This window comes from Centrocercus urophasianus, unplaced genomic scaffold (assembly GCF_019232065.1).
Source record: "Centrocercus urophasianus isolate 14NV4802_14NV808 unplaced genomic scaffold, USGS_Curo_1.0 seq_22, whole genome shotgun sequence".
In the NCBI taxonomy this organism is placed as follows: domain Eukaryota; kingdom Metazoa; phylum Chordata; class Aves; order Galliformes; family Phasianidae; genus Centrocercus; species Centrocercus urophasianus.
This window is the reverse complement of record NW_024884778.1, coordinates 600238-671405: the sequence shown is the minus strand read 5'-3', so window position 1 is coordinate 671405 and position 71168 is coordinate 600238. Positions and strand designations below refer to the sequence as shown.

General features: G+C 49.1%; 1 protein-coding gene across 1 annotated transcript; it reads left to right on the top strand.

The window, feature by feature from the left end:
* Positions 1 to 37549: 37549 nt before the first annotated feature.
* LMCD1 (LIM and cysteine rich domains 1) lies at positions 37550 to 59973 on the top strand. Its single transcript, XM_042823779.1, has 6 exons — positions 37550 to 37592; positions 46602 to 46690; positions 47246 to 47501; positions 51050 to 51385; positions 56127 to 56342; positions 56530 to 59973. Exons 1-6 carry the CDS (start codon positions 37566 to 37568, stop codon positions 56686 to 56688), a joined length of 1083 nt encoding a protein of 360 aa, XP_042679713.1. The 5' UTR covers positions 37550 to 37565; the 3' UTR covers positions 56689 to 59973.
* Positions 59974 to 71168: the final 11195 nt, after the last annotated feature.

Here is a 71168-nt window from a genome sequence, read left to right as displayed (position 1 = left end):
TTAAACCCAAGGATTCATATTTTTCCCATGGAAGACTTCCAACATACAGATACTGCAGCTATGGGGCTCTTCATGTCAGGACAGCATGGCCATGGCAATCCACTAAATGAAGCAACTATATTAGGAAGACGCCCAATTTTATTAGTTGTTTTGTGGCAGATGCGATGATCTGAGGCTGAAAGATTTATACAGATGGTATATTTTTTATTAGACCATCCCCTGGGACTGGGAACAAAACAGACAAGCTCTCAGACATACAGGCTATGAAGACATTTGCCCCCACCACAGCAGTCTGTGAAGATACATTACTATTTACTACAGATCTTCCTTCTGTCATTTTAGTCATTGCTTACCAAACAGCTTTCTTTGAATGACTCATGCCATTTCCTTTTGCTGTTGATCCCAGCTGTACGAGCAGCCCAGGACAGAGCAGCACTGAAATGCAGTGCTCATGCATGGCACCAGCTGCTCTCCAGCACTGCTGCCTCCAGCTGCATCAACACAAGTCGGGTGCTTTGCACAAGGCTGCTCTCCCTCCTGCAGCTCCACACAGCTCAGTCTCTGCCATCAGGGAAACATACAAACCTCCCACTGATTTTGAGAGAGCTACACCTGAGTTCCTGACTGCAATTCCTGAATTCCTTGTTTCTTCCTTCCTATGGACATCCTGCCAAAATACTTCCCTTTAGGACACGGTGCAACTACCTCTCCTCTGATGAGCGGACACACGTTGCCCACGTGTCAAAGGTTCACTTAAACGTACCCTCTGTGACCTTGATATAGATTTGATCTGTCATGGTGCACTCAGTTTAGCTCCAGCCTCGCCTTTTTGCAGTCCTTTCCTAAAAAGTCAACTAGATATCTTTTCACTCACTTGCAACATATTGAGTGACCTTGGCAATGGTCTAATCTATCTTGGCAGATTCAAGATAGAGAAAACAAGCAACAGAGACAGACCTGCTGCTTTCTGCTATTGATCAGCACCTTGAGTGAAAGCTCATTACGAGCAGAAGGGACGTGTCAGGTACAAGTTCTCTTACAGAGCAGGAGGCAGTGAGATGAACAAACTCTTCAGCAAAAAAAGGCTCTTGTGCATTGTTTGCAGCACGAAGAAATATGGCTGAGGGGAGGAGGAAAAGGGCAAGGTGAGACAGGAGGAGCAGACAGCACTCCATGCCCAGTGAGCCTGTGCAGTACTAACTCCCAATTAAGCAGCTTTGCTAAAAAATACAAAGCGCTTCCTGTCAAATAAATGAGGTTTTACTGTCAAATTTTAAAACAAAAGAGGCCAAATTCTTAAGAAAATACAGAGTGCTCATTTTGCCACACAAACTCACCTAGGATATCTAAGAACACAAAATTAGTCAAAGGAACTCCAATTCTTTTCCTGGCATTGGGAAGCGTAGGAATGTATTGATACAAGCATTTGAGTAGCAGTGTTGGGACAGGTTTTTTAAAAAGCACATCCACAGTGACCCAGTGCAATTTTCTGCCCTCCTATTGCCTTCCTGCCCAGGCTGAACAGAGACCATGCATATCTCTGTAGATCATGGGAATACAATGCAATGGAATACAAGTGCCTTAGATTCATCTGAGACAAAAATGTTTTTCTCCAGAGCATCTGCACAGTGCTGTGCTTTGGCTTTAGGAGGAAAACAGTGCTAATAACACACCAATGTTTCTAGTTGTTGCTGGGCAGCGCTGCATGCAGCCAAGGACACTCACTTTTTCATACTGCCTACCAAGGGGGGCACAACAATAAGAAGGACAACAAGATAACTCCTGCAAGAAATCTGGCTTCTTTAACATTTGAGGTTTAAAAATCTAGCCCTACATCATTTTACTGCATCTACTGCATCGTTCAGTTCACTGGATTTGTTAGGTCAAAAGACAGATAGTCTTCCTCCTGCCAATCATGTCAAAGAAGGCAGAAAGCCTCTTGATAAAAGTTAGGCCGAGCAAGAAAAAAGAGGAAAATCATGTAGCAGGACTCCAGGGACAAACAGCTAGCAAGCAAGCAAGCAGTCATGGACTGCGTGCAGCCAATCCGCCCGGTAAATGCCAGCTCCACTAAAGGTCACCACTGCATTGATCGCTCAGCACTCCAGTGTAGGTGATTCTGGGCAGCAATTCTTCCCATGACAGATCAGACAGTCAACCAATTTAACATACTGATGAAGTGGGGGAAGAAAAAACAGTTTCTTACGAGTTGCAGCAAATCCTTCTTGGCCAGCGAATTGCCCTACAGACTGTCCTGAGAAAACCAGCAGGAGAATCTAGGAAAACATTTCCAACTGCTCATCAATTCAGAATTCTATAGAATGACGCTGTCTTAAGCCAAAATAACCTGTCTTATCAGAATTCAGTGAATCCTCAGCAAAATAAATCTCACTGAAAGCACATGGAAGCAAACGGCGCTTCCTCACTGGAGAAGCAGCACTGGGGTGGCATTTTAGCAAGCCAGCTGTACATCGCTGCATTCACGGTTTCCTACCATTGAAGCAAAGCAGACTTATCACTGAATTAACAGCTGAATTTTCTTCTGTGATTACCATTCTTTGGTCATTTCATTCAAATAAACCGGAAACTCTAAGCTTCATTAAAACGTGGCTGTAAAAAGTGAACAGTTCCCTTTGATGAGCAGTGGAGCATCTGTACACATTCCCTGAATCCTTCCTGAGCATTTCTTGGTCTTACAGCACAAGTTCTTGCAGGTGAGAGAACACGGCAGGCTCTGTATTCCCTTCAGCAGCCAAGAGGTGCAGCCCCAGGGCTGACCAAACCAGGCAGGGAGAAATCCTTCTGCAGAAGCACTGCCGGCGCTCTCCCAAATAGGTTGGTGCAACTGGATGCAGACCTTGAGTAAATGTTGCAGAAAAAGCAAGGTCACTTAGAACAAAGTGAAAATGGAGCAATGCTTTTCTAGCAGCATGACGACTAGAATCCAGGCAAATACAAAAATGCTTAATGGTGCTTCAGGAAGAAGTTACGTATTCATTATACAGTTTTCCTTATAGCTTTTGAGGCTATACTTCATTGTTTTTCAAATCTCCACAAGCCTACTGCTCATGTGAAGATGCTTCCATGAGAAGCAATTCTGAACCTACCCCACATTAAAAGCCACACAAAGCACACAGTGGGTCATAAAAAGCTTTCCAAGTGTTTAGTTCAGCCCTGAAACCATTTATTTGATAGCTGCACGGGGCTTTTAGCATCAGACAAATAAAGACTTGGCTTTCAGAGAGCTCCCTGACAGAGCCACCAGTGGAAGGATGAGCAGCCAGAGGCCATCCACCGCCTCGTGCGACTGGCAGCCCTCCCACCACAGCTGGGAGCACAGATCCCAGGGCCAGGTCTCAGCTCAGCTCATTGCCCAGATGAACCGAGCTCCATCTTGCCTAGGAACTCCCCAGACCATTACTGCAGAATAACCTTAATTAATTTTCTTACTAACGTAGCAATTAATGGTCTTGTGAATTAAACACAGTGGTCAAGTTGCTTAAGGAGCATCCGTAATGAAGAAATTCAAGCATTTTGCTCTAATAATAGATGGCATGAATATATGGAATCCCAGAATACTTTCAGTAGAATGAATCTTTAACAATTCTTTAAAGAAACTTAAATTCTGAGAAGAGGAAGGATTGTTACACAGAAATATAAATCAGGTTGCTACTAAGAAATAATTTTCTTCTGAAGTGACATTTGTCAACTAAATGAATAAGTACTTTGACATTTGTAGAAAATGAAGCTGAAGCAGCTATATGCTACTGCTTAACGTTATTTTTCCTTTATATAAAGAGAATCACAACTTGAGCATAAAAATTGCTCTCATTAGGCAGAGAATGTCAGGTCTCATTGCTAAATTTACTGTAGCAACTCGGCATGAAAACAAGTATTGCCCTTTTGGCTTTCAGCACTTCAGCATCTTCTGTTGAAGTGCCCATTTAACATCTATGAAAACATGAGAATTATATCACTGCTCAGGCCAACAAAGGGGTGCTTTGTCTGAGTCACTGCTCAATGCTGAATTCCTTCTAGTACCAACACAGCCACCGAGACACAGGGCCAGCCTTGGAACCAGCCCAAACAGCCTCACCACGAGTGGTAACTCAGCAGCCTGTTTGGGTCAGGGCACATCTGTGCAGCTGACAGGGAAGCAACTGGAGCAGCTTCAGTCCTGCAGGGCAGGCTGCCCAAGCCTGGGGCAGGCAGGGCCACGTGTTCATGGAAGCACCCAGTGCCCAGCAGCCCTGCTCCAGGTGAGCAGGAGGGGCATCAGCACCAAAGGGCAACTTGCTTACAGCATTCTAAAACGTCTTAGACTAGCAATTGTAAACATTGCCATTTAACAAGTACACTGCCAATAAAAACTCACATCTGTACAGGTACTACTAACAGAGCATCGCAAGCCTTTGCATCCCCTGAAGCACAAGCAGCACAAACTCTGGGCTTCTGAACACACAGCATGCAGCACAGACACATCCAAGGGTCCCTGGAACAGAAACAAAGCCCCAGCTACCAGGGACACAGTAATGCAGAAGAGCCACAGAGCAGAGCCAAGAGCAGCCCCAGCAGCACTGCCCACACTGCAGAGCCCACGGCCAAGGCAGGCAGTGCCCCAGCAGGGATGCAGGGTCTGACTGGGACAACTCCCAGAGCTCCGGCTAGGGGAGAGCAAAAGCTCAGGCAGGTTTAAAACCAGTGAAGAACAGATAACAACATTATGCACCAAGAGACAGACTGATAGAAAGAAGGCATGCTTGATCACTAAGTATTCCAGAACAACATTAAAGGAAACATTGAATTCCTCATGTAACTGCACAAATTTCATTTCTGGAGGACAAAGTGAAATGACTCTTCAACACCATCTACAGAATCTCCAATGTTTGCCTAAATGTTTAAACAACTTAGGAGCTCACACACAAACTAATGCCCATTTAGAGATAAAAAAAAAAATCAAAGCAATCTATTTTTCCAGATGCTCTGCTGGATTGCTCGAGCTGCAGTGGGCACACGTACAAGAAACCACAATAAAAAAGACAAAATGTTCATGCAATACAGCATGAACATAGCGAAACAGCCATTAATATTGTTCTTCCAAAGAAAAATGGCTTACTAAATAGCCAGAAAGGACATCTGACGTGCATCTCTCCCTGTTTTCAAGAAATATGGCCATACATAAAACTGATAGGATTACTTGCTAAATCTAATAAGTTTCTTTTTCTTTGATGGTTGTTTGCTCCTTAATGTGCATTAAATATGTAATAAAAATATAATGAAACACATACATTTATTCTATGTGGCAGCTACTGCATATTCCATAAAAAAGTAATCTTATGATCCTAATTTTACAGTGTTTCTTAAACCTACCTCTCCTGATTCTCTATATGCACAGAGTTTCTGCAAAGGAATTTAATACTTCACATAACGCTTTGCTTCACCCACACTGATGCCAAACTTTCCCCTCACAGTCATTGTCTCTTCTCTAAGCCTAGAAGAGGAAAAGTAAATGGATTTAAGGTTTTCAGTGAGTTTCATTAAAATTGAAGTCCAAATATATACATTGTTTTTTCACGATCGCTGTAGGACCATTGTGGGATTTTCCTGTGCAGACATTTGTCTTCCATAGCGTTTTAATATCCTTGAGAACCCTGAGCTGAGCTTAACTCATTGTCACCATCAGTGCATCTGTTTTGCACTAAGGAAATGCAAATTTCAGCAGAGATGAACTTAAAGACCACTTTTCCAAAGCCATTTGTCAGGAGAAGCAACAGCAAATACAGCTTTTGACAGGAGACCCTGTGCAATTCTTGAGGAAAAGCCACTCCACAAGAACCTCTGGGGACGGTTTTCCTCATTTCTTCTTGCAGCTGAGTTTACCCCAGAAATCATGCCTGTAGTCAAGTCAAACTCCCCACAGTTTTACAAATGGTCTTACATTACATGAATGTTTATTTTCCATTCCTCTCCAATTCATTTAAATGCCAGACAATCTTGATGAATCATGAAGGATTTTGTAAGCAATTCAAACAGGATCCCACAGGCAGAGCTGCTTCCTGCCTCTGGAAGAAAGCCCACCCCTCCCATGCATCCCTTTGGGGCTGGCAGGTCCTGATCCCGGGCCAGGACAGCAAGTTCCCAACCACAGGCTCACAGTATTTAGTAATGCTGCAGAGGTAGAACTAAGAATGCTTTGAGATAAGGACCCAATGATAGAACATTTCTCAGACGTCCCTTCCCAGTGGTACCAGCCGAACTGCAACTCAGCAGCAGGATCAAGCCCTGGCAGACTTCAGTGATGGCCATTTGGTGTCAAGGAAGTACTTGTGCAGGAGGTGGAATACAAAAGTCTCTGAAACAACAGAAGATCCAGTGTGAAAAGCAACTGAACACACGCAGCCTGCCACCAGGAGCTGCTCGAGCCCAGAGCTGGGAACAGCAGTGTTTTCTGTGTTAGAGGTGTGAACAGCCTTAACATGTCAATGCAACCTTCAGATAAGGGTTGGTTTAAACATCTGTAGGTTAATCCTCTCAGATTCCTCAGATGTGTACCTGGGAGAGGAGTTAATAAGGAGGGAGAAACAACACAAAACACCCTTTGGAACTGCAAAGAGCACGTGCAGAACAAGCAGGTGCACTCAGATTGGGATTCGTGTTTCTCACTACAGCTGCCCACTTTCAGGGCTGCTGGACTAAATTTGCCCTTGATCCAATGGGAGTGCCAGCAAGCACTAACAGGGCCAGCAGGTGTTCCTGAAGCTGTGCTGTGCCTCCTCCCCAAAGCTCTGCACAGCACCTCACCTGCTCAGCTGCAGTTCACAAGCCCATCAGTTACAGCTGTGCTGTTCTACCACTGGAGCTGTACACAGTACACTTCAACCATATTAAAGCCCATTATATTCTCTGTTGCCATAAAAATGCTACTTTGCAATACACTAAGGCTGGGTGCTTTACTATTTACAGCAGATGGTGAAACTAAATATGCTTTAAAATGGTTTAAATTAGAAAAAAAATCTTCCCTGGTCACCACACCATTCATTTTCTCAAGTTAGGGTGCAGCCAAGCAGCAGCAATGAAATGCCACGTCTGCTGAGAGGCACGAGCTTTCCTTGAAGGGCTGCCCTTTGCTCCACAAAACTCAACCCCCTTAGATGTCAAGGATGCATTTACACCAGTTTAAGTGTTAATTATGTGGAATGGCTGTGTTTTTTCTCATTTCAAGAGCAGGAGCCAAGCCTCTGGCTCAGATGGGTGCTTGGGTCCAGATTCAGCAGCCTATTGACACACCTGTAGCAGTTACAGGGTAAATCTCACTGCACTGCCTCTGCCATGCATTTTTCCTTCCATCTTTACCCTTAAAAATGAAATGAAAAAGCCATTTGCTCATCTGAGCAATATTGACACACCGCATTTGCTCAGACAACAAGGATCAATAGCTTACAAAACCCAAGAGATCTGCCAGGACATGGAAAAATATAATAAAGATCAAGGTAACAGCAGGTTTTAATTATGTGTGAGGAGAAAGTATGGTCTGTAAGGTCTTTGCAATTTGAGACTATAATCAAAATGTCATCAGTCTGCTTCTTGTGTTTTCAATCTCTTAGGAAAATGACTAAAACTGGTATAACATTTTCAGATTAATTTTGATGCTTCTATCAGAAAGCCTGACATTTGGCTAATGTCAGACATCACCTACATTGTCATTTGATTTCTTTCTTCCCCCTTGGGTGTCACTTCACTAATGACCTAGATGTGATAATGAAATGCAACTAACAGATTAGGGACAAAACTTGGAAAACAAAACAGTGCAGGCTACGACAACACACCACTGATCAAGATGCTGAGAACTGCAGGATGTATAATACCAAGAACTAAGTGAAAATATTCTCTTCATTTGTTCATTTGGGTGATACCAGCCTGCTTCATTGCTTACCACCTGTGATGTACCACTGCTCTTCAGTTACAGCACAAGTCAGAACACTCCCTATACCCTTTGTTTTTCTCTGTGAATTCAAGCTTCCAGATTTTCAGCTTGTTCCTTCAGCTCACTGCTGCAATCCCTTCTCCCTATCCTCAGTCACACTGCTACACATCTTTCCCTGCAGCCCATATCCAAGACTTGCTACCATTCCTCCAGACAAGCTGCTGCTAACAGTGCCTTGACTACTAACTCTGAGGACTGTGCTGCTATCCCAAGCACCCCTAATTTCAAGTGCAGCCCAAATAAACCTCAGAGGAAACCCAGTAATTAACCACAGCAGAAGAAAGGAGGCATACAGTTTAGGTGGAAATTATGAGACACCCAGATTGTTTTGGCTTTTGTTGATATTATTACTCTGCATGATGAAGGGGTTTGAAAAAGGTGTGCCCAAAGGATGAAGTGCACAGCTTTAAAAACAATGTCTGCCAGGGGTAGGAACTTTGAAGAGATGGTTGACGAAGCATTGCCCACGAAGTCTCTGAAATGCAGCCTTAATTGAGTACACATTTCATAGACCAAGCCTTCCAGAGGGTGGTAGGGTTTGATTCTGTCTTTGGTATTGGATAACAAGAACTCACTTCTTTCTAACTTGCTCTTAAAATCATAAAATGGGCTGATAAGACTTGAAGTGCACGTACTGCTATGACCAGAAGCCAGAACCTGTGGTGCACAACTCTGAGAAAAGGTGCAATGAATGACATCACTGCATTCCCCACGATGCCATCGATGTGCAGAGCTCACATCCAGCCCTGTCACACCAACAAGACAGAAACTACAGCTGAAATAACCTTCATTAAGCCACACTCCAAACCTCTGGAACCGACTCAAAAATTGAAGTGTTACAGCATTCTATTATTGCAACAGCTGTTACTGAGATAATTGCAAAATGGAGAAGTGACTTATCTTCTTGCAGATGGGGCTCCCATTTCTCTGCATCTTAGATAATCAATACCCACTGAAGAAAGCATGTCAGAATATGCAAGACCAAACACAGCATGGAGAGACAAACCAGGCTTTGCCACCCCTTATTAATTATCTGCCCTTGAAGACTATATTCTGCTTTTAATTCAGGCCTCCTATACAAGGTATACATTTTAAAGGATAGAGAACTACAGCAACTAAAAGCTGTTAAAGCACAGTGCATGCATCACTCTTACCACAATACAACTCCCCTAGCGAGGAAAAAAGGAAAAGCTTTCCACAGAGCACACCAGAAATACTTGAACAAATTACTGAAGGCAGAGAGCTGTGGAAGTACCAGGAGACATCACTCACCAACCTCTGTAAAATACACCTTTTCCAATGAACTATATCAGCTGAACCAGGTTTTTGGGTGGAGATTGACTTGCCTCATACAGGTATAAGTCAGTAACGTAAATGGGGCAAGGAAAGCAGCCACCACACCAAGCAGCAGGCTTTAAAGCGAATAGAGCAACAAAACAAGCCTCATGATTCCCCAAACCAACTTTCAGTGTGCTGCTCTAGGATTCTTTCTGCCCCATTAGAGTCCATCAGGCAGCTCCACCCAAAAGAGGAGCAGGAAAGAACACCACGACACAGGATTCAGTCAGCACTACAGCTGCAGTTGCCTTGAACCCAAGACAAGGAGCAATTGCAGTCTGGTAACAAAAAAGGAATCACTTACCACTTTCAGAAGACCAGGACTCACTAACCACTCCAAGAGAGGTGACTTCTAAGCAGAGAACCTTCCCCTGTCGTGGCCAGCACTTAAATGGGGTTAGGGGTGAGGAGAGCCAGAGCCCATCTGTTCCAATCACACACTGAACTGCCTGCACCTGTGCTCGCAGGGCTGGCTGTGCCCCATCACCAGGTGCTCAATCACTGTTCAGGCTGCAACCTGACGGTTCATGTACAAACAGTGCTGCTGAACACCACAGCTTGGATAAAGAGCATGCTTGCTAGAACTGCTGTGCTTCCATGCCACCTTCTAAGCTGGATAGCACAGCCCTGCAGGCAGGGCTCACCCAGGCTGTGGCCCTACAGAACCTGGGCTGCAGGAGGCTTGCAGAAATGGGCGCACCATGAGGCTGTGCTGCCAACAGTGACACCCAAACACCTCCCTGCTGCTTTGGAATGGAGCAAGAACCCACATGACTGACCCATGCAGGCACCCTCACCTGCTGGGTGCTCACAGCGTGCCTGTGGGGTGGGAGGGAACTGTAATTGTTCAGCTGTGAGTGATGTGTGAGCACCTGTCAGAGGGGCAGGCAGGATCAGGGTAAGGCACAAAATTAATTTGTTTTCCAGCGTGTGGCATTGCCTGGGCTGCGGTCAGTTTGTCAGGGTTGCAGACGTCTGGAAGTGCATCACTTAAAATAGCAGATATAAAATCCTGCCTCGACAAGGGGCTGGATGTTGAAGAAAGCAGTTCAGACAGGCATAGGCATCTGGAATGTGTTTAACTTTCAGGGAAATGACCCCTTCCATGACAGGTGTGCTCTGTTCCATAATGCAATATCTCGCATTTGAGCTGTTTTCCTAAGACACAGCTAGCTTTTCTCTTTATTAAATATAGAACGAGACCTCATACTGTTACACAATCTCATTTTACCTTCAAAGACTTCATAAAGGTACTTTTGGTTCTTTGGAAACACGAGGCACTGGCAGTCAAAACAAAAAGCCCTCTGTTTCACAGGGCTGCCTGGCACACCTGAGGCTGTCAGCAGAGCAGAGCTGTGCTGCTCTGAGCCATCTCAGATGAGCAGCATCTGGCCAGCTGGGGTCAGCACTGCTCAGCCAGATCGTTGAAGTCAGTGCTGTGAGCCCAACACTGAAAAGAACACGAAATGAGCCACTGCTGTTGTAAATGTGTTGTAAATGCTTTTAAAAACGATGCTGCAAGAAATCTGATGTGCTAATGAATAATGCTTAATCTCTCTGCTCCTCCTCTGCAAAGAGTAATTTGAAGCTAAACTATCCAAGAATGCAGTTAGTAAGCAGGCTTCTATGTTTTGATCTTCTAATGTGCCAGCAGTCATGGCATGACAGCTCTTTCTCACTGTGTAAGCCATAGCAATTTATGACTGCATGGGAACTTGAGGCCATTTTAGATCATCAGTCCTTTGCAGGTGCTTGCTTCAGCTGAAGGTCTGTGCCTCACACACTACCGATGCAAGTGGAAATATCAAAGCAGCATTGTTGTAATCTGGCAAGTCAGAAATAAAATCTCCAATGTGCTGTAGCCAGTGCTCCCCTAGCAGGTTGGGAAGTTTCTACTGCGTGCTTCCATGCACGGGACGATTCGTCATCATGGAGGCTCATTAAGCCTAATGTAAACACAGATCATCATATATATGTATATGGCAGCTGTAACACTAAACATCAAAAAAGTTAAACTCTAGTGTGCAAATGAGCAATTGTGCTGATGTAAGTTACCTCCAACGTGAGATAAGCCTGGCTAGGGATCTAACTCTGAGCAAGCTGGTATGTTCATGGTACTGAATTTGGTAGGATCTGTGGGTGTATGAAAATAATGTCTACAAGTCTGTGTGCCCTTTAGTCTCAGCACATGCTGCAGATACCGACTGCCCCAGGTTTTCCTTTAGCTGTGTATCAACGTTACATTTCAGGCATGTATTTTTGAATGTTAATGAACTGAAAGGGAGTGAATGGATGTAGCAAACCTAGAGAGACTCGTCAGAGTGTTTCAGGATGTAAGCCTGGGTTTTCCACAGGCGGAAGATAGAGAATGGGGAATTCAGAGTTCAAACACCACCTCTTAAAAGACAACGTTCCTTTCATATTCCCTGCAGGGCTCACTCATAGCACGCTTTGTGCTAATTAAAACAAAATACAGGGACTTTATTTTTGCTAAATACAAAGTCTGACTCTTTCAATAATCAGGTTTCATTCTTAGTATGTAAGCAAAGGAGAGAAGTGTCTCCAAAATATGTTGGTCAGAGGGGAGTTGGAGAAGGAGAAAAATGTTAAAAAGAAGAAACGGAAAGATTTTAAGTATTCCATTGAATTACAAGTGCCCAGGCATCTTTCAGATACAAACAGGAATGCCAGGCAAGCAGCTCTGGGTTGAAAATAATACAGAGATATGTAATTTCTGCTGTCTTTGGGCACCTGTATGGCACAAAAACCTGCAGAAGGACAGCCATGGCAATAGGTGTGAGAAGAGCAACAAGAGAGAAAGCAGTGTTTCTCAGCCCTGAATGACTCACTGGGGGTTCAACAGAGTATCTTCAAGATTTCTTCTGTTTCCTACTGGATGTGCTGCTGTGTGATGCATTTGGTGTATGTGGAATGCTAGACAAGCTGCAGCGCATCTTGAGCTCAGCATGGTGCTCATCATCAGCCTAAGAAAACCAAAGTGGTTCCATAATTTAGGAACTCTTCCAGATCCTGGGTCTTCCTGTATGGGAACCTCTGATTGAGCACCTGAGGTGAGCACTGAGCCAGCCAGAGGAGCACAGGTGAAGGCAATGCAGCTGTGCTGCAGGAAGGGGGGAGCCTGGCTGCACCCCTCCCAGACCTATTGAAGAGCTGGCTGCCAGTGGGGAAGGATCTCTGCTGGAGATCTGCTCTGCTGGAGTTTTGTGAGTGAGCCCAGGATAGGGGTAAGCTTTCTATCCATTCTCTTTTTGTTATTGTTATCTGCTTTGCCAAACTTGTTTATCTTGTGATTATAGCATCCTAATATTCTTTGATTATGTACTTCCTTTCTTCTTCTGTAAAACCAGAAGATGCACTGGGAAATCTGAAGACTAGGAGCATTTAGTTTGTAGGAAAGTCACAAAAGTATTTGTAGAAGAGTAGAAAGGTCTTGCTCCTCGAGGAAGGAGCATTCACTCCTTACTTTGTGCGCAGTATAATCCTTGGAAGCAGCGTTGTCAGTGTGGCTCAGGTCTTACCCAGAGGAGCTGCTCTCGTGCTGCAGTGTCTTCTAGGGGCTCCTCCAGCACCACATGGTCGCTGTTTTGCATAGGCTGCCTTGGAGAAGATGACTGATAACGCTCTGTGAGTATCGATGTGGATCAGGCTGAAAGCAATGACCTGCAGGTGAAGTGTTATGTGTTTTATCACCGGCTGACTCGCAAGGAAAAATGTGTTATGGAGAAAGAATATTACTGTTACTGGTCCAATGTTTATGTCAAATGCCTCTCAGCCTCGCTTTGGAAAAGAATGGATGATTATTGCGAGCCATACAATTGCAGAGCAAATAAATAAATAAATCCCAAGTTGTCTGCAGCCAATAAAGTAATTTCATCGTGTTTTACAGCCCGATAACACTGAAGCTGTCAGAACGCGCTGCCAACGCGCTCTATTTGTGCTGAGGAACTGCCCGGCTGCAAGGCTCCCCAGTTGTTGACGTAGCAGATCTGCATGCAAAAAGCCTGCTTTCATCAGCATCTCATTCTGCTCCCACACACTGCCTGCCTCCCCTTTAGCAAGCATTGAACTGAATGAGCTGCTTCCTTCTCATCTGGCTCTAAACTACGAAGAGCAGAAATGAGGGATGACGTAGCTGGATCATTTATTGAGATGATTAAAATTAATCTAATAATTAAGTTGTTTTGTTTATTTTTCATACTCAGGCCTCCCCCAGAAAAGCACACCATATGCACCATCAAGAGGAGAACGTTCCTGTTGCCCTCCAAACGTGCAGCCTGCCAATTATGAGAATTAGAATGCCCTCCATAGAAGGGTTTTCCAGATGGTTGTGATGAAGTATGAGAGGTATTGATTCGTGTCTTTGCAGTGTAAAAATGAAACGAATAAACCATTGTCACTGAGAGCTCCAGCCCATACAGGCATTCCATGAAGTGTCACGAGTAATGCTGAACAGGACAAATGTCAGGAGATCTGGGATATGATGGTTCACTGTTCCCAGTAGGTAATGATGTGAAGTGTACTGAGAATAGGTGGTTTGTTTAGATGTATGGGCTTTTCTTCTAGAGGAATGAGGGTTTGTGTTCTAGGACTTACTAATTTTTTTATTTTTTTATTTTTTTTTTTAGTTTTCTATCATTCAAACCACTGAAAAAATTCCAATTTCTGTGTATAAATTTGAAATGCTGTCATTAGAGCAATTCACACTGACGTGTTCATAAAGGAGTGCAGCCACTAATGCAGATTCAGAAAGCAGATGTGTTGAGAGTTTATCCCAGGAGAGAATTCTGTGCGTCAGGGTGCATGGAGAGAGAACCAGAGCTGTTCTCTCTGGATTCATTTTGATGTGCAGTTATGGAACATGTAATAGCACCCTTGGTATCTGACAGGGTCTGGTGGTTGGCATTACAGGCAGCATTCCGGGTTGTATCATCTTTTGGACAAAATTCCAGATCAGCTGTCTTAACAAGAAGGCAGGTTTTTCATCAGTTTCAGGTAAGCTCGAAAGTCACTTGGTGCCTAATGAATTGTGACATCTTCTGTTGGTTTGGTTCTTGCAGTCGTGTGGAAAATATCTATGAAAGGCATTGGCCATTAATAAAACAGAAAACGACACAAGCAGCACAGACAGCGTTGTCTGATGATTCATTGCACTGGGAATGGGGACATGCAGGCTCCGTGACTGCAGATAATAGAGGCAGTGCCAAGGGAAGTCGCATGCTTTTCCAGGTGCAGTCACAGCACTTGCAGCACAGCACAGCTCAGGGCTGCCAGAGCAGAGTCCTGCGGGTTGCAGTGATCCAGCACTGCTGAACTACAAATGGCAGCACAGGACAGTAGCAAAGGTTACCCTGTGTTAAGAGTCCCTCTCTGGTTAACAATGCATCTTCAATCAAACAGCTCTTTTTCACAGTTAAAACCAGTAAAATAACGTAAAGATTTTTTTGCTGGACACAGAAAAATGCCCACTGGACAAAGCAAGCAGTTACCATCTTCACCTGTCAGAAGAAAGAAAATTCCTTCCATGAAATCAACAGGCTGGCAATGGTAACACTACAAGCAAAGCAGCCCCGATTCCTGGCTATCAACCACGTGCTCTCTCCAGCAGGATGCCCTGCAGGATCGCCTCCACGATGACAACAGAGTGATTTTCTTTGTTTTGCTTTAAAAGGACCTCAGATCCTTAGTGTTTTTTTTTTTAATTAAATTTACAATTCAGTGTTGTCATTGAAGTAAACAGGAAAGCCCGTGGGAAAGGGATTATGGCCTCATGCTGTTGTGTGAAAGCCCCATGCAGGATGCACAAGGGCCGCACTCTGCTCTGCGCTCTGCCAGATTCCTTTCTCCAGAAGCAGCTCTCAGACTTTTCCCCTGGACATCCACGTACTTCAGGTCGCAGCCTCTTCTTATAATATCCTCAACAGAAAAAAGTAAGTTGTTCAAGAGGGGGGGTTATGTAACTGATTATCTATAATTAAACTGAGCTATGACACCAATAATCGCACCGCATGAAACAAGAACTCAAACTACAAACTTGGCAAGGAAAGCGTGGTGGAATCCAGAGCTGTCTGCGTCTCTGGTTCAAGTGTGGCTCTATCAGAAACAGCCAACAGCTATTTTTGTCTCTGGTGTACATGATGGCTCCTCAATAAGCACTTTGTCCAAATCTCACTGAGGTCAGTGAGAGCCTTTCCATTTTCTTCATGTGTCTTTGAATGTAACTGCTGGTACACGGTTTGGTGCAGCTAGCTGTATCCCATAGCAGTTATCTTTCCTTCTGACAGTTTTAGCAGGAAGGTTACAAAGGCTCCTCTCCTCTACAGAATTACTTGCACAGTCACAGCTCATCAGGCAGTGGATGGAATAACTTCACGAGGACCATTTTTATGCCGATCTCGTGAAGAAAAGCTTCCAGCTATGCACAGCCTCCAAACAAAGCTACAGCCCATTGCTGCATTCACCAAGCACTATTCAGTATTTTGAGCTCTGCATTTTGCACGGTTGGAGTCTAAGCAGATGAGTGCTTAATAATGGAGGAAACACATTCATACGTGGCTGTGCGTATCTGGACTGAGCTGCTCTTCCTCACGCTGTCAGTCAGGATGTTCCAGCAGCAGTGAGTGGGAAGGATGCAGGATCAGTGCAAATTCTAGCCCTCCTCTGCAGCACCACCTGCTTCTAGATGAAAGCACTGGATAAGCGACGTTTCGTCTGGATGACAGAATAAACCTGACTTAACTCTGGGTCCAGACTTCAAAGGGTCAAGTTGCTAAAATCTTCCCCCAGCACTGAGAGCTGTGGCAACTAATTGCTTCCATTTCAGAAGCATTTCCATCTTCTGGCACCACAGACAGCCACAGAAAATTGCTGCTCGCCCAGCTGCAAACATCTGAGAGGCAGACAGCACCTCAGGGATGGAAAGCTGGAAAGCAAAGTACAGAGCTGTGTCACTGACATCTTGACTCATGAAAATTCACACTGATGACAATCCAGATCTCCTGGTAACATCACAAAGTCCAAACAAAGAGAAGTTCCACATAAAAGGTGCACTTGAGGCACGCAAAAGGTGGACGCAAGCCTGAGTCCAGCAAGCAGGACCACCTTTGGAAGAGGGCAGTAACCACTGTGCCACACAACCTCAGCAACCCAAGAGGGTTTATGATCCATGATCCACTACATTCAAAGTAGAAAAATAGATAAAGTAAAAGCGAGTTCAGATTGCATTTGAATTCAAACACCCAACAGCTGCTGACTTTCAGTGGGTTTTACAGACTGCTGCCTTCAGACTCCTTTGAAATCCCTGTCAGTAACTGTCCCCCACAGATGTGCTCAGATACGAGCATCTTGCTTACCAGGGTGTCTTTAAATGGGATCTGTTCAGCTCTGTGCAGCTGTCTGTGGCCACGTGTCCACAGGCAAAAAAGTTCAGAAGTGTGCAACTTCAGAGATGCCTTATCTGAAGCAGTATAATGCTCTCACATGGATGTTTTCTTCAAATATTTCCAAGTGTTTCTATGCTATTCCCCATGGGTAGACCAGCACAGGGCATGGCGTGCTTATTTTAAGGTGTTGTTCATATAAGGCTGATAGGGATGTGACAAGTGTAAGGGTAAATAAGATGGCAAAACCAATCACGTCTCATGCCTCTCTGTCCTTTGCATCTGAAAGCACATAGAATCATAGAACGATAGAATCACAAGGTTGGAAACGACCACAGCTAATGGTTTTCATCTAACAGGACCTTTGGGAAGCAGTTCTCTAGTCCTGCACTGTCAGCTCTACAAGGAAAGCACTGGAGCCCGTCCCACCTCTGCAGGCTCCTTCCAGCAGCAAAGATTTCCAGCACTCACTGTGATGAAGGATACACAAATGTTTTCTAATGCATAAATGACAGCTTCAAGGAGAAATGTGGCTCCCAACAAGATCATCAGAGAATTGAGTTCTGCCATTCAATGCAGCGACACCAGGGTTTCTTCCATGCTGTCAGCATCTCTAGGTATATTTCTGTATATTATTGCTGACAAAAGTTTCTCTAGTGACCCCTGATCTCCATGTGAAAGCTTTCTGGTTGGTTTTCCTTCAATAAACTTTTCACCTAAACCTGGAAATGTGTTTGACAGAAATCCTCAGGAGGACATTTTAAGCCACTTGAAGATCCTGGGGCTCATTCATTTCTTCCCACAAATATCACACTGAGATTTTCTCCACCCATGAGCACCACAGAAATTCATATGGAATTAAAGTCAGCATCTGATACAAGGCATTGTTTTTTGAAAGAAAGTGTTGTATGAGCTTCATATAGAATTAGAAGAAATGTAAGTATGATTTCTTGATAGTCATTATTAGCTAAAGCTTGCAGCATAACGAAGGGAGTTTGATCGTTTGTGTGCTGGGAATACAACACATCTCAGGAACTGGAAGGAGTTTTTATTTTGCAGTGCTCCTCCCTCTGTCTTAACCTGCGTGCCTGGTGCCAAAGGGGTTGTGAAGCAAAAGCAGAAATATCTCCCTCGAGAGTCACCTTGCAGAACCCCCTGAAGCAGAATGAGGCATCTCATCACTGACAGCACAAGGCACAGAATATGCTGCTCTCCAAATCAGTGCTGTGTGGAGATTCACGATCTGCAAGATGTAAAAGGACACGAGGAAGATGACTTCTCTATTGCTTTCAGGTCTTTGATATGCAATTGAATCAGCGCTTGCCCTCAGCAAATTCTGTAAATGGCTCTTAGCATTTTAAGAAGAGGGCAGCAAAGGAAATTGTCCAGAAAAGCAAAATTCATTCAGTTCACTGTCTGTAGGGATACAGCATCCCCGCCGGATGCTAACAGCAATCTCAAATATTCTAGGGTAGGATACGGATGGTTCCACTGACAGTCATTCACTGTCTACCCCAGTGATTGCCCTGTCCATGTGCATGACTGCAGGCAGCTTGGGAAGGCAGAAGCAGCCCCACTCATTCCTATGGGCCCTTTTCCAGTTAAAGCAGCGCAGTTCACGGGGCTCAAACACTGCAGCTCACAGCAGTGGGCTGTGCAGAAAGCACTGAGGGATCTGGGGCGCACTTTCACTTCTGTGAATCACAAGGAACAAAAGTAGATTTAAATGAGCACTTTACAACTCTAACAAAGCTTGCCAGTTTATTCTTCTGTTTGTTATCTTCATCTTCTGCCATTTCTGAATGCAGAGTTCATTTCCTATCCTGCTCTTCACAATCAAGTTTCCTTTCTTTCCATTTCTTCCTAGGCGACTTTCCCTTGCTCTCCATCCTCCCCTGTACACAGTGACAGCACAAATAGGGAAGTTTTCCTCCCAGGCTTCAGATCTCTGTCTCTGACACAACTGTCTGCTTCTGCCTTTGCAGCATCCGAAAAATCGGTGGCACCTTTTGATTCTAAGGCAAGTAGGAAGGCTTACCTGGCAGCTGCTGAGAACTTTCCTACATGTATTAAATAAAGCAAATGAGCTTTGAACGCCTTGTAGCAACGAGGAGAGAGGTGGTATTGCTGTGCCTGCCTGAGTTCAGTGCGAGTGCCAAGGGTGCAGATCCACACTCATGTGCCAGAGAAGGAAGTGCTGGAAGCAGAGCCATCGCTGCCAGCCTCACATCACTGCACTGCACAGCTCAGCCACGGCATGAGCAGCATCAGGACCTTCCTGCTGACAAATGCCTTGTGTCTCAGGAGATGGCACAGACATGAGGAACAGAGCCTTCATCAGCAGGACTCCAGGCAGCGTAAAATGTCCTTTCGTGCACACATTAACTCCCACAGATTGGTCTTTACTGGTAGCCTCTGGTTGCTTCGGTACTGAAGAATTCTGGGGTTTGAGTTCATTAACCTAATAATAGGTTGGAGTGCCTCAAATCATTTCATGCTTATGCAGTGAACAGACAGTTCTGGGGGGCCTGTTTCCTCTTGCCACAGTCAGAGAGCTGTAGCCATTCCTAAGGTCACCACATACACTCAGGGTTTTGTTGCTCAGGACTTTGTTGGAGTTATCTGGAATCTCCAGATGCTCCCAGTGCCCTGAGACACTGGGGGCATCTGGAAATCGGCACCTCCAAGCAGGTCACCTCGAAATCCCTGCCACGTTCACTGCGTGTGCCCATCAGCTGCCTGTGCAGGGCATGTGCAATTGACACTTGGTCTCTGGGAGGTGCTGTACAAAACTATCGTAATTCATTTCCTTTCGTTTCAAGGACCGAATGAAAACAAAGGGCTTAACTCAACTCTGGAAGGCAAAGCAGTCCATTGACTTTAAGGGGAAGCAGAGTTGAAATTAAAATGGGATTTTTAAACAGGCGTGGACCAGATGTTTTGTATGATGGCTACAATAGCTTCTGCAGGCTGTTATCTGCAAACTCCTGGGGGATCTTGTGCAAGGAGAGATACTACATAAACACTGATATTAATTATCCTGCTATTGTGAAGGCAAATCGGTGTCAATTTCAGATGGCTCACGTTAGTATTATGGCTTTTTAAATATGATTTACAATAAAAATAAGTGGTTTTGCTTTCATTCCTGAGAAACACAGAACAGCCTACCACAAAGGGAACTTGCCTGACTGGGAACGAAGTGTTGGTCCAAGGAAACAAAGCAGCTTGGCTGAGCTGAGCCTCACACATTGGCCTTCCCTGAGGACCGTGAAGGCTCCACGTGCACAGAATCGCTTGCGATGCTGTGAGTTTCTAACCGTGGTGTCACAGCTTTTTGTCAAGTAATAAGGCTTTATTCCTAAGTACTTCAGTAGCACTGGAGGCTTCTTCATTAGTTCTAGCTCTTCAGATGTATCGTTACAGCCATATCCGTTAGCTCTAAACGAACTTTTCACAGCCGTAGTAACAGCCAGATCCTCTGAAATGCCATTCATTATAGACTCGTTCCATTGGAGATCAATACTCTTGCCATAAATGCCACCTACCTTCCCAGCTCTACAGATCCCTGAGTGTTCGGCATTTATTCCTCTCGCAGGGCCGTGGCGGATGGCCGCACGCCTTCCTTGCGGGCAGCGCTTTACCGCAGTGCCACCTGGTGGGGCCCGGAGCGGAGCTCCTTCCTCGGCCGGGCGTCGGCAGCGCTGGGGACAGAGCCGTCAGCCCGAAGTGAGGCTCCGTGCCATTTCCACTGTCCCTTCACATTTGCATTGTGGAGCGGTGTTGAAAGGCAGCGTCGGGCACTTTCAGACAAAGCTAAACCAGAAGCATCCTCGTGCTCCAACTGCTGCTGTGCTGGCCTGCAGAGCACCCAGAGCCCCGTGCGTGCAGGCAAAAAGCAGGGAGCATCCTCAGCACCGACTGCTTCAGCCCACAGCTGCACCCCCCACCGCTCCCTTCGTTAGCAGAATTAGTAGCAGAAATAATCTAGTTAACGTTCCTTCGTTTTTCCTTGCGAACACCAGAATTGCACCACGATGAGCCAACAGCACCGTTTGTCCTCAGAAATCACAGAAGGTATCCATTACATCCCTTCACAACTCAGCAGTGCCCACTGCTGACATTTTCTAAGCTGTACTTTCAAGGGGAAAAGCCCCTTGACATCCTTCCCACCTCACTCAACTGTATTGTCCTTTTCATCTTGGCTCTGAAAAGTCATCCATTAAAGGGATGCACTTTTGTGCAGTACTGAGTCTCCATAACTACAGCAAAGTCAGTTCGTAGTGCCACTTCTCCCAGTGACTGTGTTCCTTTCTGTAATCCTGCTCGGTTTCTGAGAATGAAAGCAGCCCAGTGTTGAGGATGTTGTCCCAGAGCTGCCCTGGGAGATCGCAGCCTTCCAAAGTCCTCTCAGAGAAAGGGAGAAGCCAAGTTCATACATTAAACTGAAACGCCTTCTTGATTTTGTGGGTTAGAGTGATTTCTGTCTCAGTGGAACTCAGGCTTATCAGAAAATGCATCTGAGCGTTCTAGAATTTCCTCAGCCATACAAAATGAAGGGGAAGACTTGAATGTGAATTCAGAAACCCAGCTGCATCTGTATTCAAGTGGTTCATCGGGAGCCACTCTCACGTACCCATCTCAGAGCTGCCCACAAAGGCAATACTGCAGCACGAAGATCTGCAGGCATCCTGAGCAGTGCCAGCACAACTGCTTGAACTTCCCTGCTGCCTCATTCTCCAGTGCCATTTTACTTTTTGTCGTAAGCAGAGAAACCAGGATCAGCTGCCTCGGTACCCGGGGCGGCGTTAGCAGTTGTGGTTGGGGTAGCAAAGTCATGCTGGATTTAAACAGCTGCGACCTAACAAATGCCATCTCACTTGAACACTCATCAGAACATGGCTAAGCTGTCTCAGAGGTCGTTAAAGAAACATTAAATGGAATTTGGCTTGGGCAGACCCACAGCTTTCAGTGCAGCAATAAAAATATTTGTTCTGGTGCAATTTAGTTAAAAGCTAAATGTTCTTGCTTTCCAAATATTTGTGAAGTGTAAAAGAAGATACATAATAACTCTAAAGGAAAACAACTGAATTGTAACAGCACTGACTTTTTTTTGCAGGATCACCTGTTGTATTTCCACCAGGCACGCAGGGCTAAGGAGGAGGGTTGTGTTCAGAGCAGCCCCACTAATAGGTGGGGTATCTCACCCTTCAGGCCATCTATCAGCCTCAAATTGTTGAAGACTAATGAGGGAGTTTACATACAGACTGGCTTATGCTCAGTTCTGAGAGTTTTCCTATTGACATGAAAGGAAGGTCAAGCTCCAGCTGTCTGCTGCAGGGTTTGCTCCATGAAACACCTGTGTTTGATCATTGCTGGATAAAGAATAAAGAATTAATTTAGAGAATGCCTAAGAGAGGGCACTGAAGTGGGAGCAAGAATTAGGAACCTATACAGTCTGTCCTTCAGCTGCACGTTGTTTTGGTTTTTCATGCAGCGAAAACAAATAAATGCAAAATATAACACGATACATTAATGTCCTGCCTGTAAGGGATTGCAGTCTAATTAAGAAAGCAGCAATGAGTAAAAGCTGCATGGCCAGGCCAAGCTGGAATGCCAGGAATTGAGCTGATTTCCTACCAGCAGCAGAGCAGGACTGCAGGTCCTCTGCTGTGGGATCTGCACAGCAAAACACTGCAGCGCTCTGCTGTCTGGCCCCGCTTCTGAGATCACAACTGATTTTAAAAAGGGAGAAGTGTAAAGAAAGGAGGGTGGGAACTCACTGAGCTGGGAGCTCATCTCAGAGCAGCCCTGGAGGAGATGGCTTCGTGCAGCACTGCCAGCAGCAGGACAAGGCCCAGCAGCAGCCAGCAGCTCAGATCGATGCTCTCCCATCCTTCTTCCTTCTGGAGCACAGAAGCGGCGCCCGGCTGGACGCAGTGCAGCACTGCAGAAGGGCTTCTGTAGAGATGAGATGCCCTTCCCAGTGAGTCCTGCTGTTGATTCCTGTACCCTGACTTCTTCCTGCACAGCCCCAGGCTTCTAGTGCCACTGTGATAGATGTCTGCTTTACATCCAGCCTCTACTCTCAGCTGGGGACACCCTCTGCTGGCCTTTGGTCACAGTGGGATATGGGATAAGCAGCTGAAATAATCCAGTGTCCCAGACCTCATTGTACAGAAATGAGAAGAAAACAAGTAATCAGTCCTGTGTACAAGGGCCCAGGGCTGAATATTTCTCTGCTGGAAGAGAGATGTTACCTAACAGCAGTGTGCACATTATGGCTGCCCTGAACAGCCCCGTCATACCAGAGATCAACCTGAAACTGTTTCTGGTCCCTCGTTAAGGAGGGGACAATCTGGAAACCTGAACCTTCTCTCTCCTGCATTTAATAGGGCAGTATACAACTCTTTGCATCAGTTAGGTGTAAAACTCTGCTCCCTGCCCTTGGGGGCTAGCTGGCGTTCTTCAGAGTGAAACGTACCTTTCCTCAGAGCTTGTGTGTTGTCTCCATCCACTAAAATCACACACACTGCAGCATTCAAATCGCCTGTAAGCAGGATGCTGTTGCCTGTCAGCTGAGATTGGATGGGATAGCACCTAATCAGCACAGTTATATGGTTCTTTCCTTAGCCATCCAGCAATGGAACACAGACACCACATACAGGAGAGCTCTGGAATGGATGTGCTTTCACTATGACAGCTGGATTCCCCAAATTTAGGCCTGGCTACTGCATGTAAGAGCAGGCGTAGGAACAGAGCACAGGGCAGGCAGCATTCTGCCCTGCAGGAGCCGGATCTGCTCTGCCTGTTCACACCCTTAATGAGTGTCACATTAGCCAGAACCTACTCATGTAGAAAGATGTCTCTTGTCAAGAGTTAATTATTAATAGATAAATTCAACAGAGAATTTTAATAAGAGATAAGATTAACCCAATTCAGGTATTCCAAACATAGATATCATCTCTACATTAATCTGCCTGGCTCTAAGCATTTCTTTCATGTCTGTTGGCATATATCTGAATACTCCATCGCAGAGCTGATGCTGTGTTCTTCCTCCTATTATCCAGGCATTAACTTTTTTAGACAATCTTGGCTTTGGGGGACACAAATGCTTTGCTATATCAATGCTGTTCAAATTGTAAGCTTCTCTGAGGGACAGGAAAAGAGCGAGTTGGAGGGTGGGATCCACATGCCTGGTAAGAAAGGGACTCAGTGCATAACTAACACTGCTGGCCCAGGGAATGAAGTCAGACCCCCAGGAAGGCAAGCAGGGCACACCAGGGACTGGGGCTTCATTTCAGTGACCACTGGCCACTTCTCAACTGGCAAAATCACATTTCAAGGATTCACAACCAAATTTTACTAATATAAGTAAAGTCAAGGGTGTGAACAACCATCTAATCGGTTTGCAGTGGAAAGCAAAAGAAGCCAGACATTCTAGAATGGCTGATGCCATTTTGGTTTTAGAGGTGGCATAAAGTCTAAATGAAACACATTTGCTTTTCAAAGAAATACTGAAAAGTTTCCAGTAAGAGTTCCCTGCTTCTCCTTTCCTTCATTCCTCCCTCCCTTCTCCTTCCTGTAAAAGTTTCAAGCTCTGACTCTGATCAGCATCTAGGAAAATACTTGTAAAGCCCATCTAATATTTACAGATGGCTAGTGGCAGGAATAGTAACTTCCTCCTGCATTTCGCAGTGGGTGTCTCACGCTTCATATTTCCCCAGCCTGTCACCATGTGTGACATCACTCTGGGAAACCAAAATAAAAATGAATCACTTGTGAAGCTCCCACATCTCCTCTCTGTCAGCTTTTCCAAATCGCATCAGAGGGGGCTGATAAAGAAGCAGGTTTCCCTCAGGAAGAGCAGATCAGGCATGCGGTGTGCCTGCAGGGAGCCCTGCTGCACTCCCTGCAATGCCTGGGGCTGTGCGTGGTCAGTGCTGCTCCTGGCTGGATCACCACTATGGGAACGTTTCTCCTCTCTTCTATTTTTAAGGGGCAGAGATTGTTCTCTGAGGAGTGAAAAAGAAATATGTAAAGAATCACCCAGTCTCTCCTACAGGATGTTTTTTCATTACTATCTAAGGCGAGGTCTCTGCATTAAGTTGTCAGATACTCAGATTTTCCATCTTCTGAGCCAAACCTTTCAGTTCTTTCTCAATCAAAATTCCAATTGATCTGTCCTTACTTATTTTAACTAAGTACAATCAGATGACAGCCAGGTTAAAATACGAGTAAAAGCTCTTTGGAGGATGGGCTGCTGTGTGAAACGCCACTGTCAGGTTTTTCTGAAGAAATATCCCTGCTGTGCAGGCAGACCTGGTTCTGCTTTTGGAACATCACTGGCATGAATCGACAAAGGCTGCATTTCCATGGGGACCCGTTGCCCACACCAGGGAGTTCAGCTGCTGCCCAGGTGCAGGGCAGGCACTGCAGGCTGGGAGGAGCCTTGGTGGTGTTCTCACTTCCTCTGTATTCTTTCTTTTAAAAATTAGGGCAACACAAGCTCACACAAGCTCTCCTCCAGAAAACACAATCTGTTTTGACACCTATGGCATGATGGGGTGGTATAACGACCTCCGGCAAGCCTTTCCCTTGCCAGGGATCTGTCAGTTCTTTGCCAATCTGTGATTATTCTTACAAAGTTCACTGCAACGTGCACACTTAAAGATCTGCAATCCAATCCCACGAGCAGAACCCAGCAGTGCATCCCCAGGCTGCAGTGCCCCACCATCTGTGGGCCTGGTGCTTCCCCCTGTTTTGTGCGACTCAAATCAAAAATGCAGAAGGAGCAGCCCTGGCCTGAATGTTAATCACCAGCGTTCCATCCTCAGAAACGTGCTGCAAATCCCCTTGAGCCTCAGCTCTCTCACAGCATGAGGGCAGATTAGGGACAGACTCACTTTGTTTTTACTGGAGCAAAGTTCCCGCTGGCTGCTGGCGGCCGAGGAATCGAACACCACTTCCACATCCGCAGCCTCCCTCAGAGACAAACCTGGGATATCACAGCACCAAATCACAACGAGCCCCGTGTTCCTGCTGGCTGCAGAGGCTGCACTTCTCACTGCAGCGGACCTCAGGAACTGCAGCTCTGGCACTGGCATGGCAAGCTGTGCCCCATCAGCTTCTGCACAATGGGAGAATTGTTGCTACAGGAAAAGAGCCAAGGACACAGTGCTGTTTTGGCAACCTCCTGCTGGGTGGCTCTGGGAGAGGTGTGAATGCAACCAGAAACCCCTGGCTCCCCAGAGCTGGGATACCGGATCAGGTCTTAATGAGACCTTTGCCTTGGGTCTCCAGGGGCTCTCTGCCCACAGGAGGTGGTGCTGTGGGCCATGTGTTATAAGCAAGGCCTTTATACTCAGGCAGACACATAGGTGAGAGAAATTTGGCAGAAGTAACCCCAGGTTTGCTGCTGGCATCCCTACAGAGCAGCAAACTCTTCTGCTGTCCATGGAGTCACAAAAAAATGTTACTGTCCAATATCTGTGTTCATAACCAAGGGATTATTGATTCTAATTTCAAACTTAACTCAAGAAAGAAGGTTCAATAGAGAAGTAGTGTCGTTCATTACCTCACAATTCATTAAATACAGAGGAGTCCACATCTCTGGCAGAATGGCTTTAAAAAAATCAATATAGGAATATTTTACGAGAAACTACAGATAAAAATTAGAGGCATTTAAAAATGAGTCTGCCCAGAGTTAGTGTGATATTGGGAAAACCAAGGAAGGGAAAAGCACTCACCAGATACACTTGGGAACAGTTTGTCAAACAGGGAACTCTGCAGGCTCCTCAGGAATTACTGATGACAGAACTTTACTTCATGGAGCAAGGTAAGAAAGCACGAAATGAAGCAGTACTCCAAAAGCCATGAAGGTTGTGCAAAACCAGAGGGAAGCCAGGTGCCCCCTGGCAGCTACAGGGGCACAGAGAACTCCCAGTCACCATCTGTGTCTCCATCATGGTGCTGGGAGGTGAGACAGGAGCAAGAAGAAAGACCCAGACCCAGCTGGCATCTTCCACAGCCTGCAAGCATCCCTTGTATCTAGAGAAGAAAGGAATCAGGATTTATTTCCCTCTAATAAAGCAGGTTTATAGGCAGCCTTCCCTCTGTGTTACACCACTGAAATGAAACCAATGACAGACAAAAGACTACATGAGGAGAACCAAAGTGTTGCAATCTTGAGCTCTTCATTGTGATCCAACTAAGCGTGACTTCTTTGCCATTAAAAAGGAGGTATTATATATAACACCAGTTAAGCAAAGACTAGAAAAATTGCAGGTACAGGACTGGGGCGTGCTGGGATGGTGCTCCTGGGCAGGGCAGAGCAGCCAGGCCCTCAGCCCCACAGCTCCCCTCCTGCCTGAAGCAGCTCCCTGCAATGCCTGCTGATGCCACCTCTGTCTGCTCAGAGGTATTTTATACCAGCTCCTCATGAATATTTAGCAGTTCACCGGGACATTCCTGTAAATCAATTTTAAACAGGTGGGGAACATTTTCTTAAAGCCAATTTTGAGTTTGCAAATGCTGGAAGCCTCATTAGAAGAATTACAAGTAATACGCCATTAACGTGTCCAACAAAAAGAAATTAATTCTGAAGATGAACTACAAATGAACTTCAGATCAAGAATTGTCTGTGGAAATCACATTGTGATGAAGAGAATAGTGAATACTGGCAACTCAGGACAAGAAAATGAGGCAGAATGAGTGAGTAAATTACTTCTGCATGTGCTGTGGCTGGGCTGAGCCTGCCACTGGGATGTGTGCTATTACTGTAGAAATAAACTTTTTTGTTTTCACGCCCTGACCCAGCATTTCAGTGATGATTAGTCTATTTTTCAAGACTGTAAGAAAAGGACAGGATAGATGAGAATAAAGAAGAAGCATCAGGCTAAAACCAGCTCCCAGAAATGGAGATCATGGACAGCACAGCTCCAGCAGTGTGTTCTCCACAACCTGAGATGCTCCTCACTCAGCTGTGCTGGGACAGCCCCTGCCCTTCCATCCTGCCCCCAGGCTCCCGTGCCCTGTGGCTGGTGCCCATGCTTTGCTCCCAGACCTCAGAAGATTGAGCACCATTATCTTCATTGCTGTGCTGCGAGAGGCAAGGACTTTCTCACCTGAACGATTAAAACAAAGGCAAGGCGCGTGCATTGCTCCATCGGGAATGCAGCAGCTCGAGCACAGCATTCAAGCACTGCTTGGCACCGTCAGAGCACAGCCTGCTCAGCAGGACTCACTGGTGCCCTCCTGCTGTCTTTCAATGACAAAATGACCGTCTGGGCCAAAATGGACCTGTTGGACCAAAGCAGGAGCTTTAATGAAGCAGGGTGGCCGTGGCTGCCCCGCTCCGGGCTCCAGCTGCCCACATCCTCACTCACGCCTTCCCCTGCATTGCTCTCGTGTCTCCCTAGATGGCGAATGCTACCTTGCTTAACGAAGTCACTCCTCAACATTTTCACATTCAGGCGTGCACTTCTTGACTCTAATTTACACTCAACGTTGGTACGTCAGCATTACTCTAATTCATGTTATTGCCGGTGTTACAGTTGGAACGATCAGCGCGGTGCAAAGGCAATACAGAGTGAAATGACCAGAAGGAAAAGAATGCCCACCTGTCTCAAAGATCTCAGCTCGTGAGGAAAAGCTCCACAGAGGATGAATCTGCAAAACCAGAGACCTTTTCCCAGTGGCAGTCAGCCCTTAGATGAGGTCTAGGAGAGGTGCAGCCAGGTTCCACCCCTTCTGATCACACCGCTGCATTGCCTTCACCTGTGCTCCCAGGCCTGACCCACTGACTGAGCACCTGGGAAAGGACCAGGTCAGGCCATGACTCAACAGTCCCATAGAGCAGAGCTCAGAGAAAGCCTGTGCTTCTGAAATGCTGAAACAGACCTCACTAATGGCTCTTAGACTCGTGACCGCAATCACTCATGGTGTTATCATGGTTTAACAAGCTGCAGAAATAATTGGTTATCAGTCAACAAAGAAATCTGAAGTGATCAAGGATGCATTTCTCAAACTTCCCAATTGGAAAAGAAATAAAATCACTGCTCATGTTTTCCTGATTTTCAAAATACAAACCAGGACTCGTAGATGCGGAGATTTCAAGCCAACCTTTGTTCACTTCTGAACATTTCAGGTTGCTCTGACCATAGTCTGTGCTTTGCTTTCTTTGAGGGATCCAGGCGCAATCTGGGACTAGCAGCTGTTCTCCCTTCAGCCCAGAAAACACCTGAAAAATAACCACAGCCTTCAGATTTTGGACTGTTTTCATATTTCTCATTTGAGTTGACTTAGGACTTACGCTACAAAACCATTGCACAGGTTATGTCTGGGGCTTCAGTGACCTCCTGATGTGATGCTAAGGGCCGCCAAAGGGACAGCAGCTGACTGCAGGCAGTGGATGTGGCTCTGTTGGCCAGGGAGAGCCCACGGGCCCCTCCTGCACACAGCCAGCATCTCTGCATGTCTGGGCTTTGAAGTAGAACAGGTAGGTGAAACCTTGACAAAAGCAGGAGCCAATCCTGAGACAAGAGTCCCTTTACATGCACTTGTGCAGAGACCCTTCAGAGTGGAGCACTGACACACTGCAGACCTCTGCTTAGGCTGCTAATGGTGCATATTTACCAACACAGAGAGTGGGACTCCTCTGTATCCCAGGAGACCACGGAGTGATCCCTGCATCCATGGGACAGAGATGTGCAGGTAATGCAGCGCCCACGCCAGAACCACCCTGCGAGTCTTCAAACCCTCCATGGAAGGCGCCTTCCTTTCCTTACCAACTGATTTTCTCACTCTGGGTCAGGATGTTTAAATCCGATGCAAAGCTGCACACAATCAGTTCAATGAAGACCCACGGGGCACTTTGAAATCCTCAGATAAAAGGCAGTGTATAAACGCAATACATTACATTTCCAAGAGGAGTTGGGCAAGATAAAAAAGCTCCGCTCCCCTGTTTGCATTTTAGGCAAATTGGAAGGATCTGGGACCAAAGTACATTCTAGAATACGTTCAGATGTAGATATTCAGCTTTAGTTACTCGGGACAGAACTGCACCCTGTGCCCAACAGCTCTGGGCGAAGGCTCTTCTCACTTTGTGGCCTCTGCTTCACAAACCTATTTATAATTTAGGTAATGAGGTAATGTGTGTATGTGTACCCACATATATGAAGGGTTTTATGCCTAGTTTGATTTTAGAAATAGAGTTTCCAATGCTGCAAACACTTCTACATTCACTTAAACGTATGTAATTAATGCCACAGGGAGCACCAAAGGAAAACAAAGTGCTTTCCCAAAGAAGATGGGGACCATCCTCCATTACAAGCCAAGATTTGGTAGAGATATTTCTCACATGAGTGCTCAGTTGAGAAATTACCAAGTAGGTAAACCCAGGGTAAGAACTGCTGGTTTTCTTCAGTGCCCATTTTGCTTTCAGCACAGCCTTGTTTATGGGATTTGTTGGAGTCCCTCTGGAGTCAGCAGTCGAGTGTAAATTAAATGGGGTGACACAGCACGGGTCCCTTCAGTTCTTGTGTCAAAAGCCCCTTTGTGTGTATCTGGGTGGATCTGAAGGCCAGGCAGACCTGCAGCACAGCACTGAGGATGGGCGCGTTGCTGCTGCAGTGATTTATCTCCTGGAGCAGCCAGGTTCTCACCGGGCTGCAGAATGCATCTGGACCGGCCTAATGAGCACATTCCTCACCATCAGAGGCTGCGGAGGGCTTGCGAATATTTCAGACGTGATTCACACAGCCAAAAGGCCTTGTTTACTGGTCTGCTATTTATACCTAGCGCAATTAAAGCTCTTTGGAAAAAAAATAAAGATTCCAACACTGGCAGCGCTGATGGAAGTGAGTCTCACCTCATTAAAAAGGTTAGGAAAACAACATTAATAATTTTGATCGTTACTTTTGGGCATATTTATGTCCCAATCTGTGCCCAGCCCCATCAAGGCCCCGTGCAGAGCAGTGCTGACAGCAGTGAGGTGGATGCCAGGCCAAGCAGCCACCAGCCCTGCTGCTGTGGGGCACTGGGGGACCTCAGCAGCAGTGAGGGGGCCCAGCACTGTGAGCAGGGCTGTGCTGAGCCCAGCTCAGCTGCTGCAGCTCCGGAGCAGAAATATGGCCAGGTACTGGCATGTTCCATCCTTGGGCAGAGAGGTGCAAAGCGCAGTTCCCTGGAGCCTCCATGGTAGAATTAAATACCACACTTTGGATCTCCCATGAATGTTTGCACTCCTTGAGGTCCATGAAGCAGCTAGGACTTGTTAAGGTTCAAAGAGCACAGCCGTGCTGCCCATCAGAGAGGAGGAAGCCGGTAGATGAGTGTGAACATCCATGTGGCAGTGAACACTGACATCAATGTTCAGACATTAATTAGTGGTGGAAAGAAGGCACAGCGGTCCTTATGTAGCATCTTAAAATTATGGACCTATTAAATAATAAGGGTTTTGTTCCTTTATTACACCATTAATAAATTTTAAACCACCGTATCTATAAAAAAATACAGTTCAGTCGAGTGCAAAGCAGACTAATGCAGGTTTAGAAAGAGTGCAACAAATTACAAATGCTTCCTACTTTATCAGCATTACGGAATACTATTAATTTTAAAAATAGCTTTTAGAAACATACGTGGCATGCCATCATGGAGATGGCTGCGTTTCAATACATCATCCCAACAACTCCTTCCACAGCAGGAGTTACGCAGGCTCCCAAGCTCTGTTTTGCAAATGTGCTCCGTCCCACACTGCAGCTAAAACTTAAAGGAAGCAGTTTTGGCAGCTGATTCAGGGCTGTGCTCCGCTGGGACCTCAGAGCAGGGCTGCATACAGGCACACCAAGGGGTAGATGGGCCATTCCCTGCTGCTGTGCCTCCCAGGGCAGCAAATACCCCAGCACACCCAGCCCAGCTGCAGACTGACCGTTAGTGCTCATTTTGGATGGTTAAAAATAAAGAGGTTAATGGAAAGCCCTAATGTAGCAGAGTTGCTGCTTTAAAATACATTGTGTGTACACGTTTTCAGTGCTAATTGGCATAGGTGTCCATAGAATGGTGCATTATGCCTGCCTAAATGATGGAGGAGGCAGTTGCCATAGCAAGGAGTGTTTTTATTGACTGGTTAAAGGAAAGAGACACATAAAACCAGAGGTAAGGCCAGAAAATAAATTAGAAAAGCCCTTGGGTAGCTCCAGCTTACACTTGAGCTTTCTTTCATTCTTCCTGTGTTATTATTATTCAGCTGCACGGTTCTGTACCACGCACAGAGCAGCAGCTGCAGCCCAGGCAGAGCTTTGCATCCTGGGGGCAGGGGGACAGGAGCACAGGGGCTTCTCCTGCATGCACTGAGCTGCAGCTCCTGCTCACACTTCTGCAGCTGCACCACTCCTGGCTTTCCATCCCGATATTTCAGTGCAGCACAGGCTGCACTCAGTGTACTTGCAGAGCAGGATGGTACTTACAGAGCACGTACCGACGCACTCGTGTTCCCTAGTCACATTTCCTTTTATTTAATAACATAAGAATATCCCTAAATTTAATCACAGCTTACTGGGTGCTAATTCAACCAAAAAGGCCAGAATTTGCTAGAAAGCAGATTGTTTTCTCTATAAGCATCAGAAAGCAGATGTTTTCGCTGTGAGCACTAGAATGATGATCAAACTCTAGATAAAGCCATCATGATAACGTTAGCAAAATCGGCTGTGTCAGTACTTTGTCTCTTACAAAAAGCAGAATTGTCCACCCGGAAATGAGCATCTCCATTCCCCATGCCAGGGTCCGTCCAGTGTCCCTCTGCCCATGCCCTCCTGCAGCACTCTCAGCAGTTTAACGGTGCATTCATCCTTGCTCTACCCAAGCCATGAGCAGGGTCCTCTGACAGGACATGCAGCTCGTATGGTGGCCATCAGCTGCTGCTGGACACATTCAGTCTGTTTGCACAGCATCTGGCGTGCTCCAAGCTGTGACACCCATCTCTCATTTTTCCTATTCTGTTATGATCAACTCCTATTATTCAAGAGTATTTCAGCTCCATTCATGATGATACACAGAGAAATTCTGCACTCTGTACAGCCATTCTGGGAGTAAGCTATCTAGCTTAAATGCAACAAGATCATTTCTGCTCTGAGCAAATGAGAAGAGACTTTCTGTTCTGCACATCACTGAGCAACACGTTTTGGCATTGTTTATTTTACCGAGCCTACTTGAGAGAATTAAAATATTAATACACCGGTGCCATTTAGGTAGTAACCAGAGTATGTCTCTCATTTATATTAATTTCCCAGGAGGGAGATATTTTGAAGACCAATCAGAGAACAAAGGTAACTCCGACTTTTAGCAGGATGAAACGTCCCCCTTCCCCCCTCCCAGGCTGAGGCACGGTTACAGACTTCGGTGCTACGTTCCCCAGCGATCACCAGCACCGGCAGCATCGCCCCGTCCTGAGGCAGCTCTCCCGCTCCTGCGCCGCTTCCCATCTTCTCTGTGCTCTGGGCGTTAAATGCGGCAGGGGCAGAGCGCAGCTTTTCTCACGCCAGAGGAAATCCTGCTGGGGGAGCCGCAGGGCGGTCAGCACACGGAGCTTTCAGGAAGGAGTTTGCTTTCAGCGGGGCGCGCGGCGCTGCGCTGTGTGCAGGCAGGTCACCGCCAGTCACGGCAGGAAGCGAGCGTAGCAGCCTGCGGGGCTCCGCTCCGGGATGGAGCACCGCATGGGCTCAGGTGGGCTCAGTGCCCACCGCCTGCTGCGTCTTTGTGATCTCTGCTGTGGGGCAGCGAAAGGAAACGTGCCCCTGCTGCCGACGCCCCACGGCAGAGGTCAGCGGTGATGAAAACACAAGGGCTCTCTCTGGAAGGTGTCATTCAGACGTGTTGATCTCCACACGGCCTCTCTGCGGACAGAGATGTGTCTCGGTACCCCATCCATCTCAGCCCTGACTCCAACCTCGAGCTCCCCGAAGCAGCGCCGAGCCCGGAGGAGGCATCTTTCCTGGTGACGGGTCTGAGGACTTACAGCACCTTAAATCAAATTAGCAGACAGCATCTGAGTGGGAGCCGCTCCGAGATGAATGAGCTGGCATTTTTTAAAGAGTAACAACGAGGTAATAAACAAGATTAACGCAGAACCAATGGATGAATGGAGACAAATAGGCGGAACGTCCGTGTCGTGTCACGGGGGTTGCGTGCCAGACTTCTGGCAAAGCGTCTGAGACAGGAGTGGGTGATTCGCACCTCCTAAATCACCGGCATAAATCCTACCCTGCGTTAGTGGAACGTGAATGGTCTGCTCCGAAAAAGGGCAAAAGGGAGTTCAGCAGGAGAGGGACGAAGGGCTGCTCACCTCAGCCGCTCCTTGCCTATGAGCCAGGCTCCGAGCAGCAGGGCGTGCGTTTCCCAGCACACGAGCAGCCGATGTCCCCACATCCATCTGCGGACCTCCGACAGACGCAGACGTGAGCTGAAACCTCCCTTTCCCCGGAGCATCCCTCGGTGGACACTGCTGTGCCTCTGCATCCCAACTCAGCTCTAACAGGAAGTTCTGTTCCCTCCCAGCCCCTTTGCTGGGCACAACGCAGAGCAGCCCCAACTCAGAGCAGTGGAACAACTCCTACAGACCCACGGTGTGGGCAGCAAAAAAGTCTTTGATCATTCAAAACAAAAAGGCAAAAAAGATGATTCACTCATCGATGCTATTTGTCACTTCTGTACTGGTAGTGTTACTGAGGCTGATACACGATTTGAAGAGCTTTACTCACTACAAATAATCCTTTGATGATGAAACCAACTGCGTAAATCTTTGGAAGGAAAACCTTGCATGAATATGGCCAAATTAGGAAAGCCATATCACAACAGCTGCGTTCGTAACCACACACACTGCTGTTGTGTTTTTTAATCTGCATTACTGGATCTATTTCTGACTACAAACTAGATGACTCACTTGATCACTACCAGTGAAAAAACCCAGGATGTCGACACAAAATACTTCTTGGAGCTGAAAATGCAGGTTTTTGTTGTTGGTTTCGTGGTTTCGGGGTTTTTGTTTTTTGTTTTTTGTTTTTTCTCTCTCTGTTGCAACCATACATCTCTACAGATAACCACAGGCAAAACCAATGCCAAAACCATGCAGGGATTCAGCTTGTTGCATTTGACAGTCAACAAAGAGGAGCTGCCAGGCTTTCATTGCCACCCGTCTGCCTTTCTGATCAGTTTCTTCCAGCTATTTTTCTGTCTTTCTCCTCCAATCAAGTTGTTCTTATTGAGGATCCAGGAAATGAAAATTTCTTCAACAGTATTTCACCAAAGTCTGCATTTTCACTCCTATGCTCATAGAAGAGGAGCAAAACCAAAGCCAGAGCAGCATTTTCTACTTCATTTACCCCTTCATATTTGTACAAAAAACTGAAAAATAGCCAGGGCTGTAATACCACAAATGCTCTCACTAGAGAACATATCACACTTTGGAGTGATCCCTTATAAGCAGAGCACTCCCCCCAGTTTGCAGCACACAGGCAGTGCTCTGCAGGCAGGAGCCCACAGCAGCACTCAGCTCGGTGCTCCCAGTGCTCCCAGGGCCACCAGACGCTGCCTGCAAGCACAGCATCGCCAGCTCTTCTGGTCATTCCTCATCACCGTCGTCTGTGGGCCAGACTTTCACTTGTCTCAGCCACAGAGCAACCGAGAAGCAATTTTATATTAGCAGCACCAGTGGGGACCTGCGCTGCTCTGGGAGCATCCGTGAGGCTCGTGCCAGCCTGGCAGCACCACCTGCTGTGTGCCCTGGGAGGACTCACACAGAAGCTGCCAAACTTTGCTGCTCTTTCTGCAGTGACACTTCTCATTTCTTCACCACAAAACAGGTCAGCATAAATTCCAGGCAGGAATTTGGCCCTTTTCTCCTTGCGGGACTCTTGAAGAAATCAAGTAATCCTGGAGAAAGACCTTCCCACCCTGCACAGCCGCCCTCCTGCAGGAGACCTGGCCAAATCCATCTGAGAACACAGACTGCGACCTGAGCAATGCGTGCTGTGCTGCTTGAGACACATCAACCACAGGGAGGGGTGTGCTGGAAAGGACAGCCCTGCGCAGACCCTGTCCTCAGCCATTCCACCCTGCAGACAGGTGGCTGCAGGCATGGAAGAGACAGCAAGTCTGCCTCCATCTTCAGCATCTCGTCAGGAGGGGAGAGGAGCTCTGCTAGGTTAAGGAGTGGTAACTAACGGGTGTTGCTGCCACTGCATCCAGCAGCTCTGCCTGCCGCAGCCCCCCGAGCCACACTGAGCTCAGAGCACCCCTGGGTGACCCAGCAGGGCTCTGCCGCACGCTGCTGTGAGTCAGCAGGAAGCTGAGATCCCCACCATCACTCCCCCTCGTCCATTTGTCCTCACTTTCTGGTACATGACTACTGCAGAGATTTAGCAGCCTTTAGTCATGGGCTGATTTTGTCTTTTCCTAGCACTGAGCTAAGTATAGCACAGCCATTATTCAGAGGCCGTCGGTGATAATGGCTCTGGCGGCTGTCCTGCGGCCGCTTGGAGCACTCAGCTGCTCCGTGGGCTGCCGCCCCCGAGGCTGTGCTGGGCTGGCTGTGTCCTGCAGGCAGCACTGTGCCCCGTGCCCCACTGTGCCAGGCCATCCCCCAGCTGAGATGCCCGGGCCCAGCTGGGCACAAATTCCCTCTGCCAGCAGCCATCAGGTGTCCCTAAACATCAGAATAATCGGCCCTTGAAACTGCACCCCCTAGCTATGATCAGCTGCAGTTCACTGCGTGGGTTGATTTTTTTCTGTTATCATCAATTACAATAATCCCAGATGTGCTTTGTTATAGATGAAAGCATCTAGGATGCCTCTGAGACTTCCTCCAAGGTTGGTTTGATTGCCTTCTAACAGGATGCCTGATTACACCAGGTATGAACTCGGTTCTGCACCTTTTCTATACCTACAGACCAAGGTTTCCCACTGACCAGCCGCCAGCACCCACTGCATGCTGCTGTGACGCTTTGCAGCCGTTCCCAAGAGCTACAAACACAACTCGGGTTTCTCCATGGGGCGCATCCCTGCCCCAGCAGAGCCCCCTCCCTCCCTGATGCACATCACTGCTGGGGGTGGCAGCAGTGCAGGTGGCAGCGTCCCCCCGCTGTGCCCCACGGGGCTGAGGAATCTTTGTGAATTCTTTCCTACTGCCCAGGTCACCACGTGCCTGTGTGCGCTGGGAAAGTGAGATCATGTCATCCCGTTGCCATGTCAAGTGCTCTCGGTGGCTGCCAAGCTCTCTGCGACGTGGGGCTGACAAACCATGCCCGCTCCACATGTCTGTGTAAGGCCAGAGACCGCACCGCTCCAGAGCCTCTTTCCTGGTGGGATTCTGGTGGCTCGGGGTGGTTCCTCCCGGGCTCCTGGACAGCGGGGGCGGCGGTGAGTCCCTCCATCATCGGGACAGGGGGAATATGTACTGGGCACCGCAACGTCTGCGAGAAACCGTGCAGAAGACCCAGCCCTCCCACGTCCCAGCACGCAGAGGCACGTTTGGTCGCTCGGAACGCGTTGCAATGCCAAGAGAGCCGTGCCTTCAGACGCCGTTTTCTGCTAAAAATACCCCGCATCCGCCTGCCGGACGCCGCGCCCGCCGCTGACCTGAGGCGCCCCTTCGCCGCGCTCCGCGGACCCGAGGCAGCGCGGACCCCGCGCAACCCGGCGCTCCCCGCCAGGCCCCGCCTCCTCCCACGCCATTGGGCGGAAAAGTTTCTTGCCGGCGGCGGATTGGCCGAGGGCCGTTCGGGGCCGCGGGGGCCGCCAATGAAAGGCGGCGGGCGGTGCGGTGCGGGACCGGCGGGCTGCGGGCGGTGCGCGGGATGGAGCTGAGTCCCGGCGTGCAGAAGGTGCGTGCGGGGCGCGGGGATGGGCGCCTTTCCGGCACCGCGTCCCGTTCCGGCCGCGCTCGGGCTGTGCTCGCGGTGCCGTGCGGGTGCCCGCCGCGCCGGCGGATCGCTGCGGGCAGGGGCTGAAGCAGCGTTCTGAATGCCGGCGGGGTCCCGCAGAGGACGGGGCTCGGCGCTCGGGTGGCTGCGCTCCTCACCGGGAGCGTTCCCTGCGGCCGGTCGGTGGACTCGCTCCCCTTTGTTTCTAAGTTCTGTGGAAGGGCGGTTCGTGCCCTTCGGTCCGAGAGCGCTCCGGGGCGGCTCTACCGGAGCGACGGCTGCTCGTGGTGCGCGGCTGAGCGCCTTCCCGACGTCGGAGACCGCGACCCCCGGGCGCTGCCGGCTGCCCTCGCTCGGGCCGTCGGGGCTGACGGCCACCTGAAAACTCCCGCACCTCTGCCGCGGTGCTGTGGGATGAGCAGATGAACCCGAGTGTCCGCCCTCCGTTGGCGTGGTGTGAAACTGCGCGGAAGGGACTTTAACGGCGAGGAGCGCTGCCGCAAATGGGCTGCCGGGGAGCCGCGACTCCTGTGAGCTCGAGGGGTGCGGTGCCTTTTTGTGGCCGCACCGCCGGGAGGTGAGCGGAACCCCCAGCGCTGCTGGATCGCCGTGTCCGGCTGTGCGGGGCGGCGCGGGGCTGCCGGGGGAGCCTCTCCTGACCTGAGAGGAGGGGTCCGTCTGCAGCTCCTGCTGCCCGCGGTGATCCTGCCCTGCGGGCACGGGGAGCGCTTGGTGAGGGCCTTCTCTGGCGCCATCCCACGTCCTGTAGCGCAATACCTGTCAGCGTGGCAGCGCGGTTTGCTGCAGCCTTGTACCTGGGGCACTGTAGGAGGCAGGCTCTTACCAGCTGCTAAGCGAGACAGCGCTCAACAGTGGGAAATGACTCTTTGTCAGTCCCAGCTGCAACTGTGGGCTGCAGTGCTGTGTCCGGGGCTGCGTGTTGGTATCAAGCACCAGCTCTGCCCCTGCCCTGCTCGGGGCTCAGCCTTGGGCTGGGGAGAGGGTGAGAGCAGCAGGCGAGATGCTGTGCCATGCAGCAGAAACGCTGTGGGACAGAGCTGTCTGCACTGGGCATGTCGGCCGGGAGCTTTGAGTATGATCCCTGAGGGGCCGGAGCCATGTGGCTGTGCAGTGGTAGCTCAGAGGGCTTGAAATACCCAATGAAAGGCTTCTGCGTGCCAGTCCTTCCAGAGCACGTGGCTTGGCGTTAGTTCTCCTCAGATGAAGGACAAGGGGGCACTTTCAGCTGTCACTTCACTTGAATCTGGACAGGGAGTGATGGTGCGTGCAGGCTGTGCCTGCTCAGGACATGGCAGCACAGAGCTGCATGTCCCTGTGTCTGTCTGCACGGTGCTGCCTGCCCCTGCTCACCTGGGCTGCAGGCACGGCAGGGGAACCATCCCCACTGCTGTGCGCTTCGAACTGGAAATGGAATGGCACAGTGAAAACAAGAGAAAACACTGAGCCAGGATCCGTCTGAATAATACGCCCAAAGACAAATGGGTGTCTTCGTGGCAGACGGCTGTTTAATTTCCTGAATCATGAGAAGGGCAATTTTTCTGGGCACAGGGTGCAATACTGTCAGATTTTAATTTGGCTTGGCAGCACTGTGCAGCCGTTCTGAGCAGGCCGGGAAGGCAGGTCTGGAACTCATTAGGGCTTGTTGCAGGGCCCTGAAAATTTGATTTTCAATCACTGTTGGGTTTAATTATCGTTGATGTCTTGCCTAGCGCATTATGGGATTCTTTCTGAGGAAATTAAAACAGCATGAGCAGGACGGCATTCTGCTTGGCACAGGGGTTGTTTAGATTGAATTCTAAATGGAGAGTTAAAACTTGAAACAAAGATAAAGTGTGATGGCTGGCACCTTGTGCCGTCCTGGAGCCGGCTCAGTTGGAGTGCGGCCGCAGAAGGCACCGGGATTTGTGTACTGTTCTCACTGCGTTCAGTCGGGCTTTTTCAGGAGAAGAAAATAACCCTCTAAGCTAAAAGCACTGTTCAGAGCCAAAGTAAAGTTTACTCAGTTAATATAACTCTTGGTTCTTTAGCATTTTACTTCTTCAGTCCTTTAGCACGGACTTCTGCAAGCACCCAAAGCAGAGGAATGGCAGAAGGAAAGGGAGGCCCTGCTGTGCTGTGGGACTGTCCACGGGTGGGTGGTGCAGCACTGGGGCGTGTGAATCCTGCATGTATGTGCAGAGGTGTGTGAGGATGCTGGTAGGGTTTAGAAATCAGCCCTTTAAGCCCCAAATGTGGGGCTTTTTAACAACTGGAGGCTATTGCAGACTCAGATTCCTTCATTATTGCTTCATAAGTTGTATCCCGTGATGAAGGTGGACACATCTAGGCTTCACCCACAGCTGTGTTCCCCACTGTACAGTTCATGCCCTGCAGTGCCGTGGTCAGGACTGCTATCAGACAGTGAGCTCTCCTAGCAGAAGTTGTGTCTGGAAGGAGCCTTCTGCAGTGCACATCTGTGAAATCTGTTCTATCCAAAGCCACTTGCAAGTAATTGGGGCGTGCAGTGACAGTGGTAGTAAACACTGCAGCCACTGTGTGCGCAACGCAGTCACATTAGTCATCTACATGTGCACGTGCTCTCTTGTGCAAGTACTGTCAGCAACTGAGCAAGCAGTTCAGCCTTGCTGCTGGACCTTGCAACTCTTAACAATTGGGCTGCAAAGCTATTTATGCGTGTGAGACTCTGTCTTGCTTCGTGGTGCTGCTCTCCGTTATCAGGAATTCAGGGCTTTGTTATGAGAAGCAGCACCTTCTGTGTCAGGCTGCCCTTGGCCGAGGAGCTGCTGGGCTCTGTGTGGGCACAGCAGTTACAGGTGGTGCAGGATGATGGATGGTGATGGCCTGCCCCCCATGCCCTCTGTAAGGCTGTGTGTGCTGAGATCCCCACTCCAGGTAGCCAATGCAGTAGTGCTGGAACCAGAGGAAGTGCAGCTGTCTTGGAGGAGCAGATGTTGATCTTAATGCAGAAACCTGCTTAGCTCTGAGCAAGTATTTATAGATATGAAATCATAAAGCAGGACATGGGTTAAAGAGCTTATTTTGGGACTTGGACTCGGGGCTAAATCTAAACCCATAAAGTACAATTTACAAGTTACTAAATCCTTCTCATCCTGCAGGGAGGGAGAGTCTGGAGTATTTGTTCAGGCTGAGATTTTTGTTTTTTAAAATGTGAAAGAAATATTGTATTTCAGCCATTCAGGAGAAGTTTCCAGAATGAGCTGAAAGAAAGATCTCAAGGCAGTGATTTCCAGGCTTTGGAAAAGGAGGGCTGCTTCCTGCTGGTTCCAGCCTGGCTTCCATGCATGCACCACCTCACCACAGCTCTGCAGTCACCCACGGCTCGGCAGACCTGCCCTGTGCTGCTGGTCGTGCAACTGAGATCAGTGGAAGCTTTGAGTTGAGGCATCGTAAATTGTTAAGGCCTGGCTTGCTGGGCACAGCATCACAAACCTGCTCAGCAATAACTATTCAGAACCAGTCAGGAGCAAGGAACAGGAAAGGCCCTTCCTTTTTCCTGAGGAAGTGGGTGATCCCCGTGGGATGGAAATGAGCACTGATGAACAGCAGAAGTGTGTGTGCTGGAGGGCGTACGTGTAAGTCAGGGCTGTGCAAGCCGAAGCGCTGGGGAAGTGCATGGGGATTTGTGCAGGGCATCACAGCCCTGGGTAAGAGAAGCTGGAAGAAGATGGCTGGCTGGTACCAGTACACAGCGTGCTCACCTAGTGCTGTTGTACACATCTGTTGGCAGCCTCAATGCTGGGGTTCTGCAGGCCTCCCCTTCCAAGAAAGAGGCTCTGCTCCCTTGGGATCAGCTTTTGTGCAGCCTTTGGCAAATTATTTCTGATAGCAGGTAATTGGGAAATAACCTATCCTAGGAAAGCAGCCGGTCATCTGCAGGACTACAGGGCAGAGGGCTGAGCTGAATGAAGCACAGCGGCTGTGTGCTCCTGCCACCTGGCATCCCAGCTGGGTTCCTCCCATTCCGCACACCTACTTGCAGCTCTTGGTTTTCTAGTTCAGTCCAAAAGTCTGAAGCGCTGTCTTGGTTGTGGAAAAATCTATTCAACTTATTTTCTTTAAGCCCTCCCTTCTCTTATCATTAATTCGCACACTGTTGGTGTGGAGAGGAATGCTGCCAACTATTTGCTCTTGGACGAGCAGGATGTCTGCGGAGGCTCTGCTTGGTTATCTCTGACACGCTGCAGGCTGAGCAGCTCCATGGAAATAGTCTCCTCAGATACCGGTGCCTTTCCCCAGTCTCTGTGCTGCTGAAATAACAGGCAACAGGCTTCTTACTCTGCAAAGTGTAACATCAGTTAATGCCTCCAGTATTCTAGATGATCCTAACTCATCCTCAAACCCTCTGGAGAGAATTTGAGGCAAAAGACAGTCTGTGTGTAAGCAATTTGTTTTCTTATGAGCATGGTAATTCAGATAACTGTGCTCAATCTGGAAGGGAAACAAATTGCTTTTAGATCATGACTATAATAAATATTTGTCATCTGTGAAAATGAGAAAATGAAACTATCCTATGCTGTTCTGATTTTTCTAAGTCAAAGTTATTATAGCAATGTGTGTGTATTAATGCACTTGTAAGGGCAGTTGCTTCTGCTTGCACAAGTTAATTCCATCTGCATGGGTGTTCACACTCTCCAGCTGCTGGACTTCCTTTAAGGAAGCCTGACTTGCTTCCCTATTACGCAAGCTTAGTTTTACAGTCAAATAATGACAATAAATTAATTGTTATCCATCCCCATCCCAGAAATGAATCAGTTCTGCCAAGCGAACCGCTCCCACCCATTGTGAATATGGTACCTGTTTCCCTTGATGGAGGGCCTTTCTCACAGTTGCACTTCTCCATCCCCAAACATGGTTGCAGTGGAGGAGCCCACCCAGAGGGCTCTGCTGGGCTGGGGGCTGTAGGGTTGGGGCACTCTGGGGAGCCCGCATCACCTCTGTGGTGTTGGAGGTGCTCTGCCCACATCCCTCAGTGCCACATCTCCATGTTCCTGGAACACCCCTGAGCAGCCCATGCCAGCACCTGGCCACTCTTTGGAGTAGAAATTATTTCTACTGCACCGTGTGCCCCCCGGTGCTATTTGAAGCCATCACCTCTCCTTCTGTTGCTGTTACCTGGCAGCAGAGACCCACTGACTGCAGGCTGGTTTTGTGATTAGACCAAAGTTCTGGTGGACATGTTGAGGGAAGGCTTCCAGGGGAATGTGGTCAAAGTATCCCTGCTCAGATAAGGATCTCCTTATTGTGTTCTTGTTACAGTGACTGATTTTGCAGCTGGAGCTGGCTCTGCTTTCCTGTTTTCACCTTTCTTGGGAGACACTCAGCCCAGTCCCACAACATATACTTTTGCTAGGTGTCAAGAGGAATTTATCAGCTCTCTTGACCCTGTGCCTTACCTAAGCATAGCCAAAGAGACAGTGTACAGAGCAGCCTAGTCTGATAGCAAAATAAAAGCAGGAAAGCTGAGCCAGTGCCAGGGTCACAATTGCATTACTTTTACATGCTGTCAGTAAGAAATCCTTCACATGTGAAGGTGGATGCCCCTGCCTGCGAGGGGAACAGGCTGTGAGCAGTGCAGAGCCTGGTCAGCATCCCTTCAGCTCATGCTGTGATGGGTTAGATACCAGTCTGCTGATCCTGCTCTGTTCCCTCTTATCTCAGTCTCAAAGTCCTTAAAGGAAAGCACTTGGTTAATCTGTGTTACAGACGTTAAGAGCTTCCTGATCCTGTAGTGACATGAGATAAATCACTTCTGTGCAAAAACAGCTATAGGGTGTTAGCTTTCCCATGCTGCCCTTCTTGTAAGCTCTGTTCAAGTTGGTATTAATATTAAATTTCTCCTACCGTTCCCATAAAGCAGTTGCATCTCATGGAATGAGCATCCTGGGAGCTAGAGCTGCCCCGTCCTTCTGTGTTAAGTATGTCCCAAGATGTTTTTCCATGCCATGAAGTCCTGTCAGTCTGTTCATCACTGGCTGCAGGAGCCCTCATCCCAACTGCTGATGTGATGCGTTTGCTGGTAAGCTGTTCATCGCTGCAGCTTTAGGCTGGATATGTGCGCAGGGTTCTGCGTCCGTATTGAGCCAACCCCACAGAGCAGTGGGAAGATTTGTGCACTGGAGGCACAGCTGTGGAAGGGAGGGGGCATTTCTGAAGGTCTCTGCCTGTGGCAGCTGCTGTGTGCGCCCTGCCCTGGGCGCTCCATGTTGGCCTCCCAGCGATCCAGAAGCTTGGTGTGATTCCCTGCAGCGCTGGCCTGGGGATGGCATGGTTTCTACAAGAGGAACGCTGCCTGGGAGATGCTTACCAAGCTTAGTCTGGAGTCTCCTCTTCTCAGATGTACAAAATGTTTGGCACTTAGAATCACTGTTGTGAAAAGAGTAGAAAGAAGCTTATTTTAAAGGGTTCTCAAGTCATCTGGATGTGAAAACAGCTCTTCCTCTGCGTGCCATTGAGTATGGCCCCTTGCAACAAACTCCAAGTAACTTCAGTAGACCCAAGGGAACGATAGCCAAGGTGTGCTGGAGCACTCAGAGGGTGGTGAGACACCAGGAAAGGTCTTCAGAAATCTCAGCTGAGCTGAGAACTGAGCAGGGCTGCTGGAATCTTGGCCAGCTCATGGCTTCTAACCAGGGTCTGTCTGGCCATCCTGGAAGCCCACTGTTCCTTTCCAAAATAGTCAAGTCTAAACCAAAAAGAATGATTTTTTTTTTTCCCACATTGACATTTGTCACTGTGGGTTCTCTATTTTTCCAAAAATTGAGCAAACTAACTAGTGTCTAGAATGGACTTCTCTTTAGCCAGTGTAATGAGTCACAGTATTGCACTGACCAAGAGGCTGGCGTATTCCTGAAATTGTTCAGAGATGTTTTTGTGGGTAGAATGGCCTCAATTTCCTATCATTTCACCGCCTAAGAATTTCCTCTGCCCTGACTTGCTTTTCCTTAGTAGCAAGAATGCTATAAGACACAAAAAGCCAAAATAGAAGTCTTAAAATGCATGGTATATCGGGTCACGGGGAGCAGAATTTGCATTTCTTCCAAGCAGCTTGTTGACACAGACGTTTTCTAAAGGCATTACAAAAGCCTTCAAACTCTTCATATCTTAAACTCATGCATCTTTTTTAACGCTGCTGTTCCCAAATGGGTTTGGACACTGGCACAGTCTAAGACAGTCATCTTATTTCACATTCTTACTGGGTTTGGTGGGGTTTCCATCCCTTTTTTTTTTTTTTTTCTTCCCTCTTCTGTTTTAAAGAAGAAATCTCCTTTTATGCATATTTGAGGAGCTAGAGCTGAGCTGTGAGATGAAGCTCCATATCTGGGCAGGAAGTGCTGCTGACCAGGCAGCCAGCAAAGCAGACACGGGCTCCTGTTATCACTGCACAAAGATGGAAACTCCTCTCACTGTTAAGGGAGAAAGAGCCACGCAGTCCTTCAGATGGAGATGTTCCTGTGCCTTGAGATCCCACAAGGGGAGGTGCTGCCAGGGCAGCTCCTGGGAGCTGCTGAGTTTTCATAGCATTTATCCCATGCACTTTCCTGTGGCCGTTGTACAACTAACAAACATACAGTTCTAAGAGTGGTGCGTCTAGGATGGTTTTTACAGGTTTATAGATAGAGAGGTCGTTGTGGTGAAAAAAGACGATCAAAACTGAAATGCTCACCTGTGTTCCAGGCTTGTAGTAGAAAACTCCAAAAGAAGGGATCTCCAGAATGAGATTCTCCCCCAGTGGCAGTCAGCCCTTAAATGGGGTTTAGGAGAGGTGCAGCCAGGCTGCAGCCCTTCTGGTCACACCGCTGCATTGCCTGCACCTGTGTTCCCAGGGCTGTCAGTCCTTCCTCAGGTGCTCAGTCAGTGGGTCAGGCCATGACTCAACAGTTCCCATACAGCTGTACACTGGTGACTTGCACACACACTGAAGGGCTGTGCTCTGTGGAGTCCTGCTATGGACACCTGCAAGCAGAGGTTTCCAAAGAGATGTGCAGATCCTGGTGGGAAAGGTGTGTGATCAGGTCTTGGTGAGGGCATTGCATCAATGGAAGCGATGCGAAGCCTTGGGCTGTCCCCCTGGGTGCTCCACAGCTCCTGCTGCTGACAAAGCTGCTGTGCTTCTCCACGTGGGCTGTATAATGAGACTTTTCCAGAGGAGTTTATTTAATCCAGATGTTTGCATTTTGAATAAACAAACAGTCATGGTCCCTTGTCTGTACTCACCTTCTGTGTGACTCATTAAGATAAGGGCTTATTTAAATTTAATAAAAAAAAAAAAAAAAGGAAAGAAAAGAAATAAGTTGGTTCATATCTAGCACCGTTCCAGAACTGACAAGATGTTATGTGGTCTGTGCTGGAACCATAATGCCAGTTCTTGGGAGCTGGCTCTGCACTGACCATCCAAAAGCGGGTGCTGGGTGGTGAAACAGAGGGGAGTCACAACATGGGCTGAATTAAGGTCTGCCAGGCAGGCACTGCCCTTCTTAAGCCTTGGAAAGCTCTGCAACCTCAGCTGTGTGTTGAGGGACTCCACATATGTACACAAACATATGCGCCTAGCACACGCCAGCGCTTCTGGAATAAAGACTGTGTACAGAAACTTGGTGTGTGGGAGCAGGCACCAACAAGGGAAGGGTAGCACTGAGCCAGCCTTAAAGGAATCTGGCATTTGACAGTGCCCCCAAGCAGTGGGGTACCAGAGTGTGCTGCTGAGGACAAGCACCTTGTGGCTTGTTCTCTGCTATGAGGTGCTGTGTAAGATACAAGGGGCAGAGGGAGTTCCTTGGTGCAGCTTGCTCAGCCCAGCTGGTTTCTCAGCACCCTCGTGCTGCAACAGGTGCTGCCCTTCCATCAGTTTAAGGAAAAAACACTTTATCCCTGAGAATGCCAAGGATCAAGAAGCAAACCTTTCCCCATGGATGTCCTGCTCTGTTCCAGATGTCCATGAGCCAGCCGCAGTCAGGACGAGGGGTGCCGTGTTTGCGCTGCAGAGGGACCTGCATGGGCTTTGAGCCACATTCCTGGAGGTAATGTCTGCTGCGGTGGGCCCTGTCCCTGAGTTCGTCCCTTCGTGTCCTGCCATGTCACTGTCCTTGAGTGCACAGAAAGCACAGAGCTCTGAGTGCTGCCAGAAGGTGAGGGAGGGCCACAGTGCCTTGCCTGGGTGAGCACTGAGCGGGGACCACCTCCCATCCCCCTTCCTTCACTTCTCCTACTCTTAAAAGTTTACCTTTAGTTTTATTTTTATGGATGCAATTCACTGCTGTTATGAATCAACCCTGCTTGTTCCAGGACCCTGCTGGAATACTGGAATACAAGACCCTGGGCTTGCATCAGAGTCAGTCTTTTCAAAACTTGATAGAAATGCTGGCCAGCAGAGAATGCTCCTACAGGCTTCTCTTTGGTTTATAGCCATTGCAACTAGCTCAATGCCAGGTCCCGAGCAATTCTGCCAGGAAGGCCTTTTGGCTGATGTCACACCCCAGCGTGCCCTTAAACCTTCCTACGTGCCGGGAGCTCCGTGGCTGAGCCCTCAGCCTCCATGCTCGTATTAAAAGCATGATGTCCCTTGTCGCCCATAGGAAAATATGCAAGTCGTGCAAATGCAGCCAGGAGGACCACTGCCTGAGCTCGGATGTGGAGGACGACAGGAAAATCGGCCGCCTGCTGTCAGACTCCAAATATGCCACACTCACTGCTCGTGTGAAAGGAGGGGACGGCGTTCGCATCTACAAGAGGAACCGCATGATCATCACCAACCCCATCGTGTCGAGGAAAGACCCCACCTTCGACACCATCACATACGAGTGGGCTCCACCGGGGCTCACCCAGAAGCTGGTAAGGGAACAGCAGCTGGTTCCAGCAGGGCACAGCTCGGCCCTGCAGCACAGTTGCCAGGAAGAACAGCAAAGCTTGGCACACATGCTCGTAATGCTTAGTGTTGTGGAAAACTGCGTAAATATCCAAAGTAGGTAGAAAAGAGGAACGTATTGCCTTTGGGTTTTTATAGGCTAGCTTACATTTCTAGTAGAAGTCGTTACATGTTTTACAACAAGAACACTTGCTCCTTTGGTAACGTCCATGTCCTATAAAACTATTGCTGAGGAGAGATTCCATCTGCCAGCCACGAAGAATCACAGAATCATTAAGGTCAGAGAAGGCATCTAAAACCCCCAGCCCACCCCCACCATGCCCGCTGGCTGCTTCCCTCTGTGTCACAGTCCCACAGCTCTGGAACACCCCCAGGACAGTGACACCACCCCTCCCTGGGCAGCCCATACCAGTGCCTCAGTCAGTGCCTGACTGCTCTTGGGAGAAGAAATCGCTCCTAATATCCAGCCTGAAGGTTGGGTGGTACAGAGAATGCAGGAGAGGGCTTTTAGGGGGAAAGCATTTGATGTCTGATTGTTGTGGTACTGGAAATATTACACATTATGCTCATTAGTGGACAGCTCTTCAAATTACGCAAACAGTTTAAAGCTACTTACAATTGCAACCAGATTTTTTTTTGTAGAAGACAAATTGGGAAACAAATGTGAAATTGCAGCTGCAGACCCAAGTGACAGGCTGGTGATTTATTCCTAAGCCCAGCAACCTTCACCCTGCTGCGAGGGCCCTGCTGGGCGCACAGCTGGAGGGCTGCTCTGGGGCTGCCAGGAGCAGAGCCCTGGCATTACTGCAGGGCCAGGGCTGCTGCTCATTTCACTGTCTGGCTGTTCAGTCGCAGCGCTACCGCCCGGAGTTCCCTCTTGCTTTTTTGTTGGTTGGAGTTAGCACAGCAGGAATGTTTGTTTAACCAAAGTTTGCCTTCCATAGGTCCCGGGGGGAATTAGGGAACTTGTTGAGGGATGGGGAGAACAATGATGGCACTTCTCCAGCCTAGCATGTGACTTATTAATCGTTCTGCCCAGCCCTGCATTTATCAGGAACTGAATTTTCACTGCTGAAAGCTGGCTGCAGGGCAGTGCTGCAGCACCTGGCACCCCAGGCAGGGCTGCTCTGTTCCCAGGCCCCGCTGCCGTTGCACTGTTTCCACTTTTGTGACTCTGAGCACAAATGTTCCCTCTTGCAGATGTGTGTTTGCATTGCAGTGCACAGCTCCAAGCAGCAGGATGCAACACTGAGCCAGCAACAGAGAAGGCTCAAAGTGAAGGTGCTTCACGGTGCCCTGGCACTTCTTGTCTTTCAAAGCTGAAGTTGTGCCTAAACAGATTGGGAAGAGTTTTAGTTCATATGAACAGTGCTCAGGAGCTTTGAAGACAATCTTGATAAATTTTGGTTTAATGATCAACTTGACAGACTTGGGAAAATTACTGGACGTCAACAACTCTTGTGATAGTTCTAAAGAGACTTTGGCCAAAAATCTTTTAGTGTGTAACTGACTCACTCCAGTGATTTCCTTCTGATGGCAAAGTGGAAACTTGGGTGTTTTTTTCTATAATGCTGTCTTGAAGTGGATGGCCCAGTAACAGGGGAAGCTTGGGCACGTTTTCATCAAGCTGTGCCTGGGTAAGTTAGGAGGTAGATATTTGGGGTCCTTGGGGAAAGTGGATAAAGCACTTCCTAAAATATCTCCAAAATGCAGGAGTTTGTGGTGAAAAGCTAAAATGGCCTTTCTCAAAATTGTCTGTACCTGGGCACCATAAAATAGCATTTAACAGCAGTAAAATGTTACAAATTAAAACAAAACAAATAAACAAAAACAACACCATAGTAGCAAAAGAAGCAGCTTTTTATTGCCCTTCAGTTTTTGGTGTTATTTTCCTAGTCTATTCTCTGGACACATTTTAAGACGTGCAGTTAAACCTGTAGGCATCCCCTTGACCAGAGCGCGAAGTCGCAATGAATGTGTGCACAGACCCTTTTAGCAGCAGTGTGAGACATTGCTCAGAGCCTGGCACTGGGGCACAGTGAGGTGCTTCAGAGGTGCTTCTGGCACTTTCTGCTCTCACAGATCTGCTGTGAGGGTGCAGTAGCCTTGGCCCATTTGTGTGGATTGGTCTCTTTCCACTAGGCTTACACCGCACCGCTGCTCTCTGCTGGTGCTCTTGCTGCAGCTGAGCCGTGCCAGCAGCTGCATTGTGGGCTCTGTCTCAAAGTTCATCATACAGCAGATAATTGTTTTGGTTGTGTTTCTTTCCAACTGTCGGGTGTCAATGGCTGCATCTTTATTCTGTGAGGCACTCTGTGTGAGGCCTGGCATGAGCTTTAAGTGAATTTTTGTCCTTTGCTTCTGTAGTTCCTGTTAGGTCTTCTGACTTCTGTGAAAGCCATCTTGGTAGCAGATCACTTTCACAGCATCCTCCAGCTTTGTACCCAGTTCCTCCCTGCAGCACCATTTCCCACAAGGCTGTGACTTTGCCCCAGCAGGCTTCTAGGTATCCATCCTGTCACTGCATGGAATCACAGCAGACTGAGTTTTGATGTCTAATGTAGCGTGCAGAAAGGTTAACATATGCTCCAAGACATGGGGAAGAAGATGTGATTTCATTAAATCATTTATTTGGTGCTGTCGTAGAGCTGCAAGCGAAAATATTGCCCTGAAATATTGCTGTTTGGCTGAAGGCAGACAAAGTGGAAGCTGACTTTGAAGTTTACACAAGTGTGATGAGCTGCTCAGAGTTGTGTTTCTGTATTTAAAAGGCCATATTGAGCTGGACTGTGTACAGTGAATAGTTAATCACTTCTCCATTCCTTTAAAGTTCAGTTTTCAAATGCTGACCAAGTAAGAAACAAATCTAATGCAGCTGGATGCTGGTCGTTAAGACCCGGTGGCAGAGAGCCAACTGGCTGCCCATTTGCTCTTCACACTACAATAGGAAAAATGCCTTGAGTAGGAAACTCCCTTCCCTTCAAGCACGGGGCCAGCAAGAAGTAAATGGCAGAGCCCCTTCCTGCAGATGTGGGTGAGCCTCTCCAAGGATGAGCCTCTCCAAGATCCGCTCACACTGCTATTATGGGAGTGGCAAGTGGCCAGCTGGGTAGGAAATGGAACATTGGGGATGGCTTCTTGGCATTCGTGTGCTGCATGGCAGGGCATCCGTGGCAAAACACCTTCCCCTTATTGCACAATCAGTCTGGTAGTGCTGGCCTCGGAGATTCAGGCTCAACAGCCATCTGGCTGCTCTTTCCTGTTTAGGACTTTATGGGAGTTGTAGAGGGATTTCTTCCCGTAAATCGCCCTGTGTGCATGCCAGGGGGGTTGGGGTGCCCTCCTGAGTTCCCCTCCATGGGTGACGTGTCCCTCAGCCCTGGTCCCTGCAGCAGTCGCTCAAGTGACTGCTTGCACCGAGCGCACTTGGTTTTTCCTTGCCCACGTGCCCGTCAGAAGCTAAAGGGGTAGCAGGGTTGGGGTCCGTGCTGACTGTCACCTCTCACCCTCACAGGCCATGCAGTACATGGAGCTGATCCCCAAGGAGATGCAGCCGGTGGCAGGCACTGACGGTGCCCATTACCGCCGGCGGCAGCTGGTGCGGCAGCTCCCGGTGCACGACCACGACCCGTCCCAGTGCCGCGGGCTGGCCGAGGGTGAGGTGAAGCTGATGGAAGACTTTGTGAAGAAGTACAAGGCGGAAGCGCTGGGCGTTGGGGAGGTGGCCCTGCCGGGCCAGGCTGGCAATGCCAAGGAGGAGGGCAAGGCAAAGGATGCGGGCCCGGCGGCCGAAAAGCCCCCCGAGACCAGCAACGGGGCCCTGGAGAGCATGCCCACCGCCGGGCTCTATGTAAGTCCTGCCTGGAGGGATGGGGGCTGCTGGGGGGACAGCTGGGAAATGGGTGCCAGAGAGGTGCTTGTGGGAGCTACGCCTGCCTCATTCGCTGCTCTGCTCCCGCTCGTGGTGATGGAAGCAGGTGATGCTCGTTGGCATCTCCAGGTCTGTGGTGTGGCACTGAGAGGCCCCGGGGTGCCACTGTACCCATCCAGGCAGCAGGGAAGGGCTGCCTGTCCTCCTTGGCAGCTCATACCTGGTGAGCCAGCGAGGTGGGCAAAGGCCTCTTCTCCCCTTTGCTGTGAGAACAAGTGAGTTCCACTTGGGATTCTTGGCAGCTCTGAAAGATTGAACATGATCTGTTCCCAGGTGATGGGGTGTAAATAAGATCAGAAGCTGTGTGTTACAGCATGTGAGCAAGTTTTTTTGGCTCTGCCTCTGCAGCAGTGCAAGTGAAGGAATGCAAGCAAGAGGAGGCAGTATCTCAGCCTCATGAACACTGCTGTGAACATGGAGGTGGTACCATGGAGGCTGCAATTGCCCGGAGGACTTGGTGCAGAGCACACGTGTCTCTGGCCTTAGAAACACGTTTCCACAAGGAAACAACTGAGATTCCCTAATGCCCTTCTAGATTTATATTCTCCAAGCGCAGTTGAGTGGCCATGGTGACTGCTGAACACGTGCTTATCATAACATGTGTTCACTGAAAATACTTTGTACTGGCCCTTGAGGGTAACTTGTAGCAGAGGACGTAGAGCTGGAGAAATGGTATCTGAATGTTTTTAAGGCAAGATTTTTCTAGCAACCACTAAACTGAGATTGTAACATGTTAAGAGCAGTTTTCATTTTCATTCCATATTGGGTAATGTCTCTCCTCTGCTATGTCCTTTCCTATTAACACATATCTGACTTTCAGAGTCCGGTGATGCAGTAAAAGTTTTTCAGTATTGCAGTAAAACATTGATTTGGACAAAGAATTTCAAGTTTAAAAAAAAAAACAAAAAAAAGAAGGAAGGTTTCCATTACACTCATTAATAAAAGTCATCGTAGCAATTAGGGTTTATTTAGACTACAAGCCTGTCCTTCTAAAAAAATACATAACTGGATGTTATTCTCCTTAGAGAATAAAGCATTATTTTTCTTGAGGCACTGGCTGGAAAATGGAATTGCAGTAAAATCACAGAAGCCACTCTTTGACCAATGTGTTGTGCAGCTCAGCTTGCCGCAAGCTCCAGAGTGCTGTGGTTTCTTTCTGTACCAAAGGCAGACCTGCTATTTCCCATTCTAGAAAAACACTCGTCATTTTTAATGTGATCTGCAGTGCAGGAATTAATGCAGCTGAAGGAAAGGGAATGGACTGTGTCCCACAGTAAGGAATTCCAGAAGGCCTGCTGGATTTTACAGAACTGCATGGGGATAAAAGTTCTGCCATAGAAAAATAACAGACAGTGAAGCTTTCTGTAGTAACTTAGATCTGTGTTGAATATCACAAGGTTGGAGGAGGAGGAGGAGGAGGGTACCTGCCCCATAGAGCAAGGAGGCAGCCCGCCATGGCCTGGCTTGAGGTGGATGCTCTGCTCCTCTGTGTATCCCAGACTCACAGACGTGCTTCTGCAGAGCAGCGAGGAAGGCTTTTTGGGAAGAGCTGAGTGCCTTTGGGTTGGGGGTGGGCCTGAGGGCAATGGGGTGCTGAACTGCATATGCTGGAGATCCTGATTCTGGAGCAGCTTGCCATGTTTCTTCCGTGAGTCCATTAAAAGTAGGACGCAGACTCTCACCTATTTAATACCAAAGCTTTCGGTCAGCTCCAGCAGCTTGATTTCACCTATTTCAAATCAAGGTGTCTGCCTGAGCCATGGATTTATGAAGGCTGGGTGTAAAACACCCTGGCTTTAGAAGAGAATGACCCGAGAAGGCACTGAGCTCTGCTCCAAGAAATAAATGGAGACAGTTTCCTCAGGTGTCTGTGTGGTCCCTGAGTTAGGGCAGTTAAACCTCCTGTTGCACGTTCAGGCCAGCTGTGTTGAAATGGTGTGTAAAGGAAAGCAAACAGGGCCAACGTAAATCACTGAGGGCAAGGTATCTGAGCTCACATGGCTTCTTGAACTTTTCTCGGCTGCAGAGAGGGGCCCCACAGCAATATGGCTGTCCTATTAGCTGAATGCTTTCCACCAAGCACAAAATATCTTTAACCCTCCCAGAACTGCAAAGTCCTCCGGTGTTGTAAGCCACCGTTTTGGAAACAAACACATCAGATCCTTAAGCTATTGGCCCAAGTTAGCCGTTGTTCCAGCAGATCTGAGGCCAGCAAAACTGAGCAGGAACTCCTTTTGTGGGAGCTACAGCCAGGGGGGAGAGCAGGCCGGAAAACCGGGGGGGGGGAGGGATGCGTTCTTGGATAGCACCTCTGGCAGCAGCACTAATAAAGTCTTCAGTCCTCTCCTACATGATGGAGGTGTAAAGTGAGTGCTTAAATGTAATCCCATCATAAATTTGAAGAGGCACTTTTTCTTTAGAGTGGTAGAGGAATACAAGTTATGTGATGCTTAAGAAAAGCATAGTGAAAATTCGCAATAGAAAGAAGTGGGGGTTTTAGTTTTTCTTTTTTTTTTTTTTTTTTTTCTTTTTGTAGTTTTTTTTGGCAAGAAATTTGAGCTGACTTGGAAAGCTGCTTGTGTTTATTCTGCCTGCTAGATCCTGCAAGATAAGCGGGGCTGGGCTGGGTGAGCCTGGAGGCTGCTGGACGCAGCAGTGAGGCTGGGTGCCCTGAGCAGTGAGCTGCTGCTTGGGGCTGGTGCCTGGGAAGGTGTTGGGATGTGGGGACATATCTGTGCTCAGCACAGAGTGCTTCCCTCGTGGTCTGCCCGTGCCGAGGTACAGCACATCACACTTGGCCAGCCCACTTTTGCACTGTGGGCTGTCACTTCCTGTAGTGGGATTGTTTTTCTGTTTTGTAGAGGAACAGAGAGAGCATGGCTTCTGCAGAGCACTGGAAGCTTATCTGCTCACTTGCATAGTTCTTGCGAGTGTTTAGAAGGGCTGATGGAGCACTAGAAGCAGGCATATCCCCTTCCAGGCTTGGGTACGTGTCCTCTTGTTCTGCCTTTTCCACGGCTCCAGTTTTGCTGCTGAAGCAGGACATGCCTGTCACCCTGTGGAACTGATCATGGGGCTGCGTGGGGCAGTTCACAAAAGTCCATACTGAGCAGAGGAGGTGGCAGTAGCAAGATGTGTGGCATGCTAGGAATACTTGCCCTGCAAAGCAGCGGGGTGGGCGTAGGTAGAGCAGACCCACAGCCTGCTGCTGGGAAGGGAAATGCAAGCTGGAGAAAACTCCCTAGATATAAAGAATGATCTTTTTAGCATTCATACTAGAAACTAGCAAAAAGGGGCTACATACAGTGGGTAAAATTCTCTGCAGATAGGCACAAAGTTCCTAAAGAAACCACCCCAGAAAGGCTGCACCAGCATCAGCTTTATGGGACTTTCAGCCCATACTTGGCGGTGTGACAGGCAAGCTGCTTAACCCTGCACCTTTTATTTATGAAAGCGATGCTGATGCTTGATGGAGAAGGCCTGACCTTGCCATCAGGGCTGTGCTGGATGAAGCCCCAGTGCTGTTTAGCAGCATGAGCTGGATTACCTAGACTTGAATGGGAGCTGAAGTGACTGCCCGCCAGCCTGGCTTGGATGTGGTTGCCAGAGCAGAGCTTCAGAGCTTGTTAGCCACCCATAGGGTCACCCTGCAGGCACAGACGGTCACCCCAGTCCATCTCCTTGGACTGCTGTAAATTGAGAGCACTGCTGAAATCTGCAGAGTGACATCTGCCTTATGTAGAGACTTGTTGTAACATACTTGTTAAGAGGTAATTAGAAAAGACCAAAGCTCCTTATTTCTGTGCATAGTGTCTGCCTTTGACACGACACGTTTTTAGGCACTGTGGTATGACTTAACTTTCTCTCAGATAACATTTGGATTTTAGCACAGGTTGGCAGTTCTGGGGGATTTCCCCTGAGGCCATGCATTTATGGAGCTGGCAGTGGGCAGCGCCAGGCTCACTTGCCCAAGGACTTGGCTGGAAGGCCGTGAGCACTGCTCCAGATGAGGGCTGGCAGATGCACTTTTAATGACTTTTAATTAAGATTTGGTGCTCAATCCATGCTTAATACTGTCCAAATATTTACAGAGGACAATGCAGTTGGAGATGTTGCTCCTGTTGGCCATGAGTGCTCTGTGATTCTGTCAGTGTCACTGAGCCCCACCACAGGATTGAGACATTTTTTCCAGTCCTTTCCTTGAGCTGCACGCATCTCTTTCTCTTCAGTGTTTTCTTGCTCTTTCACCTCACTGCACTGTTTCTATAGCATCACTGCAGACTGCTTTCTGCTTGCTGTGCCTTTCAAGCTGAAATTTGGCTTTGGCATTCTTAAATTTATCTTCACAGAGCAAAAGCTAGGACAAAAGCAGCCTGGGCAGTGCAGGATTACATGCTTTGTTTCCCCTGTCCTTTGCAATACGGAATGTCGAGCAGAGCACAGCGGTCCCTTCAGACCATTTCACAGTGCAAAGCATTTGCCGTTGCACGCAGTTTTGTTTTGCCAAGCTTACCAAATGGGTGGATAGGAACGACGCATCAAAAAGATGCCATGAACAGTAGTGCCTAAAGAGCCAGGCAGCACAGGCAGCAGTGCCACTGCCGCAGTTTTTGCAGCAGAAGCAGCAGCAGAAGCACCAGCGTTACGCTCTCTGTTGCAGCGCTGCGAGACCTGCAAGCAGGCCGTGCCGGAGGACTGCCCAGTGGTGTACGCAGAGCGCGCCGGCTACGCACGGCTGTGGCACCCGGCCTGCTTCGTCTGCTGCCGCTGCGCTGAGCCCCTCGTCGACCTCATCTACTTCTGGAAGAGCGGGGCCGCCTGGTGCGGGCGTCACTACTGCGAGAGCCTGCGGCCGCGCTGCGCCGGCTGCGACGAGGTATGGGCCGGGCAGGCGGGCTGCGCCGCGCTGCCTGTGAGCAGCTGGGCCGGGGCGCTCTGGGTGCCGTGCTGTGTCGGCAGCCTGGCCCTGCTCCTCCTCCAGCCCGCCGTGTCTCCGTCCCGCTGCCGGGACCGCCCGCCCCGGTGGGATGGCGGAAATGAGCGGCGCTGTGTTTGTCCCGTAGATCATCTTCTCGGAGGAGTTCCAGCGGGCAGAGGGGATGGCCTGGCACAAGAAGCATTTCGCCTGCCTGGAGTGCGAGACGCTGCTGAGCGGCAAAGCCTTCAGCCTGGACAAGGGCAGCCTGCGGTGCGCGACCTGCAGCCGCAGCAAGCGCCTCTGAGCCGTGCGGCTGCTGCAAGTGCTTGAGGCCGAGCTGGAGATGGGGTAATCTGACAAGAAAAGTGGACAGCTAAAAAAAAAATGTAGAGTCTGGTTATTCGCTTGCAAGCAACCAAGTACCCCTTTGCATCCAACAGAGATTGAAGAAAGAAGTTTACTGGGGGAGGAAACAGGAGAAATGTGTGTGCGTGCGGTGTGACGTACCCACATATCTTGTTAGGAGGGCACTGAGATCTGTGTTGTTTTACAAAGTCTCTCAAAGCTTCTCATGACTAACATCTTGCAGTGTTCTTTCGGAAATAACACATCTCAAAAATATTTTTTGGCACACTAAACCTATGGTCATGGTCAGAAACAAGGGTTGCTTTTACCTTCTGAAATCCATACTGGAAGTCTCGCACTAACAGAATGATGACAACTGTACTAAATCAATGGTTTTGAGCAATTTGATTAACCCGAGTGATTACTTTCTGAAAGCACACAATATAGAATTGCAGTAACATGTAGCTGTAGCTTTCTCCAGCGTGTACAATAATGTAAAAGCAAGGAACAAGATGGCAACAGAGCGATTGGTTGAACCTTAGTGAGACGGAGCCATGCAGATCTCCCCAAGGGCAGGCGAGTGCTGGGCAGCCAACTAATTCCGCCAGTCTGGGTTTTAGCCATGGAGCTGGAATGCAAACACTTCTGGCAGTTCTCACCCAAGCCCTGTTCCCAGTTTTATCTTGCTTGCCTCCTACCGTCTGTTATTTCAAGGGAGTGTTTGCACAGAGAGGCATTGTGCTCCTGCCGTACACTGGAGGTAGTTAAGCATTTAAAGTATGGAACTTTTTCAGCTGTTTTTTGAGCACGAGTTTTACAGAAAACAGCTTTCCAGCCTAATCTGTCCTGTTGGCTTTTCGGTGCCTGAAATGCTGCAACACCAGTTTTTTCCCCCCTAGTATGTCAGTGACTCCATCCAGCAGGGATGAACACACTGAGCGAGGTCAGCCCTGTGCTCCAGGTCTTGTTGGGGTGACATCGTTCCAGGATCTGCACTGAATCTCTGCTGCTGATGGTCATTTCCTGAGTCATGCAAGGCTTATTAGTCACAGAAAATGCCAGTGAGGCCAGGCTGGCCAACGTTGGTGTGCTCAGCCTTTTTTCTTATACTAAATGTCTACATTCTTTGCCAGAGACAACTGGAATATTTTTTCGCAGATGTGTGTAAGGAGCTCACAATTGCTAAGCTTTCCTTCTACTGCGGAAACTGCTGGTCTCTCTCTTTAAAGTCCACTCCATGCTCTCCATGGATCTTCTTACTTATGAGTGAGTAACTTGCCAATGGGTGTTGGTAGAAGCTGTGCCTGCCACTGCATGCAAGCCACAGGGGTGCTGTGCCCCACCATGGGAGGAGCAGAGTTGGTCACTGTTTTAGGGCAGTTGAGACAGATGTGATGGAAGGCACCTCCGCATGCTTGCAGCCACCAGAGGATGCCTTTGTGTTTGAAGTTGTGCTAGGAGGAATAATAAAGCTTCCTTGGATCAGCCTTACATACAGGCACTTCAGTTATAAGCAAAGTGGAACTGAAAAATAAAATCCAGTGCTTAGCTTTATTGCCTCTTCTTCGTTTTGTTACATGGAAATGGCCAATCTTTGTAAATTATTTTTAAAGATACGGCATAGTTCTAAACCCTACAATGTTAAGGCGGCCAAAAATGCATACACTCAGTGTAAGCAGTGAGAGAAATAGCATGAATCACTTAGGAAAGAAACATTTCAGCAAAGACATTAACATCTAAACAGCATTCCTTGATGGGAAGTCATTGTCCATGTACACGTGCAGCCTGTTACCTCTTTGAGTGATTTCCCTGTGAGATAGGTGCACAGCCATTACACACACCTTCAGAACAGCAACAAATCAAGTGCAAGAAAAATCAATAAAACATCCAGTTATTAAAGGTGAAAGAAAATTAACTGAATAACAACTGCCAACAGGCTGCTGTGGCCTCTCACTGGGTGTGTTTTGCCCTGCTTTGTTTTGGCTGCGTTGTCCTTGCCGTGGGGTTGTGTTGCAATGAACAGAGAAGGGGGGTGAGCCCATCCTCAGCCCAGCTGGGGTGTTTCTTCAGCAGCAGGGTGTGCTCAGGGATCCTCAAAGTGCTTCTCCAGAGCTGCTCCTCATCCCCATGTGCTGGGCAGAGGGGGCTGCCCGTCCACCCCTCCACAGTTAGAAGAACTGTAGAAGCGTAGGTGGAGGTTCTGGTTGTGTTGGCTTTGGAGGAATGGGGGTGATGGGTAAATGTCAGTGCACAGGAATATGGGGAGGCCAGGCTTTCCCTGGATGGATTATCCCCAGATGGATGCCAAGTGGGCATCTGTCTTCTCACAGCAGTTTGGGTAAATGAAGCTGCTGTCTTACTGCTGCATCTGGTCTTGCTTGTCCTGTAATGGGATCAAAGGCTCCGCTCTTTGCATTGTCCTGGCTTCACATCCATCCTGCACACAAAGACTGTCCTCGACACAAGTGCCCTAGTCATGAGTTTATCTTGCTGGGTTCTGGTCGTAGTCCATACCTGGTAGCATCAACTTCATCTGCATTCTGCATTAATGCAATCCTCCATTGCTAATGGCTTTATTTCAGTACTTGGAAAAAAAGACACCACAGCAGCATGTGCTGGTTTGGACCTTGATTTCATGATTTATAACTCGTAATTCAATGTAGTCCCACTTTCAGCATATACATGCTTGCTTCAGGCTTTTGGGACTGCTGGCGTCCACTCGAGCCTTTTTAGGCATTTCTATAGCTTGTAAAATACTGCCTGCTGAAAAATGTGCTACAGTTAAACAGCTTAGCAAAATCCTGTGCCTCTCAAGTGTCAGGAGCAGAAGCATGAAATTAATGCATCTAGCAGCTCCAACCATATGTGAGTCTTTGTTTCAATAGTAAAATTGAAATTCGGTGTAGGCATGAGAAGGTGTTCACCTGGGTGAGGATGCTGCCTTGTCTCTGGGTTTATCAGCTGGAACGAAAGAGGCTGCTGCACACCTCCTGCATGCCATGAGCTCCAGTTATTAAGAAAGCTAAATCTGTGCAGATTTGCTGGCCTGTCTGGCCAAAAGTCATCGGCAGGCAGCACACAGAGCATCCTGCCAGAAAACTGATAGAAACAGAGGTGTCTCACAAGGTTACAGTGGATGGCAGGAATTGCCCTCAGGCAGGCTGTGTTGTGTGACAACTGAAAGCACCTTGTGCCACAGCTGTTTCCAGTCCATTGTTTCAAATAAAAGCTCTTCTGTCGAGAATGCTGTATTATGTTGGCTTTGTGTATGACATTTAGTAGGTACAGAATGCCTTGAGACGCCAGCTGAGAACAGCCCTGCATGGCACAGCACCCAGCAGCAGGCAGCTCACACTGCTCAACTGAACGTGCTGCAGGAGGAAGGCTGGGCTGCTGGTCAGCAGCAGCTGTGAGCTGCACTTTTTCAAAGTTTAACAGATCTGAATCTCCAAATACCTGCAGTGCTGTCTTGTTTGTGGTCCTTTTTTTTCCTTCCAGAACTATTTTACTCAGGAGGGTTTTCCCAGCACAGGCTGTTGAGAGATGCTGCCTGGCTGTCCTGCAGCGTCTCCAAGGCCAGCAGGGGTGCAGCAGGAGGATGGCACTGCCCTGCACCAAGCACTGCTGTGCCAGCCTGGGTGTCCATATGCTCTGGGCATTTAACCCTGCTGTGCCCACATCAGCCAAAAGCGTGGGTTTCTGGGCAGTGTGAGTGAGGCATTGCCTTCTTATTTCTCCTTTATGCTTTGAGTTGGACACTGCATGCCACCTCCAGCAAGGACAGAGGAGCTGAGCTAAGGATGGGCTTTTCCATTCTAGTTGCAAATGTGAATTTCAGATTCTATAATTAAAATCACTCAAAATTCAGTGGCTTCAGGTGAGAAAAATGTAAACTACAGGCAGGCTGAGGCGGCTGTATAAACACCACGACACAACTTTCTTTAAAGCTCCAGAGGGGAAAAATGCAGAGGGGCAGGATCAGATATGAAGTGCTCTGTGTTTCAGTGGAAGCACCTCCCAGAGCCCTGCAGCAGCTGCTGCTGTTGTCAAGCTAAATAAAGTTCATATGGGTACGTGTTATTCTATAAATGTGAGGTTAATTATGTCTATATAAATCTAATTTGAGCTATATTTACTTTTTAACTCCATTTCTTCAGCCAAATCAGCAGGGAAGTAAATCTCTGGGCAGTCAGGTGCTGTGCTGCTCCCTTACTGGGGGGCTGCTGCCCACTTCCATCTCCAGCTGCCATCACCCCGTGCCCACCTTGCTGCTCCTCCACCCCCCACGCTGCGTTCACAGCTTTAGGTATCCCTGCACTGCACTCCTGAGAAACAGCAAAACTGCAGGGAAGCAGCTTCTGTCTGCGAGGGAAACAAAGCGAGCTCTGAGCAAATCGTGTTGGGCGCCCAGGTAACCCTCTGTGCCCCACAGCTGGAGCTGGGAGGTCAGAGATGGGCATCTTCTGACTGTGAACGAAAAAGCCAAACAAGGCTTAGGCCAACAGGCAGAGCAGCGAATAAAGATCTCCTTTGTAGCTGAAGCCTGTTAGTGCTTCTCCAGGACCTTCCCTGGAGGCCACCTAAGTAAACAGATTGGCGGGGCTGGAAAAGCAGCCCTTGTAGAGAGCCAGGATGGGGCAGCGGGGAGAGCAGGGGATGGGGATGGGGGCAGGGGGCTGAAGGCGCTGCCCTGAACCATGCTCAGATGCTCCCTGTGCAGAGCTGTGCTGTTGGAGTCCCCTCATATTTGAGCTGGTCAGTTTGTGCACAGGTCGTGTAAGGTGTCTGCGTGGCCTTACATGGTCCTGATCCTTTGGGAATGGAGAGGGAGGAAAGCAAAACAAAGCCCTGAGCACACTTCCTTCTGGCCTTGCACATACACACACCGCAGACCAGAATCAGATGTTTTGTTCCTAAGCCTTTAATTTGCCACCACTCTCCAAGCGCAGACAGAGCGTGTCTGTGCCGGACAGAGCTGTGCTGTTCCCCCAGGCTCTTTCCATGGGTGTTTCCAGGCTCTGTGCTGCCAAACCACATTGCCTGGCAAGCACCAGGAGTGGAACCTGGGCAGGGTGTGGGGAGAGCACAGCCCTGGGCAGGGTGTGGGGAGCACGGTGTGCCCAGCTGGGGGCTGCCCAGGGAGCACGCATGCCAACAGAACAAGGGAGAATGCCTTAAGCTAAAAGAGGGGTGATTTAGTTCGGATGCCAGAAGGAATTCATCACTCACAGGATGGTGAGGCCCCCAGCAGCGCTGCCCAGAGCTGTGGGCACCCCATCCATGAGGTGCCCGAGGCTGTGGATGGGCCCTGGGCAGCCTGAGCTTGCAGGCAGCCGGAACACAGCACGGTGGGGCTGGGAGAGGGGTCCCATCTAACCCAACCATGCTGTGATGTCACCGTGCAGTTGCTGGCACCAATGCTCTGTGGCCGTCAGTTGGTTTTTGTATGGATGCAGGAAACGAGGCACCGAGCTGCAAAGCAAAGGTTACAGCATGTGGCCTTCCTCATCCCCACAGCAAACAGGCCGGTTTTGCTCCATGAATATTCAGAGCACAGCTCCAAGCAACCTCAGAAACAGTCTTTGTTTCTTGAGAGAGGAAAAAGGATATTGGCAGAGCTGCCCTCTGAATACTGCGGCTGATCAGCTTAATTGTTTTCTTTTGCAGCCCATAATGGTGTCCTGTTCCTGCAGTCATTACTCAGGCATGACTTCTGCAGATATTAATGGGTATTTTGTTTAAATCCCGAGTCCCAGTGTTGGGCCCCGTGCCACGTGGGGAGCAGAGCACACAGGTTGGCAGGGAGAAGCACAGCAGCAATGTAAACCCAGAAGCGCTATTATGCATTAACACTGTCCAAATATGAACCCTCCCCGAAGGATGCAGAGGTGGTACCCTGACATATCCACACTGGGAATGTCCTCCTCTGCGCCCAGCTGTATGACTCCAAAGCACCTCTGTAAGTGTGGGATGGGCTGCGAGCTGAATGCCAGGACTGGAACAGCAGTCAGCAGTCCTTGTGCTGGCGGAAGTCGCAAACCTGCATGTTGGGCTAAGATCTCCCTCGTGAGCTCCTCTGAAAGCACTGCAAATTTTAGCTCAGGCTGTGGGGGCAGCTGTACAAAGAAGTAACACTGAGGTATGTGCATCCTGCTCACAGAGCAGGCTTTAAGGACCTCTCTGCAGCTCTCAGCAGAATGTCTCCTCCTGCCCTTTGCGCTTTGGCTGCTGAATGCAATGCAGAGAGAGGCGGCCGTGGGAAGATGCCAAGCTCAGCTGTTGTGGCAGCTCAGCAGACCCCCAGAGCAGTGCTAAATACCAACCTGGGGGGTGATCTGACCCCGGAGGCCGACCCCTAAGGGGCTGCTGCAGGACCCCAGTGCCCCTCAATACATTGGGAAGAGCCCTTCCATTCTTCACTGCAAACAAGTTGGAAAAGTTCAATACCCCATGCTTTAAGACAGGTGCTTTTTTTTCCCTCAAAAGAACAAAAGTTTAAACAAATCAAATCTTGGTGTTTCCAGCAGAAATCTACCAGCAAGGAAAGAGCATATTCTGCTTTGTTTAGCATGTGCTAGGATTTACTTGAGCTTTGGGCACAATGTTCCCGGGATGCAGCACTCGTGGCATCGATGCTCAGTGCTTTGCCTGCTGCAGGGTGCTGAGCTACAGTGCCCTGGAGTGCTGTCAGGAGTGCTGAGAGCTGCCCAGGGCAGGAAGCAGAGCAGTTTTGATCCTTTTTTTAGGACAAACTTCTAAGTATCAACACCTCCTGCAAGATTCAACAACTGAGTTTCAACTGATTCCAATGAAAATGCCATGTTGGCAGAAACGTGCCCTTCCTGAGGCCCCTTATCCACCAACTGGTGCCTTAGGAAGGTGCTGTGGTGGTGAGCATTCCTCTGCTTATCCTCTCCCAGCAAGGCAGTGACGGGAGAGTTCTGTGCAGTGTGAGGTCAGAGCAGGCACAGGGACAGGCCCTGCTGGCATCCCTGTATCCGTCTGTCTGGCACCTCGCCCCCAGGTCCACATCCATCACAGGGTTGGGGTGATCCAGGGATAGAAGCAGGCCCCCACAGTGCTCCAGCCAGCAGGTTGGTGGTCAGTCAGCGCTTTGCAGTGAATGCAATCGGATTTTCACCCCCTACCATCTGTTTTCAATGGGGAAACAATGGGCTGGCAAACAACAGCCCCTTACGGCCAGGATCAAGGGGATAAATCAGAAAACCCAAACCAGCTGCGTTTTGTTGTAGCAGAAGCAATTGCATTGCTTTGGGCCCCTGACAAAATCCATTTCCAAAGGGTCTGGGCAGCAAGGCCGTCCATATTAAATCTGCTTCACACAGAGTCCACTCCCAGCCAGCAGGAAGCAGAAGGGGCTGCAGCTCAGCACGAACTCCAGCACAGCAGATGTGCAGTCGTGCCATCACTGGCTGCTGACAGCACTCTGGGCAGAGGTGAAAAGCCCTCACTGGGACGTGCAGCTCCCACCCAGAGGCAAAGGGCCACAGCAGTGCTTTGCAGTGCGCAGCCTCATCCCCTGGGAGGTGACACTGCCATCGCAGCTCCAGTTCTGGGCAAACAAATGCCAAGCAGTGAAGATAAAACCACGGCTGAAGGACTGCAGTGAACTCCCACTATCGTGTTTCCTCAGACGTGCTCTGGAGCCTCCCTAGATTTTCCTCATTAATCCCCAAACAAAATCCAATTTGTTTTGTCCGTTCCTGGTGCCTGTGCCAGCCAATGCATCCCTGGTTTCCACCCGCTCTGTGCAGCAGCACGCAGCTCCCATTGGGGCGCTGAGGCCCAGAGCCGTGCGGGGGGAGCAGAGCTGTGCTGCAGGTCACCTTCCTTCACGGTGCCCGGAGATCGCAGTGCAGCTCTGCAGCAGAGGAGCTCCCCGTGCTCCACGCTCCGGGTCGATGCCTGCAGCAGCTGAGCCGCTCTGTCTCAAAAATAGATGCAGGAAGCCGAGGGAACTCCGGCCCCCCCTGAGGCTGCCAAAGGGATTACCGCGACTTCTTGCCGCTCCTTCGCGAATATTGCCTCCAATATGGATTCCGTGATGTTTTTCCACTCCCTGGTTTCTCACTATAAATAGAGCAGCGTGCTTCCCCCGGCCGGGCCCAGCCCCGGGTTCCTCCCCATCCCTTCCACCTGGGATGTGCTCCCAAGACCTCCCACCCCAGCGCAGAATGGGGCTGTGCACGCGGTGACCGTGAGGCCCCTCTGGGCAATGGGCACCGGGTGCCACCGCCACCTGCAGGTGCCAGGGGATGTCCGCGTCCCCATCCCCAGCTGCCTGGCCACTAGACATCCCTGTGCACAAGCTGGCAAAGCCACTTCTTACAGCAAAATGAGTCAGATTCGTCCTTCAATGTTGAAAATAATTTGGTTTATCTCTTAGGAGTCATTAAAATGTGGGTTTTATTTTGTTTGGGTTGATGTAATCGGGAAATACCTCTAACCCAGAAATATCCCTCTTCATCCGATCTTTCAGAATCACCCTTTTTATTTCCAATTAACTCTTGGCACTGGACATTACACTGTGGGTTTGGGCCAAAAGCAGATTTGCAGAGCGTGGCTGTGGATGTCAGGCAGCGAAGGACACAGCAGGCAGGGAGCAGCCTGCCCCAGCTGCAGGGAGGGCGAGGGGCAGCGCCGGGCACTGCAGGAGGAGCTGGGGCCTGTCTGCCAGGATGGGGAAATGGCAGCCTGAGGCTTTAGAGCAAAAGCTGCACAGCTGGCTTCTTGCTACTCCCAGGGCAGAAGAGGTCGGGCTGGACAGCACTTGAAGATGCTGCCATACCCCAGCAAGTCCAGCGGGAATGTTGCCACAGGAGAGCAGGGAGAGGGGTGACATCAGGGGACACCGCTGTCCCCACCCCCAAGCACGGCTGTGCGCGGCCCTGAGCAGCCGGGGCAACACTTCTTGGAGCGGGCTGCCCGGCAGTGATGTAACGGAGCTGTCAGAAGGAAGAAGCCAAGTAAGGCAGCGTTTCAGAGAAAATATGTCCTAAAATGGGAGTTGAGCTGATGATTACCGAGAGCAAAACACGGATATGATATTACCATGCTGAGAACCTCAGGCTGCTGGAAAAAGCCTCCAGGATCCGGAAAGGCGAGAGAAAAAACAGGGCAGTTTTCTCCACAAAAGCGAGCCGTGTCAGGAGGTCAGAATGTGAAGAATTTCGGTGCTAAGAGAGATGGACAGATCAATGCACCACAGATTATTTTTTCCTGGGAAAATATCAATATTTGAAGAGCATGCTTTTGGCTTTTCAGCTTAAAGAAGCCAACCTGCTCTAGCAGATGGAAGCACCAGGATTTTATTGCTGCTAGAAGCCAAGAACTCAGGAGCAGCAGAGCGGTGCCCAACAGGAGGGCAGCACACAGCCCCCAGCCTGTTGCTCCCAGGGGGGGGAGCAGAGCCCAGGGTGGGGTGGGTGCACCGGTGGCCTGAGGGGACCCAGCAGGCTCTGGGGGCAGGAGATCCCCATCCCACTTCATGTTGCACTTCTGTGCTGCTCCACCACCAGAGTGAGTTTGAGCTCAAAGTGCCGCTGCTGCAGCCAGGCCGGTGTGTTTGTTGAATGGAATTACAGTTAGTTGGGATGATTTACTGGCTGCTTTGTCCAAAGGTTGAGATTTCTATAAAACTTCAAAGATTCAGGCATGGGGACAGCAGTGAGAAATCTCGGCCTCGCTGGGCAGAGTTTGTGCCTTCTGCCACACAGCCAGGTTATACAAATGTGCTGTGTGAAATAATCACAGAATCTCACAGAATCACAGAATCACCCAGGTTGGAAGGGACCTCAAGGATCATGTAGTTCCAACCCCCCTGCCTAGCAGGGCCACCAAACATACACATTCAGATCAGGTCACCCAGGACCCCGTCCAGCTTGGCCTTGAACACGTCCAAGGACGGGGCAATGGAATCGTGCAATGGAAATGAAAGCATTTTAGTAAATCTGCTGTTCTGCCAATGCTACAGCCTGTGTGTACCATGGGAGGCCATGCTAGCAAGGGGGGGCGCAGGGCAGGTGAGTCTACGGAGAAGTAATGGGGATAAAGAAGGACCAGGAACCCCTGTCACAGTGCTGGGAACAGCTTTAGAATAAGAGGCCTTTCCCTGGCCCTGTAAAACAGCCTTACACCTTTCAGCTCCATCAGCATCGGAGAAGATATATTGTCTGTGCTGGAGGATGCACCCATCTGTCAGTGCAGAGATGTCCGTCTGTCCCCATGCCTCCAGGAGTGCCTGGCAGCGTCCCCAGCTGCCCTCAGCCACCGCTACAGGCATAGACTGCTGCTGGCACCTGGCACAGCAGCACCGAGACACCCATCCTCTGTGCTCCTGCTGATGAAGAGCAACGGGAGACCGAAACAGCAGGTCTGTGCCACACTGTGCCAGCACACAGCCCCCGAGCATCAAGCACTGCTTTCCAATGCCCTGAGAGGGAGCTGAACACAGCACGCTGTGAGCGATGTGCTCCTCACCCCCCACGAGGAGGCATTCCCTGCTCCACACGTGGGTGCTCGGTGTCATTTGCAGGTTCTGTTCCTCGTTCTCATGCAGCACCAACCACAAACACAGCACTGTGGCGATTAATAACAATCCCACCAGCACTTGCTGCAGGCGGAGCTGTTTGCCTTAGCTTGGGCAGAGGCAAGCGCTCACCCCAAGGAATTTTATAGTTTCCTGTGAAGGAAGTTCTGGTAATTCATCAGGCATTAAAAATTGTGCACCAGCCAAGAATGTATTTATTTTTGATCTAAATATAGCCAATGTGCTTCTACTGAAAATATGCCAGGAATGGCCAGGCCTATGTCACAGCACGGGGGAGGCTCACACAGTGCACTGCAGGACCGGGACAGGGGACCGTCAGCACTCCATATGTGCCTTGCTGGGGATGCTTCCTTCAGGTACACTCATACAGACCTGTTTCATACAGGGATCTCCCTCCAGGAACGCTCCTTGCAGGGCTGCTCCATACAGAGGTGCTCATACAGGGATACTCCATACAGAGTTGCTCATACTAGGCTGCTCTTCACAGAGATGTTCCATATGGGGATGCTCCATCTGACGTGCTCACACGGGAGCACTCTCAGAGCACAGGGGAGGCTGACATCCTCTCTGGCTGCTTGTCACTGCCCAGTGCTGCTCTCAAACCCCCTCTCAAGCAGGTAAGCTGGGGATGGCCACAGCACCTCCAGGTATGGCAAAGCAGACAGAGCCAGCTCTGGCCCCAGGTGCCCTGTAGCATCGGGGTGTGGTGCCCTAAGAGGGCACTGTTTGTGCTCCCCACCCTGGCAGCAGCAGAGGATGCAGTTTATCTCATGCTTCAGAAATGACTCCATGAGGACGAAGTGGGTTTTGTATTTGTTTCTGAACAACCATTAGCAACTGCTCAGTGCCGAAAGAATCTGGCCCAATGATTATTTAGGCTATTTGGATTGCTTATCCAAACTGTCTGGTCCATCACCGTTTGTGAGTCAAAAGAAAAGCACCCATGTTTCATCCCCCTTTGCTGTAACGGTGCTGTGTGGTCTTCCACATCTCTGCACTCCCAGCCCACAGCTGCCTGGCACCTGAGGACATTGCCATCTATTGATGTGCTCTCTCTTGCTTTTCTTAACACCACACCTTCCAGGTGCACCAAGCAACGCCCATTGGTGTGCTGACATCGCAGCAGTTTGGGTCTCTCAATGGTTTTGTTGCCCAACTGCAAGCTGTGAGGTCTCACCAGGGTGCAGAGGCTGCCTGGCTCACTGCTCCCCCACATGTAGCCCTTCAAACAAGGCAAGATGAGCCCTGCGTGCTGCTGTGGAGCAGCACCTGAGCCCTATGGCTGCCCCACAGCTGGAACTAGGGCACAGCAGTCTACAGGGCAGCATGGCACCGTGGCTGAGCCTGGCTGCCCAGCACCGTTGCGCCAGGCACATCATGGGTGAGTAACCAGTACAGAACCAGGCATCCAAAATCCCTTTCAAACGTGTTGCGATACAAAGGCCGTTGGTGCCTGCTCTTCCTTTTGCTGCACAGCCCTCAGCAGCTCCCGCAGAGCAGAGTCAGCAGTGCAGAGCCCTGCAGGGAGCCGTGCAGATGTGCTGCATCTGCCACGCTTCCCTGCCGATGGCTTGATGTGAGCAGGAGGGCCTATTTGCAGATAGCAGCAGGATACACAAAGCACCGTGTGCACACTGCTGGTGCACTCGAGCGCCCTTCCAAAATCAGCACACATGCAGCCTGGCAGCCCCTGCATCACACCACCACCGCAGGCACCTCCTGGAGCTGCTGCAAGGCCCTGCATGGGAATGCAGCCCCCAGCTCTGCCCCTGCACCTCCCTGCACACACGGGTGCAACTCATCCCCTTTGCATATTAAAAAAAAACAATTTTTTCTTTTGGAAACAGCACTGGAAAACACTTCCGCCACAAAGTCATTTCCCACTCACTTACTTTGAAGTGTCAGCCCCTGCTACATGCTTTTCCCCCCCATTTTTCACATGTTCATCTCCTGCTTCACCATCCCATCTCAGCTGGCAGAACAGCTCTCTTTTACAAGATTTCCAGCCCCCACTGTGCTTTCCCATGCCCGCCCAGCCACCATCTCAGTGACAGACACCAGCAGCATGCAGTGCTCCCCAGCCACGCACTGACCTGCTCAGGCCTGCCAGCTCCCCCCTGCACAAATCCTTGGCCAGGCTCCACGCAGCAGAGATGGATGCGGAGTCACAGGGGAGGACAGGAGGGTGGTGCAGTTTCTTTTTAAGAAGGAGCGTCGGTGTCTTCCTGTTCCTCTGCACACTCTTGAATTTCTCAGGGTCTGTTTGCCTCATCTTCACCTGTGCTGTAAGCACAAGAGCTGCACTGAGCCCCAGGCCTGCAGCTCTCCCACAGCTTTGTAAGAGAGGTGCTGCAAGGCAGGTGCTGAAAAAAAAACAAAGAGGGGGGTGAGGATCCCAACCCCACAGCCACGCTGGCAGAAGTAGCCATCAAGGGGAGGAACCAGGTGCTTTAGAATGGAAACCTTCACAACTGGATTTGGTAACTGGAGAGATTTTAAAATACATCATTATAGCTTATGGAGTAACCCACGAAAACTGATAAATAAAGCAGGAGAAGAACGGCATCGGTTAGAAACTGCAGAGCTGGACTGAGAATGGCTCTGTCAATAGGCATCATTTAACAACAGAGCACAAGAAAGGAAAGCACCCAGTGCAGGAAATCTCTCCCCACAGCCCTGTGCTCAACCTGAAACTGTGAGGAAGATGCTGGCAGAAGGCAGCCTGGAGGTGCTGCATAGTGCCAGGGGTCTGGCACAGCAGGACATTCCCTGCACCTGCTTTCCTACGCAGTGAAAAGATGCTCGGGGTGGTGAGCAAGCTGCTTCTGGTGATGAGAAGTGGAAATTATGGGCTGGAATTGAGCTGGAAGACAGAAATCTGCTGAAGAGCCAGCTTTGACAGACCACATGGAAAATAAACTTAGAGGGAGACGGCTTAATTTTGGTCTTTCAATTTACTTTCATTCTTAATGGGAGATCTTGTCTTTCCTGTGGGCAAAAAGATGGTATGTTCTAGCTGAAATTCTGCTTCTGTGTTTGTAATAGGAGCAACAGAGATTACCACGTCCTAACGGGAATCAGATGGAGTGGAATCGTGGTGTTTATTCAAAATCAGCTTCTAAGAGAGAAATCCTGATATGGGCTAATGTTTGTCAGTGCTCCAAAAGGTAAAAGGAGCGATGACAGCCACAGCTACCTGCAGCTTTCAGTACATCCCTGGGAAATCATTTCCCTGGTGTTTCATTCAGTAATTACGATTGCTTTGCCATTTGCTAAAGATCACCTCTAAATAAATGATGGAATTGGTTACAGTTCCCAGCTCCTCACTGTGCCTCCTGCCCAAAGCTCATTCATCAATCAGCCATAATTAACCGAATCCCTGCACTGTAGGGGTGGCCAAGGGCACTTTGCTGGCTCCTATGGGACCAGCACTGGTTCCACGGCCACCACTGGATGCCAGCTGTGCCAGGCACCCCACAGCTCAGGGCTCACCACCACCTTGTCCCAGCAGCACTGCTCAGACCGAGAGGTTTCTTGAAGCCTCTCTGCTCGCCCCACTGTGTGGACAACTTACAGAAGAAATCGACTTACTATTAAAAGCAGAACAAGCCAACAGTGCTGCTGCTCCTTGCACCACCATGAGCGATGGCCATTTATGTGGGAGCCCCACATTTCAGAGCCCAGAGGAGATGGGATCTGAAACACTCACCGAAAAGCGACTCAGATCCACAGGGACTCACAGTGACGATGCACAGCACCACCGCCTTGGCTTCAAACTTAACGGAGTCACTTCAGCGGAACAGAACAGCACCTTCTTTAATCACCACCCGAGGATCATTTCCTAAGTGTCTCACGTTCCCCATTTGGAA

Bases quoted from the DNA above. Each gene is read 5' to 3' on its own strand.
- LMCD1 (XM_042823779.1), top strand. From the start codon at position 37,566: ATGGAGCTGAGTCCCGGCGTGCAGAAG. The intron at 47,502-51,049 runs GTAAGGGAACAG...TCACCCTCACAG, and splicing joins CGGGGCTCACCCAGAAGCTG to GCCATGCAGTACATGGAGCT. The intron at 51,386-56,126 runs GTAAGTCCTGCC...TCTCTGTTGCAG, and splicing joins TGCCCACCGCCGGGCTCTAT to CGCTGCGAGACCTGCAAGCA.